At 49.8% G+C, this 71,197-nt stretch overlaps 1 protein-coding gene across 1 annotated transcript; it reads right to left on the bottom strand.

Moving 5' to 3' along the window:
* Positions 1 to 12,013: 12,013 nt before the first annotated feature.
* On the bottom strand, positions 12,014 to 69,572 carry BLK (BLK proto-oncogene, Src family tyrosine kinase). The gene is made up of 13 exons (XM_082618851.1): positions 69,473 to 69,572; positions 31,082 to 31,190; positions 28,742 to 28,796; positions 27,139 to 27,232; positions 26,128 to 26,226; positions 24,998 to 25,101; positions 20,481 to 20,627; positions 19,891 to 20,043; positions 18,480 to 18,659; positions 17,267 to 17,343; positions 14,602 to 14,752; positions 13,342 to 13,473; positions 12,014 to 12,654 (listed from the first exon to the last, which is right to left on the bottom strand). The coding sequence occupies exons 2-13, from the start codon at positions 31,187 to 31,189 to the stop codon at positions 12,449 to 12,451; spliced, it is 1,506 nt and encodes a 501-aa protein (XP_082474977.1). The 5' UTR covers position 31,190; positions 69,473 to 69,572; the 3' UTR covers positions 12,014 to 12,448.
* Positions 69,573 to 71,197: the final 1,625 nt, after the last annotated feature.

The following is a 71,197-nucleotide window of genomic DNA, read 5'->3' as shown; positions in this document are numbered from 1 at the left end:
CAGAATTACATAATAGGATCAAACTCTGGGGGTGTAGTAAGCACTTGGACGTGGGAAGTACTTAATAGATGGTAGCCGCCATTATTTTTGTGGTTTTGACTATAATTTAGTCATATTCCCCTCTCAGGCAGGGTCCGTGCCTGACTGTGTGTCCCTCGAGTTCAGCGCCGTCCCCAGCACATGCCACCCACGGGAAGACTGGAAAGGGAAGTCAGGGCATCTGTACCTTAGGGATGACGGGGGACAATGAACAAGCCAAGTGTGCGGCGGGCCTGACCCACAGCGAGCGGTCCCCATACAGCAGCTACTGGTATTGAATTAGGACCCGCGGTGCTGGAGCCTGGCTTCAGCCCCGGGCTGCTCGGCCAAGACCCCGGACTGTCTGCCTCTGTGGACCAGGGAAGGGAGGAGGCTTAGGGGTCAGGCCTGGTGAGACTGACTCCCAGCTAATTTGGGGAAACACTTAGCTACTTGAGCCTCTGAAAACAGTGCAAACAACTAGTGAGACGTTTTCTCATACCTCCCCTCATCAGCAGAGCGGACATAATTATCACCCCCACGTTAGGACATGGATGCCGGGGTTCAGGAGGTTGAGGGGCTGCTTGAAGCCCACGCACCTGGTGAGTGGAGGTCCCACCTGAGTCAGCTGACCACAAGACCTGTAGCCTTCGCAAAGGAGGGAAATGTGACTGGGTTTGCCCAGCTCTGCAGGGACCTTTCAGCTTCAAAGTTCTGTGATTCTATCTCCATGTTCCTTCACTGATGGATGTCACAGACCACACTGCCTCTTTGGCCCATCCCAGGGGCCTTAGCGTCTTAGGAAAGGACTTCTGGGGAGGGCAAAACTCATAGCGGGAAGGTGCTGGCTGGTACTGAGTGCTTCTCTGTGTCCGGACACTGCACTGGGTACCGCACAATCCGTTGCTCACAAATATTACAGGTCAAGCAAGAGGAGGCATTATCCTCCATTTGCAGAAGAAGAGACTGAGGTTCACAGTGGTCCCATGGAATCCAAAGGAGTATAAGGGGGAATGCCAGGAGTAAAAATGCCAGAGGGGCAGTGTTTCAGGAAAGGGGGCCTCAGAGAAGGCCCATCCCTTACCCCACCATCTGCACAAGGTACCTTGGGCCTACCTGTGGGTACTGGGTCTTTGGGACAGGTCCTCCTATGCTGGGATGCTGCTTTCTCGGCCAGGACCCCCTCCCCCCAGGCCTGTGGCTTCCGGCAGAGGGAGAGATGCTTCCTGGTTCATCCAGATTTGCTGCGGATGCTGTCGTGTTCATCTCGGTGTTTACACCAACGTCTTGAGAGCCTCGAGCCTCCAACACAGCCCCCCATCAGCAGGGAGCATGGAGAGATCCGGATGCCTGAGCAGCTGCTGGCCCCAGGCTGACCCCCGTGACCCCAGAGTTATCGCAGGGATTCAGTGCTGCGGTGGGCCCGAGACCACCAACGACGCAGCCAGGGCAAGGGCGGGGGTGGAGCAAAGAGGGAAACTAGGGGAGGCTCCCTCAGGCCCCTGGAGCGGCCCTGGCTCCACCCGGGTGCTCAATAAAGGCACGCGGCTTGCAGGGACAATGATGCAAACATTGAGGTCGGCACAAATGATGCTGATGGTGGTGATGCCACAGTTCCTGTCGCCCATTTACTTGACTCCCAGGGGTGTGATCTATGTTGGCACCCCTTTTACTTGCACAGGGACTTGTACTATACCTCTTTTACAGATGAGAAAAGCGAGGCTGGCCCGTGGCACAGCAGAGGTTCAGAGAAGTCTGCCAGGTCTCTGATCCTATCAAGTGCTCCTTCCACCCACCCGGTCCCTCAAAAAGCCAAAAGACACAATTCTCAATTAGCAGGGCTCAAGTGTAATGACATTTGTGTGAGTCAGCCCCAAAGGAGAGGGCCCCTCACCCACTCCCAAGGATAAGAGGCAGAATGGGTCACTGCTGGGGTTCCAGGCAGCTGGGAGAGACCCAGGGCTGGAGCTGACGTGGTCCACTGGGACCCCCTGCTTTCTGAGCGTCCACAGGTCCATTCAGTGACCTGTGTCCAAATCCTGGTTCTGCCACATATGTGCTGGAAACCTTGGTCACTTAATATCTCTGAGTGTTTCCTCATCACTCCGTGCTTCCCTGTTAGGTATAAAGATTAAGAAGCCAAAAAGCAGGCCCACCAAATAGCACAGTGGCAGGCCCGTGATAGGCGTGCAATCCATTCTAGGTGTCTTGACCATTATTGTAGGAAACGAGGCAGTCTGAGGTCTGAAGACCGTCCCAGGGATGTCCGAGTCGTGGAGGGAGGAGTCGCTGGTGGTGGGAAGTTAGGCTCCACCCCCTACCCCATGAGGATGAGGGGAGGGGCTTGGTCACCATCAAGCAGCCCTGCCTGGTCCCTGGACCTACCCCCCCCCCCCCCCCCGCCTCCCTCAGTGCAGGATGATAAGCCTGATGACTGCACATTAAAGGTGTGGTGCCGAGCTGGCCTCCCCGTGAGGAGGCCGCTGATAACCTGGTGGGGGGCGCTATCTGGAGAGGAAGTGGGCTGGAATCGGGGTGGGGGTGGGGGTAAATGAGGCCCAGCGTCAGGAGGCCGCTTGGAGCCCCAGGGCCGGACCCAACCCCGGGGTCACGTCACCCCGTCTCTGCCACCAGGCACAATTGCATCGCGCAATCCATCACTGACGCTGCCTGGCTTTTTTTCTCCAAGTGCATTACTGCATTCTCATCCTAAAAGAGTCGAGCCGGTGGAGGACAGGGTAAACTGTGGGCCCCTCCCTCATCCGCCTTTGTCCCATGAGCCCTCACCTCCACCCCAGGTCGTGCTGGGCTCTCTCTGCTCCCTTTGCTGCACTTGTACATATGTGTAAGGGTCTGCGTGATAAATACAAAACTCTGTGTGTGTGTGTAAAATCACGCCATGTGTATTTTTCTGCACCTTCCCCATCCCGACCACGCAACGTATCTTGGGCGTGTTTCCACAGCATATGGAAGTGCCCCATTCATTTTAATGACAGAGTACGAGTCCACAAAATACATCTGCCTAAATTTACTTCCCTCTTCCCCATGGTTGTACCTTCAAGCTGTTTTCAGTGTTTGCTTTTGCTAAGACAGCATGTGGCCGCGAAGGTTATCATACACATGTCTTTGAGAACTGGGGCATGTTCTAGCGTAGGGTAGTTTTCTAGAAGGGCAATTACTCCACCGCTGTATGTAGGCATCCCAAATGTTGAGTGGTACAGCCAACCATGCTCCCCAAAACGTTTTTATCAAATTACACTCCCATTGACACTCGGTGAGGGTAACCATTTCCCCACGTCATCACCACTATTATTGGATATCAGCAGTATTGCCATTTTGCCATTCTGATGGCAAAAACATTGCATTACTATTTAATTTGCACTTTTCCATTTACTGCTGTGACTGGACACCTCTCCCCATGTTATTAGCTGTTTGTAGTTGTTTTTCTGTGCAACGCCCATGTCAATCACTTGTCCATTTGTCTTTAGGTTGTTTAGAAACAGGAAGGACTCCTTACATTCTCTTTGCAGTAATCCTTTGTTACACAGCTACTGCAAATATTTTCTCCCCGTCTGACACTTACTTTTCACTTGTTCACGGCCTTCCTGAGGCTCGGATGTCCTTTGCAGGATTAGCAGTGATCCCATCCTTGGTTTCTGGATGTTTAGCCCTCATTTCTCTTGCAAAAATCTGGTACTGATAGTAACAGTTACCCTTTTATTGAATGCCTGTCATGTGCCAGGCTTTCTGCGGAGGGCTGGAGAGGCACCGCCTGCGTCATGCACGCAAGGTAAGGCCCCGCGTAGTGGGGGCCTTTTCTTGACGAGGGAGGACTCGGGCTTGAGGAGTCAGCTGACTTGCCAAAGGCCACCTGGTTGAACAGGACTCCAGCCCCCAGAGCCACGACCACTGGCTCTTGTCTTCCCAGCCTCAACCCCCTTATTGATGTGGCTCAAACCTTCCTTGCCTGAGCCCTGATTGGGCGTATTGTTTTGACTTTAATATGTTACTATCTATCGGATGTGGACAAAGAGCAAAATAGCAACTTGTCCCCATTCATTCACGTATTTGACAAATATCCACTGATCACTTTCTATGTTCCGGGCTCTGTACTAGGGGCTGGGGACACAGTGGGAAAAAGAAACAGCCCAGCTCAACAGAAGGGACGACCTGGCCAAGCCTTTCCTCATTTTACTTTATCATTTACTCACTCACTTAATAAATAGCCATGGATCATCCGGGATTCAGGAGGCCCTGCATATTTTTCTTAATCCCAGGTGGGGTACACGTGGGTGCAGTGGGCCTACTGTTCAAATCTAGGGGCTAGAAATGAGTAAGAAAGAAACAACACAGTCAAGAAATAATGCCAATGGCAAAAAGCTTGCACGATTCTAGGATTAAGTCTCTTTCCCAGGTGCCCTGGCCTGATGAGTTAGGCATGCAGGCAGGCCCGCTGGTGCACGCACTCGTACACCCTCACGTGCACATGCCCCACCCCTCTTGTCCAGCCTCTGGAACAGAGGCCACATATTCTACTTCCCTCTGGAGAGCGGAGGGCTCACAGGCCAGTCGGCCTGTGCAAGCCCAGTCCTGGTGGCTCATGGGAAAGGCCGTTCAGTCCAGAGAGATGAGCAGGAAGCTAATTTTAACCAAGAACTGCAGAGTGACCTTGGCCCAGAGGGAACGGCTCCAGCAGAGGTGCCTCCGGGTGGTACCCTCGTCCTTCCAGAAGGCCTCAGGCCGAGGTCAGGGCCCCCCGTCCTCCTGCCTTCCCTGCCTCGCAGGCGCGGCTGTCAGCTCACGGGCAGCTGTCCCCTTCACCTCATCAGTCCTCGGTAATCTGCCTTCAGACCCCTGGGACTGGCTCCCATCAGCCCCGACAGCCTCTGCTGCCCACGGGGGCCTGGAGGCCCAGGGGCCAAGCTGATTGGAAAGGGGAGGCAGACGGGCCCCGGGGTGGGCAGGCTGGGCTCCCACACTGACTCCCAGGTGACCCCAGGGAGATGCTGTCCAGCCTGGGCCCTGACGGGGGAGGGTCGTGCACGTACTGACCTTCTACTGCACGCGTGACCCACACCCGAAGCTTTATGCACATTATCGCAGCTCATCCTCAGCTTCCCTGTGAGCCAGTACATTTGTGTCCAATTTAAACAGGATGAAACTGAGGCCGAGAGGGGTTAAATAATGCGCCAGGGATTCCACAGCCAGCAAGAAGCAAAGCCAAGAGGCGAAGCGAACACGGCCTGGTTCCTCCCGAGCCCGTCCGTCCACAGCAGGCTCGGCAAGTGGCCAGGGCGCGCGGCCACAGGGGTCTGGGCCCAGCCCGCGGGTGGGTCTGGGGCAGCTCCAGCTCTGTCTCCAGCAAAGCCGTACCTCCCTCACTCCCCCAGGAACTCCCGCAGGAGGAAGCTCTGCACAGAGGCTTGCGTCCCGGATGCCCAGGCTTGGCAGGTGACCTCACCTCTCCCAGCCATGGTTTTCTCATCTATCGATACAAAGGGGATTCATAACAGAATCAGTTCTGAGGGTTGTCCTGTGGGCTAAACACGGTCTTGTACATGAAGCAGGAGCTGGGCGCTGGGCAGGTGACAAAGGTGGGCGACACTGCCTCAGCGCCCACACTTGTGAGCACAGCGATGGATGTGTGACAAACGCTCCCAGGAACAAGGCATATTTAAGAATTCTTTGGGAACAGGTTCTTGTCTTCCTTGTCTCTGGATCCCTTCAGGGCCAAGGAGGAACTGCGATGTCCGCAAAGTCCCTGCAGGTGCCAGTCAGACCTTTCCATGCACTTGCCATTCCGCTCACAAACTTTAACTTTCTCCCAGTATCTCCTGGACGTCCCCTGATGGCTATTTATAAGCACTCGGCTGCTGTCAGGCGGAGTTGTTACCCCGTGAATCAGCAACAGAGTCCCGACCTCACGCGCAGGGGTTCTGGCCACCTCACCTCTCTGGGGACCGCAGCTACTGTCTCCAGGATGAGGTTCCATCCAGCCTGGCGGCCCCATCAGCACCAGATGTTTCTCTTCCTCACTTCTTTCCCGCCAGGCACTCACGAAACCTTCCTGTCAGCCTCTGGGAATGGTTTGCTCAACCTTATTAAAAGGATGGCCCTGGGGCTTCCCTGGTGGCGCAGTGGTTGGGAGTCCGCCTGCTGATGCAGGGGACACAGGTTCGTGCCCCGGTCCGGGAAGATCCCACATGCCGCGGAGCGGCTGGGCCCGTGAGCCGTGGCTGCTGAGCCTGTGCGTCCGGAGCCTGTGCTCTGCAACAGGAGAGGCCACAGCAGTGAGAGGCCCGCGTACCGCAAAAAAAAAAAAAAAAAAAAGGATGGCCCCGCATGGCCGCTCAGCGGGCCCCACGTGGGTTGTGTCCACCCTGCTCCTTACTTTTCATCCTGGTGCCGTTTGCTGGGTCCCTTCAGTGCTGGACGCGGAGCCAGGGGCGCAGGGTGGGCGTTCCGACCCCCCGACCCCAGCAACGCGACGGTGGGTGCCACGCTCATCCTCACTGTCTCCCCCCATCCAGGACAAGGAGGGAACAAGGCAGCCACACATCTGAGAGGCTCTGTGAGGAGTGCCGGAGGCCACGCGCAGCCAGGGGACGCCCTTTGCAAACTGTCAAGTGCAGCACCCTTGGGGCCCCATTCACATGAGTACCGTCTTAAAGGCACTAGACTCTGTTCCATCAAATGAATAGCTCTTCTGTCACGGTTCAGAAATGAGGTTTTGGGACGTCCCTGGTGGTCCAGTGGTTAAGACTCCGCACTTCGATGCAGGGGGCACGGGTTCGAGCCCTGGTCGGGGAAATGAGATCCCATATGCCGCACCCACATGTGGCCAAAAACGAACAAACAAAAAAGAAACTGAGGTTTTCCAGGGAACCAACTAATCCCATTTGGAGAGTTCTCAAGTATTACAGGGATGTCTATTTAAAAAAAAAAAAAAGACCTGCAGTAAACTAACATCTGCCCACCAGGAAAGCAGGTGAGTTGGGGCGGGCAGAGGAAGGGCCGGCCCTGGAGGGCGGGGCCCTGGTGTGTGGACCCCGTGTGGCCACGCATCCTTATCTAGGCCTCAGTTTCCCACTTGGGAGAGGGTGAGGGTGGAGGGAGGGTTGGACTAGATGACTGATTTTCAAAACAATTTAAAAGCCACACTCTGTTCAAATGACCCTTGTGAGGCAGCTGAGCATGTGAATCAGAAACAAGAAGGGCTGCTGTGCTTGAAACGGGGGGGCCTTCTCCCGTCCGCCCTCCCCCCCCAACTGTGAGCGTCCTACTCCTGAGAGCCCAGCATGGATGCCCAGGGCTCTGAGGGGCACGGTTTGAAACATCTAGACCAGATTCTTCCTGGAAGAATGGTTAAGCGTGGTGAGACCTCACTCCACCATTTACCAGCTGTGTGGCCTCGGGCCACACAGATTACCCTCTCTGTGCCCCAGTCTCCTCATCTCTAAAATGAGGATCATAGGATCTACCTCTCTCTTTATACCCAATAAATGTTGACGGGTCATGAAGGTCTGTTCAGCTCAGATTGTACACATGGTGTCAAGGTGAGCTCTTTCTTTAATCCAGAAGACTTTATGAGCTCAGCTTGGCTGGCTGTGGGATGCACCGAACAAGCCTATGTCAGCTGTCTCTTTTCCTGATCTGCCTGTGAGTCATGGTGGCCGCTGCCCTCAGTTCTCTCCTTGTTGCCTCTGCGGCTGGGTGCCCAGAACAGGATGTGTTTCTTCCCTGTGAGCATGTTGGGGTGGAGGTCTGAGCACGTGCCCACGGATGCAGACCCACCTGGGGACGGCTGGTGAGAGCCTTGGGCAAGTAAACCCCGAGGCAGTGCTGGGCAGACTCACCCAGGGGGAAAACAGAAATAGAGACCTTTCCCCAGAATAGAGTCCTGCTCGCCCCCTCACCCCAGACCTCCACCCAGCAGGGACCTCTCAACCAGGCCCACGAAGCCCCCAACCCCCAGCCGCAAACAGCAGAACTTCAGAGGCACCAGCCTGAAGAGGCTTGTCACCAGCAAATACAGGGAAAAAAACTCGGGAAACTCAGACATCAAAGAGGACTGAGGTCCTGTGGTGTCCAAAGTCACAGAAACTTGGGTTAATACTATTAAAATGACACTAGCCGCCCAAACCCATTAGGATGGCTACTATCAAGATATCAAGTGTTGGTGAGAATGTGGAGAAATCAGAACCCTTGTGCGCTGTTGGTGGGAATGTAAAATAGTGCAGTTGCTGTGGAAAACGGTATGGTGGTTCCTGAAAACATTAAAAATAGAACTACTAGATGATCTAGGCTTGGGTCTCAAGAGATATTTGTACACCAGTGTTTATTGCAGTATTATCACAAAAGCCAAACAGTGGAAACAACTCGTGTCCATCGACAGATGGATAAACAAAATGCAATATATACAATATACAATGGAATATTATTCTGTCTTAAAAAGGAAGGAAATTCTGACACATGCCACAACTTGGATGAACCTTGAGGCCATTATGCTAAGTGAAATAAGCCAGTCACAAAAAGACAAATACTGTATGATTCCACTTACATGAGGTTCAGAGAATAGTCAAATTCAGAGACAGAAAGTAGCATGGGGGTAGCCAGAGGCTGGAATGGGGAGTTAGTGTTTAATGGCAACAGACTTCAGTTTGGGAAGATGAAAAAGTTCTGAAGATGGATGGTGGTGATGGTGGTTCAACAATGTGAATATACTTGACACTGACTGAACTTAAAAAGTGCTGAAGTTGGTCAGTTTTATTCTATGTGTATTTTACCACACTTAAAAAAAAAACCCCAGACAACATGAAGCCTGGGGAAACTCAAGCCTTACTTTTAAAGTACCTAAAGGAGTATGTAGTGGACCCCTTTGTAAGATAAATCATTGGAGACAGTTGTATCCTTTGCGTAAATCTGGATTATTTTGAGTGAGTTTGCTGAGAGCTGGTCCACTGGTTTTCCAGCTTAGCTTTGGTTCTTCCTTATTCATAGATGGGAAGTTTATTCACACTAAATATTCTTGTTTTTAAAACTGGTCAGTTACGAGGATACATTGACACCTACTGTATGTCTTGCGCTGGGAAGGTAGAGTGGAAGATACAAAAGAAGAAATAATTATTATATTATGTCTATGTGTCACTATTTGCTATGGGCTGAATTTTGTTTCCCCTAAATTCCTATGTTGAAGTTCTAACTCCCAGGACCTCAGGATGTGGCTGCATTTGGAGACGGACCTTTTAAAGAGGTGATTAAATTAAATGAGGTTATTGGACTGGACCTTAATCCAACACGACTGCTGTGTCTGGAAGAAGAGGAGAGAAGGACCAGACACACAGAGGGAAGACCGCGTGAGGACGAGGACACTGGGAGAAGACGGCGGTCTGTAAGCCAAGGAGAGAGACCTCGAAAGAAACAACTCTTCTGACACCTTGATCTTGGACTTCCAGCCTCCAGAGCTGTGAGAAAGTAAATGTCTGTTGTTGAAGCCCCGCAGGCTGTGGGGTTTGTTACTGCAGCCAAATGCACCAACTCAGAGTCTCTTTAAAGCCTGAAGACAGCCCTGCAAGGGAGTCACTGCTCTTCCCTGCTTGTAGAAGGGGAAATTGAGGCTCAGAGGACTTGAGTGACTAACTCAAGGTCACACAGCTGGAAAGTGCTGGGTAAACCCAGGTCCCTGACTTCAACACCCGGGGCTGCTCTTCTCGCAGTTCTGCCCCGAGGGTGGGAGCAGTGTGACAGAAGACAAAGAAAAATCCTAGCAACCAGTAGAGAGCAAAACGCTGAGGGGCACAGTTCGAAGCCCACCCTGGGAGACAAAGAGGACAGGGGACACCCAGTTAAGGCCGTTGGAGGTTGTGGAGCAGGGTCTTTGAAGGTCTTTCTTTGGGGCCTGTCAAAATAATAAGAGCTCGGGCTTCCCTGGTGGCGCAGTGGTTAAGAACCCGCCTGCCAAGGCAGGGGACACGGGTTCGAGCCCTGGTCCGGGAAGATCCCACATGCCACGGAGCAGCTAAGCCCATGTGCCACAACTACTGAGCCTGTGCTCCAGAGCCCGCGAGCCACAACTCCTGAGCCCACCTGCCATAACTCCTGAAGCCTGGGTGCCTAGAGCCCCTGCTCTGCAACAAGAGTAGCCACTGCAATGAGAAGCCCTTGCAGAGCAACGAAGAGTAGCCCCCGCTCACGGCAACTAGAGAAGGCCCGCGCGCAGCAACAAAGACCCAATGCAGCCAGAAAAAAAGAAGAAAAAAAAAAGAGCTAAAGTTTCTGAGCATTTACCATAAGACAGGCACTGGGATAAACACCCGATGTGTTCTATTTTGTCTAAACCTCAAAACAAGCCTATAACGTAGGAGTTATTAGTGTGCCCATTTTCCAGATGAAGAAACCGAGACTCAGGGAAGTCAAGCCAAGTGTCTGAGTTCACACAGCCGGGGAGAGGAAGCGCTTGAATTTGAACCCAGGTGTATCAGATCCCAAAGGTCTTGCTGTTACTCATTTTACAATAGTACTGCAAATGCCCTGGCTCTGGGGGCGGGGAGGGAGAAGGGGAAGCACAAAATCCATGAGGGGTCCGAGGCTGGGGCATACTCCTTACCAGAGCTCTGGTTGGGGGGCGGCAGTCATAGGCTCCACTCTCTCAGGCCTGGGCCCCTTTCCAATACCCTCACACGGACAGCTTGGGGCTGGGAGAATACTACCTCCACAGCCATGAATAGGGGCTGGGGGCCAAGAGCGGGTTCAGATCCAGGGTCCAGCACTGGCCAGCTAAGAGCCTCTGGACAGACCTGATGTGTGGAGTCTCTGCTGGTTTCCTCATTTGGGAAAAGAATTTAGGCATCATATTGGTGACACCCTGCCCGCCTCTCCATCCCTCCCGGGGCTGCTTGGGAACCACTCTGGAAACAGCAATACTATGCAGGTGTCTGTCTTCCTTTGCCTGCGCGGCAGCCCCTCCTTGAAGGTCTCCCAGCCCAGCATCCCCCATTCTCTGCTGCCACCGTCCAGCTGCTCTGCTTGGGGCCACATCCCTATCCTGCTACTAATGAGCTGTGTGACCATGGAAACGCCCCATTCGCTCTCTGTTGCTGGTTTCTTTCTCTGTATTCCCACCTCCTTGATTGTCACATGATCAGAGGAGTCAAAACAGGGCAAGTTGTTGGCCAGAGGTTCGGGGGGTTGGGGGGGGAGAGAGGAAAGAATAGGTGGAGCGCAGAGGATGGCCATGAAAGTATCCCGTATGGTAGTGGGACGACGTGGGATTATACATGCGTCCAAACCCACAGAACGCAAAGCAAAGAGTGGATCCCAGCATAAACTACGGACCGCAGTTAGTATGATGCGTCAGCGTCAGCTCATCAGTTGTAACAAAGGTACCGCTACTATGGCAAGACGTTAATAATAGGGGAAATTGGGGGTGGGGCGGGGTGAGGGGTAAATGGGGATTCTCTACACTTCTCATTTATTTTTCTGTAAACCTAACGGCTCAAAAAAAGGAAAATCTGTTACAAACAAAACAAAAACATGACAAATGGGGAGCCTCCATGAACAGTGAGGAACCTGGAACCTTCCTTGGTGTTACCATCCCCGCCTCATCAGTTTAGGCGGCTGGTCCCGGCACCACCGGAGCCCAGGGCTGCTTCGCCTCCCCGGTGCGCGCTCTGTCAGCTCCAGGCGCTTTGCAGAGCAACGGCCCTCCCACCCGCGACCCCGACTCAGACCTGGGGGCCGAGGATTTCTGAGGTGAGAGCGCCACCTGCTGGTCCTACTCAAGCTGCCCTAAAAGGCAGTGGCTGTCGGGTCTGCGCCCTCGTCCTGGGGGGCTGGGGGCTTGACTTTTCACCCAGGGCCGTCCGCGAGTCCCTAGCGGCACCACTCATGCAGCCACGAAGGTCATGTATGCGATGTCCAGGCTCGTCACCAGGAACGACACGGGAAAGGTCAGATCTCTCGTGACTTTATTACGGAAAAGTCCCAAAGTGCTGGAGCGCAGTATGGGTCAGGTGGGAGCCCGCGGGGCTCAGGTCACCTGCGGTCGATTCCTGGCTTTTGGTGCCAGCACAGGAAGCCTCATAGGACATGATGACAAACACTTACGAGTGTGCCGGACACTATTCTGCACACCTTAGCGGGTCACCCTCGTGAAGAACATACGAGGTAGACACGACTGTGGTTCTGCCCCGTTGTGCCAATGAGAAGGCGGAGGCACAGAGAGGCTAAGTAACTCGCCCAGGGGCACACAGCCTGAGAAGGTTCGTGCTGAGATCGGATCCGGAGTCCAAGCCGTGACCCACCTGCCAGGCCGCTCTACCTCTAGTTTGCTCATCTGAGAAATGGGCTTGCCGACCCCTCCCTGCCTCTCCAGCCCATCTGGGGCTGAGCAAGCCGCCTGGTGAAGAGTCCTCGTCAGTTGCACACGGGCCTAGGGCTGCAGCTCGTACTGGCCCTCGGTGGCCGTGTGGAAGTCCTCGAGCACCGACTGCAGGAACTCAAAGGTGGGACGCTCCTCAGGCCGGCTGCGCCAGCACTCGGCGATGACGCCGCTGTACAGCTCGGGTGGGCACGAGTCTGGGCGCGGCATGCGGTAGCCGCGCTCCAGGTTGCTGATGACCTCGGGGTTGCTCATCCCTGGAGGCGGAGGGGACGCGGCTGAAGGCGGCAGGGGCCCGCCAGGCACGGACCGCCACCTCCGCCCTCGCAGCCCGGCTGGTGCCATCTTTACGCATCCCACTATTTACTTTCCGTTGCTTGGAGAACAGCAGGAAACGAGGCTGTAGACGATCTCAGTGCGGGACAGTTCCTCCTGGGTGGGAGCCTACCTCGCTTACCTGTGACTGCGCGGCACGCAGGCGAGCATCACTCACTGCGCAGGTACTTGGTGAACAGGCCCCACCCCTCCCAGAGGCTGCTAAGAGGTCCCAGCCCTTCGGGCCTGAGGCTGGGAGGCTGGGGGGCTGGGGGTGGACCCTCAAGATGGGGCTTTGTACCCAAGGTGCAAGACCAAGGGAGGGGCCACGGGCAAACTAGTTGGAGGAAACCTGAGTTCAGACCCCGACCTTAACTGAATTCCAGGTTTGGGGGCTCACTGACCTCTGCTGGATGAAGGGGACACAGCTCTGTTGCCAAGAGCAACGTCCAGGAAGGGGGTGGAAGCCCCGCCCCCAGAGTGGCACACTTGGGTTTCTGTTTCAACCATTGGGCTCCATTCTGACATTCAGGTGGGCAACCCCAGGCACTGGGCATGGGACATCTGCCATCACAGTCATCTCAGGACAGCCCTGAGCAGCAGAGTCGCTGCAAGACGCAGCCGCCTACCTGGGTAGGGCACACGCCCGTAAGTGATGATTTCCATCAGGAGGATTCCAAATGACCACACGTCTGCTTTGATGGTGAACACCCCGAAGTGGATGGCCTCTGGGGCAGTCCACTTGATGGGGAACTTGGCCCCTGTGAGAAAGCCAAGGGCAGCTTTATGGGGCCGTGACTGACTGCCCCTGCACGCCCCCCAACGCCCTGCTGTTCCTCCCCTCCACCCTGCCCTGCCTGGCGGGGTTAGGGCAGCTGTGCCAGACACAGATGCATCCAGGGAGTCACTCCGACCCCTAGGACACATGACCAGGGGTCCGCAGCATGAAAGGACAAATACCACCCCTGTCACCTGCTTTGGGTCTTTGCCCAGTGGGCTTCACTGGGCAACCAGCACGTGTTTCCATCTGGGATGGGAGAGTCCTGTGGCACCTCCCATGAGTCCTGTTTACTAACAGGAACCCACGGCTTGGGAAAGTCATTTAACTTGTCCCTGCCTTAATCCTCTCCTGCAAAATGGAAATGGTGACACAGGACTCATATACCTCCTCGGGTCACAGTGAGGAAAGAATTCAAATCCTCCTGCCCATGAAGCCCACCGGATGGCTGCAGCCCTGGCTGGCATCCAGGACAGACCGCACGGCCCTGCCCTTGATCACCTGCACCTTGCCTGGCTTTATCCCCTGAAGTTCCCTCAGGGAACGAGTCATGTCAATCCTTCTCCCGTATCAACTGATTAATATGCTGAGCTAATATTGCTCACTAACTTGCTTGATGAAATGTATTTTGATCCTTTCAAATCCTCTTGTGAAGAGGATTTTTGCCAAAGTTTTACAAAGTAAAGTTGAGTGCGTGTGGAGACCCCAATTCAGGTATTAGGTTTTGCTGCTCATACTTTAGAGCAGTGTTTTCCAAAGTGTGTTCTGTGAACCCCTGAGGGGAGGGGAGGGGAGGTTCACAGAAGTTACATGGAAAAAGCCTTTGGGATTCCAATTAGTTTGGGAGACCCGAGGTGAGGCACGAGTACACTGTTCCTTAGCTGCAGGACTTCTCAGTGCCTTTAATATGCTGCTGTGGGCTGGGAGTCTCCAAGGGAGGGCTGGATGGACTGGGCGGTGTCTCCAAACTTACTCCCTCACAGAACTATTCCTCCTGAGGCACCTGTGCTCTACAGGACACTTTAGGGAAATGCTGGACTAGCTGGGGGCAAGGCCCGAATTGCATGACAAGAAGTCCAAAGGGACTTGGGGAGTTGGGAGGCTCGCTCACCCTCTTGGGCAGTGTACTCATTGTCGATGATCCGGGCCAAGCCAAAGTCACCGATTTTGCAGCACAAGGTCTCAGACACCAGGATGTTGGCCGCCCTCAGGTCCCGGTGGATTGAATTCATCTGCTCGATATACGCCATTCCTTCTGCAATCTGAGGGAATGGACCCCACGGTGAAGGCCAGCGCCCCTTGGGGAGAAGGAGGACTCCGGCCGCCCTCTGCATCAGAGCCAGGGGCCCCCGCCCCTGCTCACCCACCTCTCCTCTCCTTCCAAGGGTCTGCAGGGGAGGACGGTGGCAGAAGGCAGGCAGGAGAAAAGGAAGGAAGGGGCGTGAGAGGAGGGGAAGGCAGGAGGCTGGGGAGAGGGTTTCATTTCCTCAGCAAGTTCAAGCACTGGTCCTGGAGCAGGGAGCCCTGGATTGCAATCATCGCTTAAGCTCCTTGGGGGAGGGGGAATCACTGCCCTGACATGGAACGTGAGGGGAGGGTTCTCCAGGGCCGCAGGGTTGCGGTGAGCATTAGGTGAGCCCTGGCGGAGGACCTAACCCAGCAGGATCCTGACGGAACAGAGGCAGTGAAAGAAGAGCGTTGTTTCTGTCCCAGATCACCAGCATTGGGCCAGGAGGAGCTGTTTGGGCTGCTTGTGTGCCGTTTAGCCAAAGAAACTAACTCAGGGTTTATTCACTGCACTCCCAGTGGGTGGATGAAGAAACTGAGGCAGAGAATAGAAAGCCACTTTACCTCCTCAAAGCCAGCACTGGAATTGATCCCACTCCTCCTTAGGCTTTCATTACACTGGTTTATTCATTTATTTGTTTATTTATATATTTTATTTTCATATTTATTCCTTTGCTAAATCATTCCATCACACACATGTGTTGGTATGGTGCTGTGAGGACTATAAAGCTGAATACCAAATATCTTACATCTGGACAGCATTTAGCAGTATTCATCCCATTAAAAATATGTACTATATTGTATTCATGTATGTATGTACTATATGAGCGGTATTAGAAATTAAAAAAAAAAAAAAGGTCTAGCAGGACCCAGATCTGCTTTCAAGGAGCATCCACCAGGCACGATGCTAGGGGAGCACGTGACCAAGGTGCTCTCTGCACTTTCTTGTCCAGAAAAATTGAATGTAAGTGACCTTGACCTGGGTCGTGAACGCTGATTAGGATTCTGCCAGCTGAGAAGAGAGTCAAAGGCATCCTGGGCAGAGGGCACAGTCTGGGCAAAGGCTCCCAGATGTGACAGGACAGGGGGGAGCTGCCGTGTGGCTGCCAAGTGGGGCACATGGACTTGTGGTTGGAGGGGAGCTTGGCATTTCATGCCTTAGAGCAGGAAAAGGAGCGCCCAGAAGGCGGTGAGTGTGCGCGCATGTGTGTGTGTGTGTGTGTGCACACGCAATGAGGTGTTAGCATGATCAGAATGTGGCTTAGAAGCTGCTCGCCTGGAAGGTTCTGATTTTCTGGTTTCCTAACCTTCAGATTCTTGACCACACCTACTTATAAACTCAGGTGGCTTTTCACATCTTTTGCCTCTGGGTGACCCAAGATTTCCCAAAGGATTGACTAAGAGACAGCGGAGAGAGAGAGAGAAGGAAAAGAATGGGGGGAAAAAGGAGTGGGCAGGCTGATCACTGCGCTGTGGTTTGAAACTGGTCACCAGCGTTAATTTTCCGAGACCACCTCCCCAGCCTGTTGGACCCGGCCTGTGCTCACCTCGGTGGAGAGAAGAGGGGTGGTGACCTCAGTGCCTGCCCTGATATTAACAGCAGATAACGGTAGAGGAGGAGGGAGACGTGGGAGGGTGCCTCTCTGCAGCAGGATGTGTATGTGTGTGTGTGTGTGTGTGTGTGTCTCACGGGCTGACCACAGACCAGAGCTTTTCTGCTGAGAGCTCCAGTTTTAACAGATGCACACTTGGAGCCACCAGATGTGCTTTGCTGCCGGTTAGAACCCTCAGCTAAACTCCCCGGGGAGGAGAGGTCCCTTCTCTTCCTTTTGCTCTTTACCTCACGCCGTCTGAGTCTACAGAAGGCGTTTGTGGGCACCGTCTGAGGACAGGCGAGGTCACCACAACACACGGGCCTACCGTGTGACACGGAATTCGTGGGAACTCTCTGGGTCTCCCACACCATCCTTTCCTCCCTCTCGCCCTTAGCAATAGAACCCACCTCACTCCTTCACGGCTGCCCAGGATAAAGACTACATTTCCCAAGCTCCCTTGCAGCAGGTGTTGGCTGGTGACCGTTGGCCAGGGGGCTGGGAGAGCAAGGGTAGTGGGTGACTTTGGGGACGCGTCTCTAAAGGGAGGGAGGTGGGCTTCCCCCCTCCCCCTGCCACCCCCCCACTTCTTCTTGCTGGCTGAGGAGAACAAGATGCTAAAGTGTGAGCAGCCTCCCTGGGTGGGAAGATGACCTGCTAAGACCTGGAGGGTGGAAGAAACCTGGGTCCCTGCTCTGAGGCGTGGCCCCACTGCCCACCCCAGACTGCCCACCTCTGGTGTTGACACATTTAAGCCGTGATGACTTTGGGCTCTCTGTCCTTCAGAGCCCAGCCTAAATCTAATGGACACAACCTCTAACTAGTTGATCTTGTCAAGCCATGGGGACGGAGGGGAGGGTCTGGGGGCCTGGCCCGCTGCACTCGGTTCTCACAAACCTGGGCCGACATGTCGATCAGCCTCGGGAGGGACAGTCGGCTACCTTCATTTGTCTTCAGGAAATCCAGCAAGCAGCCTGAGGAAAGAGAAGTTGCAGCTGCACTTGTGCAGAGTGACCCAAGCCTGGCTGGGCCGGCCTCTCAGGGTATGGGCTGCTCCCCACCTGCGGCGGGAAGTGGGTGGCACTCTGTCGGATCTCTTGTGCCCAGAGAACAAACCCACCCACAGCTGCAGGTGCCTCTGCTCTACAGAAACTCCCATCTCAGCCCTCACAGCACCCAGGAGGTGCTGATCTGCTACCAGCTGCTCGGAGGATGTTAGGTCTCAGCCAAGTTCAGGGTCATGCAGCCAGGGAACTGGAGCAGAAGCTGCTCATTCCCTGCACAACATTCTGAAGCATCTTCTTGCCCCCTTCACCGTTTGTTGGCAGAGATTCTTCCTCCGAGGACTAAGGGCACAAGAAAGCACCAGAATGGAGAGGCCCGTCTCCTGGGTTGGTGCAGGGAACAAACTCAGCTCCCCTTTGGCATCTAAGGGTCGGGGGATGCTCACCACAGGGGTGGCTACGAGGTGAGTTGGGGAGTCAGGTGCTCAGCGTGGGCCCCCTTCAAGACGACCTTTAAGGAACTGCATTAGCACAGAATGTTAGGATCTGACCAGAATCAGTGTATGGTCAGGGCCACAGGAGGGGTGAGAAGGAGCCCCCTGCCCCGGGAGAGCGTGGCCACACCATGGACCTCAGAGGCCATCTCGCCCAACCTTTCTTCTCATCCATGTTGTAAAGTACTCAAAGGGTTGTAAAACGTTCCCTGGACTAGAACCGTCTCTGGACACCCAGCCTACTGTTCTTTGGACTTTGCCTCGCCCTGTCCTCCCCAGGGGGCATCAAGCAGTGCCAGGCACAGCAGGCGCGCTCCAAAAATGCTGGTTCAAGGGCTCCTGCACCGAGGACTCTGCTCTGTAAGGACTGCTGATCTTTCTTGTTCTCTTCACCCTTCCCTCCGCCCCCCATGCACATGGAACACCCTAGATCTGAAAGATGTTGGCTAACTGACCCAGCCCGTGGCTCAGTGATCTCCTGCGGAGGTCTCCTGGCCAGGCAAGCCCATGGCAGCAGATCAGCCTCAGCCTTCTCGGGCCCCCAAGCCTGGACTCCCACCCTCAAGCCTCCCTGCCTCTGTCTGAAGGATGCAGTCCCGGGCAGGGCACCACCTCTGGCCATGTACTCGGTCACGATGTAGATGGGCTCCTTGGTGACCACGGCGTAGAGACGGACCAGCCTCTCGTGCTGGAGAGTTTTCATCAGGTTGGCCTCACCCAGGAAGGCCTCCGGAGACATGCTTCCCTCCTTCAAGGTCTTGATGGCCACCTTGATGTTGTTTTTGTAATAACCTGAGCCCCAGGGACGGAGAATGAAGAGGACATTCAGAAGACCCAGAGGCTATGGGAGGTGATCCCCTAACCAAAATCGACATAAGCTTCCAGGAGCCATCCCTGTTCTATAGACAGGGCACTGAGGCTACAGCCGCCCCCGCCCCACCCCCCGGAAGTGGTCCTGGGCTGGAATGACAGCTCCTGAGAGGGATGGATGTGCCTGCTTACCTTGCGGGATGCCAGTTTGTCCCAGCCTCCCCTGCCAGATGGGAGCCCCAGGCAGTGGAGGAACTTACCCGGCCTGGGAGGGGGGCCATTTCACCTCCTTGCCCCTACACCCGGGTCTGGGGTGCATCTCTTGTCCTTCTAGTAGCCTGCCTCCTACCCCTACGTAATGAGTCTCTTCTACCACTTGATAGCTTCAGCGTGGCAAGGAGCATCACAGCCCACGACAAAAGCATAGAGAACGCAGAGGGGGCCTGGGGCCTCCTTCCCCCTTTCTGCGCCCTGTGATGTTTCCTTTATAGCGCCAGCACCTGCACACCCCCACCCCCACCATGAGGTCCCCATCCACACTGAAGGCAGAAGGCAAGTCATGACTCAGACTTGCAACAATCCAGGTAGGTGGAGCTCCTGCCAGGGGCGCCTCAGGCATCAGTCCTGGGTGCCAGAGGATTTGGGGGCGGGGCAGCAGGATCCCACCGTGAAATCATGCCCAGAGACACGGACCTTTCCAGGGATAAGATAAAGCACCTTGTGTTCTGAGAGTGCCCATGCTGGGCAGAGGAGCGACCGTCAACCGTAATTGAAGGTGAGGCCACAGGGGTCCCGAAGTTAAGGGACTGGCTAGTCTCACAGCTGCAAGTGGTGGCTGTGGTCTGTTACCAGAGTCTTGGGGCCCCTGGTTCACCGCTCACCACAGTTAACATGCTGTTGCCACTCTATGAGTTAGCAAGGCGTTCCAGGTCACACCCACATCAATGGCAAAGGCAGCTCTGGGCAGCAAAGATCGAAGGAGGGACTGGGCTGAGGGGGTGGGAGAGTTGGATTCTACTGCTTCACCATCATGTGCGGAACAGCTGAGGGCAAGTCACTTTAGTGTTCTGTGCCTCCATTACCTAATCTGTAAAATGGGTATATAGCCGCAGTCCCTTCCCCCTCATAAGCCTTTATGGGAAGCATGATGCCCTGTGCAAATCCTGAGACTTCTGTGCTTCAGGACGCAGGACAGGGAGAGACACATACTCACCCATCCAGACTTCGCCAAACTGCCCAGATCCAAGTTTCCTGACCAGCTTGAGAGACTGCCGGGGGATTTCCCATTCATCCTGGGCCCAGGGGTTCTGGAGAGCCAGGCTCACACAGGGTTGGGTCAGCCTCTGGCACAAACCATCCCCTTTCTCTACATTAGGAAAGAAGAGGTGGGGCTGGAGCCAGACTGGTCTCATTCTCATGGGAGCCACATCACTCCCAGCTGTGTCCCTGCCCCCTATAGCCCGCCCTACCCCACCCCTACCCGCCGTGCACACACCACACACACACACACAGCTCTCTGCATTCATTTTGCATTAAGCAAGGGATGCTATCATTGTCTTGCTGTCTCTAAGACTGAAAATACTTGTTACTCTCCAAGCGGTCACAGCCAGTAGAGGGGATTAGGGATACAGAATGTGAATCATTATGTAGACAGTTGTCAACTCCTTAGGTCCAGCCTTGGGATAATCCTCCACCAAGATGGCACCAATAATTCACACCATCCTGAGATCTTAGTGATAGAGAGATACAAGGGCTCCTGTGGTACAAGCCCCCCAGGCCCCCTCATCAGATGCCCCCTCTTACTGGAATAATGCTGCACCAAAGCCTGCAGGGTGGGGAAGGTGTTTCGGGGGGAGATGTAATAGCCGCCTTCATCCAGGGAGCGGATCTTATAGTGCTTGATCACCTCCCCCTGGGCGGTCACATTCTTCACAGACAGAGAAAAGGCACCTGGAGGGTTAATAAAGACACATACATGAGAAGTAAGGCGTCAAGAGGGAAAACCAAGGCTGGGATTTGGGCTTCCTTTCAACACCCCGGAAAAGAGTTCCCCAAACTCTGCTCTCCAGTTTGACCACTTCCATCAAAAGTTATCTTTTCCTTCTCACCCACCACCCTCCCGGAAGCCTGTCCTCTCAGCTCCATCTGACACTGTCGTTGACGTTCCCCCTCAAATCTCCCAAAACTCAGCCAGGGAATCCCAGAGCTCTGGAGCAGGCAGGATGTTATCTTAGCCATCAGGCTGTCCCCCAGCTTGGGCCCTGGGGCTTGGGGACCCTTTGCCGTGGGATGTTGAGAAATATAGAGCTGTTGGAGGGACTCAGAGACTGCCTCATTCATTCATTCATTCATTTGTTCATTCATTCCAGCTGAAAGGCTGACCCTTCCCCACATGCAATAGTAAATTACAACCCCAAGCACTCCTGTCTATGGGGGAGAACATAAGACACTCCCCAGGGGTTCTGTTCAAATCCATACACACCTCTAGGTATTCTGTCTTCTAGGTTAATGTAGCAGATGCCAAGGGTTAAGAGCAATTTAGGTGGCAAGGGTTTTCAGCTGAACAACATTCCACGAACTGGATGGTTTTTATAAAGCGCCTCTGTCCAGCTCTCTGGGCACCACACTCCTCCACTCTTATTTGGAAGCTGAGGCCCAGAAGTGGAATGTCGCTTTGCCCCAGGGCCCTCCGCGGGCCAGCGGCAGGCTTGGGGGCTTCCGTGCCCTTCCTAAGGGCGCGCCTACCGCGAGCAGTACCACGCTTCCCCGCCAGGGGTCAGGCTCGGACACCTCTTGTCCTGGGTGTGGGCGCTTGATTTTGCTCTGCGGTGTTTGTCTTCAGGCGTCTTTCCTCCCCCATCAGCCCATCAGTCCATCTCAAATCCCTTCTCCCCTAACCCTTGGCCACTGCGCCTCTCTTATTGCCCCCCTGCAAAAGGATGCGGAGAAGCCTTGCGCCCCGCGGCGCGCCCTGCCTCCGCCACAGCCCGCCCCACGCGGCCGACCCCAGCCCAGCCCGCACGCGGCAAACTGTGGCCCCGACTTCGCCCCGGGTGGGTGCAACGCGCCCCGGTATCTCAGGAACCAGAGAGTGGCTCTAGTGAGTCCATTCATCCGCGCATCACCCTAGTGAGGAAAGGAGCTGTTCTCCCCATTCCCTCCGCTGCGCCCTGCTTGCGAATCCTCTAGATCAGCCAAGGAGACTGGGCTCTCCTCCAGCAGAGCCTCGGAAGCTCTGATTTAGGGCCTCTCTCTTGTGTGGGCTCCTCCTAGGGACTGTCCCCAATATCTGTTTACAATCTGGCATTCCTTCTTCTTAAAGGGGCCTTCAATCCTCGCGGTTCACAAAATCCGGATCCCCTGGTCCTGTCTCTGCGCTGCGTGTGGGCTGCGCTGGGCATAGACAAGGCTGGGTTCCCAGAGATTGAGATTTCTTAACACTGTAAGGACCACCTGCCCTTGAACTGGGAAACTAGTCAGTCCTCACACAGATACCAATTAAATGAAGCTTGAGAAGCTAAGGGATGTCCTGGAGGGCTCTCGGGGCTAGAACTCGCTCCCTGGCTTCTGGGGGCAGTGTTCCTTCCCCATCTCCCATCCTCTGTCTGTGGCCTCCAGATGCTTTGGAGTTCGGTGGAGTGTGCGCACGTGTATGCAGGGATGTGCGCATGTGTATGCAGGGATGTGTATATGTGCGTGGGGTCCTGAAGCCTCAGCTCCATCTGGCCAATCCCAGCCTGGACTAGCTGGGGAGGGGGGCAAGGACAGGAGGAGACACCCGCCACCCTTAGAGACCCCTTCCTCCTTCACACTGAGGTTGGGGACGCCCTTTCCCTCCAGGGGGTCCCTTAGCAATAGGCAACAATTAAAACATCATTTCCGGGTGAAATGACGTGATGTCTGGGATTTGCTTCAAAGTAAGAGTGGTGGGTGGCGATATACACAAAACGAGATTAGCTGGGTTGATTATTGTTGAAGCTGGGTGTTGGGTACAGGGGCTCCATTATACTATTCGCTTTACTTCCGTATGCATTTGAAATATTCTACAGCAAACAAAACACATATGTCATCTCTAATGATTCCCATATTGTTTCTTGGACATAGGTGCACTGCTATTCAAATGGAGTAGTGGCAATATCCTAATATGTACGTGTATATAATCTAATGCATCCATGGGTGCATTTCCGGAAATTCTGCACAGAGTGCCCCAACGCACCATTGCATCCCTCCACCTCCCCCACCTGATTCTGACCCTTTGAGGGGCAGTGAGCTGTGGGAGCTCCCCTGAGCCTCCAGTGGGTTGTAAGCAGCTCTCTTTGTCCAGCTTTTGCTGCTTTAGTGTTTCCACTCCCTGCAGTTCTCAAGCCATGGATGGAGTTGAAGGGTAAGCCAGCGGGCAGGGGAGGGGGTGGTGCTCCCACCAGGAAAGCCCTGTCCTTTCTCTTTGCCCCAACACAGGGGGCCAGGCTCACAGCCCAGCCACCCTCCCTCCCCTTCACCTCTGATGTCACTGCTGCCACCTCCTCTCCTGTAACGGGTCCCTCTGTGCAGTGTCCTGATAACAAAGGCTTTCTTCGCCCTGCTTGGGAAACTCCCCTCCATCCACCCAGGTTAGGCCAGTTTGACACGCTTTAGAGCTTGTGAAGATTTTTGGTGCCCCTCAGAGGATCTGGGCCCTGACGCTTGTTCACTGTTGGTCTTGAAGGAGTCACTTCTTCCCTCAGGGAGTCAGTTTTCTCATCTTTCAAATGGGGGTTTTGGCGCAGTACCTCAAAGATGGAAGACTAGTGGCAAACGTGTACCAGGAAGCATATATAACAAGGTTCATAGCAGCACGTTCATAACAGCCCCAAACCGGAAACAACCCCAAGTCCACCAACGTTAGTGTGGAGAAATAGCAATAACTTATGGAATATTCATACACTAGATTCCGTATAGCAGTCACAGTGAACTGCTGCTACCCTCAACAACACGGGTGAGTGTGTTATGGGCTGAATTGTGCCCCCCCCCCACAAATCCCTGTGCTGAAGTCCTAACCCCCAGTACATCAGAATGGGACTATCTTTGGAAATAGGGTCTTTAAAGAGGTGATTACATTAGAATGAGGTCATTGGGGTGGGCCCTGATCCAATATGACTGGTGTCCTTACAAGAAGAGGGCATGAGGACGCAAACTCACACAGAGGGACGACCACGTGAGGACCCAGGGAGAAGACGGCCGCCTACAAGCCAGGGAGAGAGGCCTCAGGAACAACCAACCCTGCTGACACCTTGATCTCAGATTTCTAGCCTCCAGAACTGTGGGAAAACACATTTCTGTTGTTTAAGTCCCCCAGTTCCTGGTACTTTGCTTCAGAAGGCCTGGCAAACGAATACAGAATCTTACAGTGTTGAGTGAAAGGAATAGGATGCACACAAAAACTAAAAAGTATGATTCCATTTGTATAAAGGTGAAAAACAGACAAAACATGGGTGGTAAAACTATAAAGAAAGATAAGGAAGGATTTCCATCCAAGTCAGGACGGTGGTGGCTTCTCTGGCGGGTGGGGAGGTGAATCAGAAAGGGGCACCAGTGGGGCAGGGAGAGGGACTCTGGGTGTCTGGAATGTTCTCGCTCTTGTGGTCACACAGGTGTTTACTTAGCATGACTCTATGCTTATAATTATGCACTCATGTATAATTTATGCAATTTTTAGATGTGTTTTATACTTTATAGCAGAAAGAACTTTGAGGAGGAAAGACAGAGAGAAAACTAAAGACAGAGAAAGAGAAAACCCAGTGGCCTGAGGGTGGTGGCAGAAACATTCTGCTCGGTCAGTGGGTTTGAATCTATGAGTCCCCCAGATCTCAGTGATCACTGCCCCCTCCTTGTATATCACAAACTTATACCTCACAGGCTCTTGGAAGTGTCTGAGTCACAGCCTCTAGCTGAGATGATCTCTAAGGATTCTTTCAGTTCCCAAATCCTTTGATTCCAGATGTGGCCCTGGGTCACACCCCCTCTTCTGCCCCCCGCCAGCCTCAGCACCCCTGCTGACCGAGGCAGTGCGAGACCAGCCCGAGATGGGAGCAGCTCTCATGCTGGGCACACTTCCAGCGGGGCCCTGGGAGAACTGTCCATGTGTACAGCCTCACGCTCAGTTACCGGATACCCATGGGCTGTCCTGGCTGGCCTGATGTGGGAGGGACCCCCCGGGGTGGAACGCCGCCAGGTTCTCCTGCCTAGCACCCCACACGCTGGCCCCCTCCCAACTCCCAGAAGCAAGGCTGCAGGTGGGGCTCCTGGGCTGCACAGGGAGGGCAGTGGAGGCCCAGGCTTACCTTTGCTGGTTTCACTCTCTCTAATAAGAAAGGAGCCAGCCTTATTGATTGGAGCCAGAAGCTGCCTCTCGGCATCTCTCCGGCAAATTGATCTAAAGAACCACCTGGAAAAGAAAAGCACAAAGGCAGACAGACCTCAGAGGGTGGCCACACTCCCGGGGATATTGTCACCCAAGTCCCTTCCCTCCAGAGATAAAATGTGTTCCTGTTGCCAACTTAACCCTGAGCTGAGCCCCTCACATTTTGATACATGAAATACCCCTCGGTCCCTTTCCCTGCTGTCAGTGATGGACTTGGTGTTTTCTTGAAATGAAAGGCGAGTAGTATTTGGTGCCCTTTGTTAATTTCGCTCTGGGAGAATGCACCTGACACCTTCCCTCACAGCCCACCCTCCTTGGGGTTGGGTCTCTAGTGCCCCTTGAGCACAGGCTGGTCAGGGTGGATGTGCCTGCCCCACACTGGTCCAGGGACAGGCACAGGGCCGGGCGTGCTGGGCAAGGAGCCCTCCTGGGGGCGAGCATTGCTGGATGGGAACACTAGACGAGGCGGCAAACCCGTGCCAGCTCGTGAGTTTGACAGACTCTGAGCTCCTTCAGGGCCGGGGTCATGTCATAATGGGTTTTGCAACCTCCCCGGTTCTAGGCAAAGCTGGGGCTCTGGCTCTGTTTGCTCAGGGCACTAATGCTCGAGGCCCTGGCTGGTGCCGTGTGCAGGTGGGTTATGAGGATGCTGGGGCGGAGCTGTCTCCTAAGGCCCCCATCCTGTGAGTCCCCCGAGGTGCGAGCCCTGAGTCCTGTCCTGGAGGCAGTAGAGGAGGGTGGCGGATCAAGGCGGTGGGACATGGGGTCGTCTCTATCAGGTTAGCCAGGAAATGGGCAGCTCCCATTTTACAGATGGGAAGGGTGAGATGGGCTCCCTGAGTGACACCCTCAGTGTCAGACAGAGATTTAAACGTTGCTGGGACATTAGACAAGCCTTTCCCAGCGGCACCAAGTCCCCACCCCTCTCCTGCCCCCTCTGTGCCGGGTTCACACCTTGCCCTGCTCTTTAGCTACTTTCTGGCTCTGCCCTGCACAGACTAGAAGCAGCCAGCACACGCCTTCACTCTGAGGGGCCACCTGTCCACTTACTTTTCCACTTCCAGGGTCTCTATTCGGGTCACAAAGTTGCTGGGCACGTAGCCTTCTCTTCCTGTGATGAGAGACTTGGCCAACCACCAGTCTCCAGCTCTAGGTGGGAAAGAAAAACAAAACAGGTAGCGGCTCCCACAGGCCTCTCTGGGCAGCTCACAGCCCACAGCATCTCACCCCTGGGAGGCAGAGGATTCGAGAGGCAGGTGGTCGGGCAGAGGGAGGGAAATGGGGCCAGTGGCTCAGTGATGCGGGGTGTCCAGGTCATTCCAACTCGCCAGCATCCGATGGGCCCAAGATGCTCCTGGTCCAGGGAAGGAAAGGGAACAACGCAGCCTCCAGGGGAGGTTTGTCTCCATAGCCTGATCCGCCCAAGAGGGCCCCAGTCCTCTGGCGAGCCGCCTTCCTCTCGATTAATGGGACACGTTTAGGGTTTGGGGATTGAGTTTGGACTGGATGGGAAAGACAGAAACAAGGAGGGCTGCGGAGGAGAGGACCAACCGGAGGCCACAGATGGTCAAAAGGTCAGGGTCTTCACACTTTATCGCAGAACATCAAGAAATAAAGGAGCCCTCAGCCTCCACAGGACAAGCCTGACGTGCGATAGAGTAGCTGTAGAGCAGTTTCTGAGAAGAAACCCTGGATAAACTAAAGCTGAATTCACGGGTAGGGTCTCCTGCGAGATCTTGTCTGGCAAGGGAGACAAATCTGGACACAACAGACTCCAGCCCAGAGCTGTGACGGAGCAGCCAGGCGAGCCCTGTGGGCATCAGGAGGACTTCATGGAGGAGGTGACGTTAAAGGTGGGTTTTGAAGGAAAAGCAGGATTTTGACAGCAGAGCAGGAGGTAGTGAATACGAACCCCTACTACTGAGTGACTGGGCTGGGCTGTGGGGCAGGGCACTGGAGAAGGTATTCTGGAGGCAGCTGTGCAGGGCGGTGGGTTGGAGAAAAGGTAGGTGGGCGGGGGGTGGGGTCCTGCAGTCACAGGGACAGTGTCGGGACACTTACTCCTTCAGGATCTGCAGCTTCTCCCCCTTTAGCATCTGCAGGTCCCGGTCGTTCACGGCTTTGTAGTCATACAGGGCCACCACGAAGTGTTCCTCTAGGGTGAACAGGGAAGAGGTGGTCACTGCTTGGGCTGCTAGGGCGATGGTAGGGGCTGGAAACATCCCGAAGATCTAGGGAGATCGGCTGTGTGGAGCTGAGGGCCGCAGACCCATGTCTGGGAACCATCCCTTATCACTTCGGAGGCCGTGACCCTCCCCTCTCTTCCCCTCCTCCCCCTGCCCTCCCTGCCTCTGTTCCAAGGGGAGTCGTGGTCTCGGAACAAAGCAGCTGTAACTTTGGCTTGTAATGGTACCCAGGGTCCTGTCACAGCGCTCTGGCTGGCAGTACCCAGACGAGCTGCTGGTCCCTGGAACGGAGCGGGCTCCGGAGCTTGGCTTATCATCTTTCCAATGACCACTGCTTTTCTGCACAGCTCTGGGGAGCGAAGACCCTCCGCCCCGAAAAAGGCCACGGGGAGACCACTTAGCGTCCCCAGAAGTAGATGACTCAGCTTTGTCACCAGAGTGTGGCTGTTCACCTCCCCTCGGCGGGAAGAGGGGCTGGAATAGATGACAGAGGCCTCCTCCGGTTCTGAGACTCAAGGTCTTGTGCCAAAGGCAGCTGGTTTTACTTCCTTCTCCTGAGCTTCCTTCCTGGAGATGCGAAGCCCCGGCGGGAAGTAAGGATCGCCCCTAATGGTCATTAACCGTGATCCTCAGCAGACAAGAAACACCAGGCACCAGGCGAGGCCACTAACTGGGTCGCAGCTCTTGACTGACAGACTCTGAGCTCCTGGGCGGAGGGGCCATATCGTAATTAGTTTTGCATCCTCCGCAGTCCTGGGGCGGAGCCGGGCTCCGGGTTGTTTGTTCAGTGCAGTCGTGCGAGGGCTCTAATGCCGGAGGCCTCCCCGTGCTGGATGCAGGTGGGTTATGAGGATGCTCGGGCAGAGCTCTCCCGGAAGCCCCATCCTGTGAGCCCCCTGCCCCGGCCTGAACCCCCGAGGTCATTCATTATGTCAGAGGACCGAGGTCATTCATTATGTCACCTCCACAGTCCGGCCCATCAGAGTGGCAGTGGAGACCAGGGGTGGTTAGAAGGCCGGCAGGGGGCCTTTGAAAGTGGGCTGGGAAACTAGACATGGGAAACTCCATCTGGAACAGAGCAAGGGCTGGGACGCAGAGCCATCGGCCTTCGCCCTTGGAGGTTGGCAGCTAGAATTTTTGAAAGCCTGAGTTTGACGATGCTGTTTGTATTTGCTGTAACTCTTTTGGTGCTCGTTCGTAGTTTGTAAAGTCTTTAAAAAACAACAAAAAAAAAGCCCACCCAGGCTCAGGTACACTAAATGAGCTGGTGCTTGGCTCCTGGAGGGACACCCCCCAAGGGCAGGTGAAGCCTAGGGCACCTCACTCAGCCTCCCCCCAGGCCTCCTCCTCTCCGACCCTCGAGGGCCCGTCTTCCCCAGGAAGCTGCTCCCACCTCGGCCCCTGTTCCAACTGCACGAAGCCGCGGCCCGGAGGATGTGGCCAGGGGAGCCTCAGCTGCCGAAGCAGCCCCTTCTTACCTTGGTCCGGGTGCGTGGTGTCAGGAGGGGGCGGAGCCAGGTGGTTAAACACGACCTAGAGCGGAAATGCACGTGCTCTGTGTTAGGTCACGGCCCCAAGGCCTGGGCAGGGCAGGAGGGGTGAGACTGCTGGGTGCCAGCTGGAGGGCCTGGGGGAGCCTCTCTGCTGGCCCAGGAGGCTGCACAGGTAAATTCTACACGTGCTGCCTCAAGCCCCAGGTGCCAGTGCCACGTCCCACAAGCCGGGACCACCTGCCCAACCACACATGCGGCTGGACGAGGGGTACGTGGCGATGCCCCAACTTCGTGAGGCAGCTGTGGAACTGTGGGAGGAAGCCGTGTCACCCGGGTTAAAATCCTGGTTCTTCTTTAAAAGAGAAATTGCAAAAGAGTATTTGCTCTCAAGGGAAATTATTTTAAAAGCATATTTCCCTCAGACTCAACAGATGTATTCCCAGGTATGTGCCCTGTAGAGAAACCTTTGCACTGGAAGGCTCCCAGAAAAAAAATTAAAAAAATAAAAATCGCCGAAATGTGGAAATCACCCTTTGACCAAAGATAGACGAATAGACAAACTGGAGCGAGTCATGCAACGAAACCTGGGGCGAGTTTGTGGCTACAGCACCAGGCATCCCCGTGGATAAAACCCACAAACGTAATGGAGATCCAAAACCCACGTCTCGGACGAATACGTGCTGTCTGATTCAAATGATTTAAAGCTCACAACGGGTAAAACCAAACTGAAGAGTGTTTAGAAACACATACATATGTGATCACACTGAAAAAGCAAAGCTAAGGAATGATTCAACACTCTCAGGATAGTGGGGCCTGGGGTGGTGAGGATACACTGGGGGCAGCGGACAGTCTCACCCGGTCACCTTCTACTTCTGAAGATGACGCAGCTGTGCTGGCTCTTCATTCTGTTCTTTGTTCAGCTTGACATTTGCGTTACAAATTTTTTTTTTTTTGGCCATGCAGCATGTGGGATTCCCCCACCAGGGATCGAACCCGTGCCCCCTGCTTTGGGAGCATGGAGTCTTAACCACTGGGGCTGCCAGGGAAGTCCCCAAATATTCTTTTTGTATTCCATATTTATTGAACACAATTTTGAAGTAGCATTTTGCAAAATGGCATGTATAGCCTGGTTCCATTGACAATATAAACGTAATATAAATAACCCACAGAAAAGGGGTCTGGAGGCAGGAGCTCTGAAGTGCTAACTCCAGGTATCACTGGGCAGTGGAATAATGAGTATTTACAATTTTTCCATAATGAATAGATATGATGTGACTTTTAAAAGAGTTTAAAACCTTCCAGGCTCTACTACTTATTCGCATATAACGAACACAGTCGAAGTCGGCGTTTTCCCAGCCGATCATTCATTCATTCAACAAACATTTCATTGCTACCTGCCAAGCCCTGCACTAAATTGGGACACGGATAGATAAGATTTCTCTAAGAAACAGGATTGGCAATCCCCACTCCCCTCCCCCATCACGTCACTGTCAGAATAAAGCAATGGCCAGTCGAATGTGCTGGTGAGGGTTGGGGGACCCAGGCATGACTCCCAACTGCCCCAAACCAAAAGGGGGTAGGTGGCCGGGCCGGGGAGACACGAACATCATCATCTAAAAGTGCCTCTTTGGGAATGCTACCGTCAAAGGGTGCCAACCGCTTTGTGAACAGACCAGAACTGCATGACCCACTCCATGAGAACTTGAGGGCCTGCTGCGGAGGAGAGAGCCCCTCCAGTCCTAGGCTGCCTTATCCCAGGACGGCAAGCTGCTTGGAATGCCAGCAGCAGTGCCACGAAAGGGACAACGACCATCAGGAGCTTCTGGTCAGGGGGTGGGGGCAGCAGATGTTGCTAAATGCCCCAGACCCCCCCTCACCACACCCTTTCTTCAAGTTGACATTTTTGATTTCCTTTCCTCTTCAAGGCTGCCCGTGTACATTGAAAACTGGCTAAGAATTACCAGGAGCCCCCAGGCCCAGTCCTGTGCCTTGCACACCTGCATATGGTCACATCCCCATCAGAAAGGCATTCTTACTGTACCCATTTTACAGATGCGGACACTGAGGCACAGAGGAGTTAAGTAACCTACCTGGAAGCACACCACTTATAGATTTAAGCTTGGCAATCTGGCTGCTAAGCTTGGTGCTATGCCACCACTGCGACGTGGGTCGTGGTGGCAGTGGGAGGGGCCTACTTGTTGGTGCCCCGCGTTGTCTAGAGATGGCGCTGGTGCTGGCTGGAGACGAGCAGCAGCCCCCGAGCCGCGCGGGGGAGCTCTGTGCGCCCCTCTCCCACCCCTCCCGCCGCGCACAGCAGTCACTCACCAGGGGCGGCAGTGGTGGGGCCTCTTTGCCCTGGGTGCCGGCCTTCACGGGGCTCCATCTGCCCTTCCCTTTCTCCTTGGCCTGCCTTTTGCTGCTCACCACGCCCATCCTGTCGGAGAACACACAGCAGATTGGCGATGTTAGTAGGTTTTCAGAGCCTCTGTGCACAAGAGTGTCCCCAAACCCCTTCCGGTTGCCGATTAGAAAGGTGGGGAAGCAGGGGGGCAGTGAAGGTCAAAGTCAGAACATGGGGTTAGAAGGGGCTTGGGTGGGCTAAGCTTGCCTCCATCTTTTTTCCCAGAGCAGGAGGAAGTGGCCCAGAGAGGAGAGACTCCTGGGTTTAGGACACAGAGATGGTCTGGCCTGAGGAAACTGCCAGAAATCGCCAGGGTGGATCCCAGGCCCCTAGGGGTAGGAGCCTTGCCGTCTAGAAAGAGGCTGACCAACGTGTCTGGTGGTCTGGGTTTCAGTCTTCACTTGGGAAAGTCACATTGCCTCTCTTGGCCCATGTTAGAACATTCTGAGGTTCTTTCCAGCTCAGATTTTCAGGTGAGATGCTGTAATTTAGGTCACAAAGATAGTACAGGCATCTAATGCCAACTTTTCAACAATATCGGGGAATCTTCTTGAGAGGTGAGTGAAATACGATCAAGATTTTTCTTGGGTAAAGAATCTCCAAATGACAGATGTGGGAAAGACCCCGGGGACCACGGCCAAGAGCACCGCCACTTCACCACCACCCCCATTCCAGGGCCAGCTGTTCAAGGAGAGCTTACGCTTGACCAAGAACTTCACGTATCTTGTATCATCCTTTCACGTCTCTAAAATAAGCGCAAGTAGGAGGTCTGAGATGTTAAGCAGCTGGTTCCCGGTCAAAGAATTAAGCAATGCAGAGGCAACTGTGGAGCCCTGGCTGACACTAGACCACTACACTTACCCACATTTTGGATAACGGATTATGGGGTTGTACTAGGAAGGGCTGCTGAATTTTATCAGGTGACTATTTAATATCTATTTATATGATAATTTTCTTCTTTAATTTGTTGATGTAATGAATTATGTTGATCAATTTTCTGCTACTGAAACATCTTTGCATTCTGGAATAAAAGCTATTTGGTTACAGTGCCTCAGTCTTTTTGATACACGGATGGATTCTATTTGCTAATATTTTATTTTGAATGAAAATCTATATTCCCGAACATGATTAGTCTATAAGGAATTAACATTAAGATGACTCTGGCTTCATAACATACCGGGGATCTCTTTGTCTTTCTTCCTATGATCTTGAATCGTTTAATAACGTTGGGGTTTATCTGTTCTTTAAAGACTACATGCAACTCAGCTGGTAAGTTATCTGTTCCTGCGGCCCTTTTAAATAGTAGATCTCTAAATAAATTTCCAGTTTCTTCCACAGGAATTTGTTGCCGTTTTTCCTCCTTCTTGCACCACTTTGATAATTTATATGATTTATAGGACATCTTTGATTTCCTCTCCATTTCCAATTTACCATGAAGTTTTACATCGTATTGTTTTGTAATTATTTTCATCTCTTCTCTTTCTTGATTATGACTTATTTGTTGTTCCCAATATAAATTAAATGTACTTCCAATAATTACAATTTTTAATTGGATAACATTATCTGAAGCTTTCTATGACCAAATAAAGTCTTAGCCTAGCTTTAAAATTATGAAAAAGGAGAGTAAAATCAAACCAGCATGAAAGTGGAATAGGAATAGACATATCATCAGTGACGCATAATAATAAGAATGCAAACAGATTCCAGTACATATGGGAACTGCACATATGAAAACAGTGGCATTTTAATTCAGTGGAGAACTGAGGGTTTATTTTAATAAAAGGTATTGGGGAAATAGCTATCTACCTAGAACAAAATACAATTGGATGCCAATCTCACACCATATTAAAAAAATAAATTCCAGGTGTATTGAAAAAATATATTAAAAATTAAAAAATTTTAATTGGAAGAAAATTTAGGAGACCATACATATGACCCAGAGCTTGGAGATAACAATTGACAAAGATGGAATAGCTAGAAGCTGAGAGAGGACAAAAAGACATATTCATAACAAAAGGACAGATTCATAAATGTTAAAGGTACTACACAGTAAAAGAAACCATCATGAAGATAAGCAATAGATTGGGGAAAAGATTTGCAAAGCATATGGCAAACAAATGTCCGCTTATACACAGAGGTCATGAAATTTGGCAAGAAGTATGGGTTTAGCATATAATCTACTCAATAGAAAAATGAGTAAAAATTGTAAATAGACAATCCATCCAACACAAATCAAAATCACTAAAAAGGCATGTGAAAAATGTTGAAATTACTTACCAACTGGAAAATGCAAATCAAAGTAACAAGAATGTTGCATCAATAAGATTGGGAAATACATAAGAGGAATGGTAATACCAATTGTTGACGGTAAAGAAAAGGAAAAGTGTTTTCTTACATTTCTGGTAAAAAAGTATTTATTATTGTTATTTCCTCTGTTGTTTCCCACTCCATTTCTAAGATGAAGCCTCTGTGAGTTCTGGGATCTTTGCATTATACATTGTTCATCCACATTGCTAAAACAGTGCCTGGCACAGAGTAAGTGCTCAATAAATATTGAACAAATAAAATATGAAATATTGCCAAACTTGTAGAAAGCAATCTCTCAAGTTCTATTAAAATGAAAAACTACACATACCTTTGGATTTACAATCCCACTTCCAAGAATCTCACTGCTACTAAGACATCGTTATACAGGAATATATGAGATACAAACACGTTTACTGCCGCAATAGTTGTAGCAACAAAAAACAAAAGAAACTTTGTAACTGCTCACCAACTGGGGAATTGTTGAGTAAATCTGCACTTTAAAAGTCTCTAAAATATTATGCATCTATCAAAAAGAACATGTTAGATCTTTACCAGCGAGGCTAAGAGGAATGGCTACAACATATAGTTAGGTGAGAAAAGCAGGATGTGAAGAAGTGAGGCTGTCCCATATTCGGAAAAACCAAAGAATGAGACAAGAAATCCCTATGTAGGCACATGCACATGTTTTTATATTACATGGAAATAGGTTTGGGAGGGTAAACACGAAGGTGTTTACTTTGGTGATTGGTGGGGGAGGTAGGGACAGCAGGGGAGGCAGAGACAGAAAGGGAGGAAGCCCGCCACACCCAACAGAAAAAAAGGCAAATTTAAAAAAGTGCGTGTGTGGGCGTTAATGCAAAGCAGGACTCCAAAAAGATGTTTCCTAAAGTGTTAATATTGTTTATCTCAAGTAATGAGACCTCGTGTGACTTTTACCTTCTTTCTTATGACTTTATATATTCCTTGAATCCTTTAACAGGAAGCATAATCTTATTGGTACAAGCAGAAAGTGAAAAGAGATGTGAATGACTTGCCGGGGACCAGAGGGGGCGTAAGGCCTGGACCCGGGTCAGCCCCAGCTCTGGAGAACGGCTGCCTGGGCCTCGGGCCTTTCCTCCCTCTCCCAGCCTCCTGGCGCAATGAAGCGTCAGACGGCAGCAGCTTCTAGACTTTTCCCGACTTGGACACCTGCTTCTGCACCTGCCCGAATGACCAACCCTATCTGGTCAACCATACTGCCACCAGTTTTAAACTTCCTGGGCAGACCTTTATGTCCACTTAAATAGCAGAACTGAACATCTACATGACTTGACAGGAAGTAAAATTCCTCAGATTAAATCACCACTACTTACACTTCCTTGTCCTTTGACTCCTTAGCAGTGTGTATGCAGATGCTTTTCCATGGGTTTTATAAACACATCGGTTCTCTAGGGTTCCTCCACCCCAGAGGCTCTGACTGGAGCCTGAGTTACCCAGAAAGCCATGTGACAAGCAGAGCTGTGTCCCCGTGCTCGGGCTGCCACCCCGCTGTGATATGTTGGCAGTTTCAGGCTGGGTGGAGCCAGGAAACAAACGCAGCGTCCACGCAGAAGCCCAAGGCAACACGTGCGGCTGCCTGGGTGTGCAGGGGGCTTTGTTGCACTTAAAGGGCACTGGCCTCCTCCCAGCGGTGAAGGATGGATGGGAGGATGTGAGTTGTGTGTGTGTGTGTATGTGTGAGAGAGAGAGTGCACACACGTGCACCTGCGTGTGTCTGTGAGTGCATGACAGAGCAAGCATGTGAATGCACGTGTGTGTGTGTGTGTGTGTAGTGCAGGGGGTAGGGGTTAGAAAGAGGAGGGGATGTTGGGGGAGGCGACCTCTGCTTGTTTATTTGAAATGAATTAGACGCTCCTGCCCACCTTGACCAGAGCAGGGAGATCAATGTAGGCCCCAGGGGAGACGCTTAAACCCTGAAACACAGCCTCAGCCTGGCAGGGGATGTGGCAGAGGCAGTAACTAAAAATAGAGAAACTGGAAGCCCTTTATTCACAGCGGCCAGCATTCCTCAGGTTGAAAGCACTTGACATATATGATTCATTCAAAATTCATGTAGCATCCATAGGGTGGTTACAATTACAGTAAGTCTCCTACACACGATCGAGTTCCTTTCCGACAGCGCTGTCGTAAGTCCGAAACAGCCTAGGTACCCAACTAACACAGTCGGCTATACAGTACTGTACTGTAATAGGTATACAATGCTTATCACACAAATAATACATAAAAAACAAACACAAAAAATAAACATTTTAAATCTTACAGTACAGTACCTTGAAAAGTACAGTAGTACAGTACGACAGCTGGCATACAGGGACACGTTCGCATCTTTGAAAGTTCTCAGCTTGACGGTTTGTATGTAGGGGACTTACTGTATTCTCATTTCACAGCTGAGGATGGAGTGGCAAGGTGGCTTGTTAAGGTCACACTGAAGGTGACAGAGCCGGGTGCTGGAGGGGGTTCTCAGCCCCCACGCTGCCCCCAACCTCCCTGCCCAAAGCAGGTACATGGGTGCCCTGCCTGAGGCTCCATCCCCTGGGCCCACAGCTCAGGCTCAGACACACAGTCCTCTCCTCTGTGGAGGCTGCACCTGCCTCCAAAGCCCTCCTGCTGGGAGGAAAAACCTCCAGGGAGCTGCTGGACGGGGGAGGTCTGGAATTCCAGGCAGAGCCTCATACAGCCGTCTCCCTCCTCCCTGGTTCTGGGGGGAGTGGGGGGTCCAAGCAAGCTGGGCTCAAAAGCAAGCCACGAATTGACTGCGTGAACCTGGGCAAATCACCTCATCACCTAGGCTCAGTCTGTGACCTATAAAATTGGGAAATATGAAACTACTCCTCGTTTTCATACATAACGATTTCCTGAGAAAACATACTCAGAGGTGAATGCCGAAAAAAGCCAAACAATGGACTTTCCTGTTGGGGGTGAAGGGGCAGTTCTGTTTCTGTGGAAATTACACCAGGTTTCAGCGCACTTGTCTGCTTGCAATGCCCTGTGGGTGCGCTTCCTTCATCCCGATCCTGGCTTTATGGAATGCCATATTTTTAGCATGTTTTTAAACAAAAACTAATAACGTGTCAATTATGTCTTGCCTACTTGGCAAATCTTTGTCTATTTTTAGCCTTTCACAGATGTCTTTTAATTATGCACTTACCTATGATTACAGGCCTAATTCCAATGACTACTTGTGTAAAATCAGGGGGCAAATGCACCAAAACATTAAAACAGTTGTGCAAACACTATTACCCAGATGAAAACGGTTGTCCTGCCAAGACTGAGCTGTCGGCAGGCGGGCGGCAGTTCATTCACCAGCTGACGTGCTCAAGTCCGAATTCAACACATGGAAAATGTTTGGGGATGTTGACCCATAATGCACAACTACACAGGTTTTATAGAGTTCAAGGACCAACAGCCTGTACCTAAATCACACGGTTGTCATGCGGACCAAACAAGATGAGGGTCAGAAAAGAATGAGAACAGAGAGGGTGCTAAATACATTCTAACTAGAGGATGAACTGGGTGACAGAGGAGAGCTTCATGGTGCCCTAAGCTGCCACTGGGGTCCTTTGGGATTTCCTAACCTTTCCTTTGGGGGTGAGAGCCTGGGTGGTGGTGGAGATGGTAGGTGGGGGACAGAGGCCACCGAAGATGGCAGGCTGTCGTGTGGCCCCGGGAAGTGTTGACGGCTCTGAGTCCGTCCACCTGAACTGGCTGCTCCAGAAGCAGGTTATTTGAGAGGCAGGAGGACGATGTGGTGGAAAAAAATCTTCTGCATGAAATCAACCCTGGAATGCACGTGGTTGCATGACAGAAAAATCAGTTTGACTCTGGTTTACTTTTTTTAATTTAATTTTTTAAAATTGAGGTATAGTTAATTTACAATGTTGCGACTCTGGTTTATTCTTTTAAATAGCAGGTACTGTCATGTGTTAAGCGGTCCCCCTGTGCCAGATACTGAGCCAGATGCCCCATGAACACTGTCCTGTTAGAGAGAGACCATGGAGCACCGTTGACAAGAATGCTGATGTCTGAATCCTGGTTTCGCTCCTTTTGTCCTGTGTGTCCTTGGGTAACTTGCTTAACATTTCTGTCTCTTAGTCTCCAGATGGTAACAGTTCCTGCTCCCAGAGTGTGGTAAGGATTAGATTAGTTATGACATGCTACTGGCATATCTTAGAACAGTGCCTGGCTCATAGTGTTTAATAAGTATTTTACTATTATTCCACATATACAAATAATCAACAATAATATTTCCTTTAGTAACTGTGAGACAGCCAGTGCTATCTTCTTTCTACAGATGAGATGGACTTGAGACTTGAAGCCACGTCAAGCTAGTGAGCTGCGGAGCCAGCCTTACACCCACCTCTGACTGGTTCCTAAGTCTGGGATCTGGAAACACTGCCATGTTATTAGCCGAAAGCTCTACCCTCTGACTTAACCTGCCAGACATGGGTGGGCAGCTTCAGGTTGGAACAGGTAAGTCTACGTGCAGACCCAGGGCCCATCCTGGGCGCTGGGTGTCGTGATGAGACGCCAGCCTCCCACTGGCGATTTCTTTCTGCCCTCGTGGAACATTTGCCTACTTCCAAGCATTCCAAGGCCTGCCCCACCACCACCACGAATCCACTAGTGCAATGCCCATTTCCTAGATGAGAAGAGTACAGTGATGGGCCTATGACTCTGAACTAAAGAAGAGGCCAAAGAGCTTGAATTGAAACTTATTTTTTGAGTCTCAAGTTCAGGATAACTCAATTTGAACGAGGCTACATCGCCTTTGCCCGTATCGCTCCCCTGACATATGATCATGAAACAGCTGCAGTGTTGGCTCTTAGAAACTATATTCTTGTGTTCATTCAGTCACTGTCAGCCGTGTACTGTGTCAGACACAGCAAAGACACAGAGATGAAACAAGGAAGGCATCCGTTCTCAGGGGACGATAAGAGGTGAGACATACACTCAAGTCACAGCAATCAGGGTAGGCAGGTGACATACAGAAGAGAGGTCTTGTGAGCTCAGCAAGAAGAAATCACTTCCACCTGGAAGAAAACACTAGGTAGTCCTTAACGGATGGCTCAGATATCACTTCTTTTAGATTAAAACTATTTTTAATGAAAACTTTCTAAATATAAAAATAGAGTATAATGAACACCTCCATACTCATCCCCCTAGATTCACCAATTATCTTTAGAAATTGTTTTCTTTCTTTCTTTCTTTTTTTTTTTTTTGCGGTACACGGGCCTCTCACTGTCGTGGCCTCTCCCGTTGCGGAGCACAGGCTCCGGACGCGCAGGCTCAGTGGCCATGGCTCATGGGCCCAGCCACTCTGCAGCATGTGGGATCTTCCCGGACCGGGGCACGAACCCATGTCCCCTGCATCGGCAGGCGGACTCTCAACCACTGTGCCACCAGGGAAGCCCAGAAATTGTTTTCTTGATTGAAGTACTTTAGGTGTTTTAAGACAAATCGTTTTATAAATAAAGGATTGAAACTTTGAAATGAAATGAAACTCATGGCTTGAAACATGCCATGTCACCTCCATGTACTCTGCACGTGTCTTTAAAACATGGAGACCTTTTCTCACAATGTCATTATCACACCTAACAAAATGAGCAATAATTCTGCGGTTTTAAGTAACATCCAATTCGTAATCAATTTCCCCAGTTGTCTCAAAAATGCCTTCTTGCTGTTGGTTTGTCCTATGCAGGATTCAAACAAGCTTCACACATTATATGGGATGGTTGAGTCTCTCTCAAGTCATCTTTACTGGAACTGCCCCCCAGCCCCTGCTTAGGTTTGTTTCGTGCCACTGAGTTATCAGATCCAGAGTGGTGGTCCTGTGGAATGTTCTGCGTGCTGGAGTTTGCATCCTCGTGGCGGCTCACAACCTGCTGCTCTATCTACCTCTTCCTCATACACAGAACTAACTCTGCAGGGCCCACTACATTCAGGTTCCTCTTTTCCTGGTACAGATGCCTTATGGGGGGGACATGTGCTCTGTGTCACAACCTATCTGGAGGCCCAACTGTCCAGCGGCACCACTTCAGTGATGCTAAGATAGATCTGGGTTCAGGTGATGCTGGTTTGATCCTTCCATCGATCAGCTCCTCATCAACTTTTCAGCTAATGGCTCCATTGAGGGGTCACTAAATATTGATGTTGTAATTCCAGCATTCCTTCCACACTTGTTACTTGGGAGTTGAGAGGGTAAAGGGTGAGAGCGAGAGAACACCAGAAAAAAAATGCCGTGCATAATTCCACCAGGGCTGGGTAGTATCTGCATATACAGAAATGGTGCTTTCCCAAAGACATCGACGCCAGAACCTTGTTCAGAAAATAGAGTTTTTCCACTGGCTGGATTCTAATGCTAGAATTAGTCAAGAAACCACAGTTAATACCTTGTGCGATATTTTCAATACTAGTAGAATATGTGCCCAGTGCTAGCATAGGACCCACTGTAGAGTTGTAACTCCTGCCTGAGTAGGTCAGGGCCACTGGGCGAGCTAGCAGTGGACTTGGACTTGTGTGTGCCCTTGGCCAAAGCGGTCGCCAACTTAGGCCCAGTGAAGAGGAGACACACATATGGCTATTTCGATTTTGTAAACTGAAAATATTTCTGCAGTGGAAATTCACTCCCCGCAATGGTAAAGTTGATAAAAATGATTTTCAGGTGGTAAAACGTTTGAGGCTGCTGAGCAAAACTTCAGGAAGGAAGACAGCCTTCTTGTGACAATGTGTTAAGTAAAATATAGACACATGCTTCCTGTGCCACCTACATTTGATTCTGTTGACATAGGCAAGCTAGAAATTTGTTAGGCAGTTAGGCAGAAAATGGCACCATGATGCTATTTAAATTCTTGTGATAATTACTAGCTTGTGAATAAAATTCTTTTATTGGGAGACACCATGTACATTTATACTAAAAAAAACAAAAAACAAAAAAAACAACCACGGGCTTCCCTGATGGCGCAGTGGTTAAGAGTCTGCCTGCCAATGCAGAGGACACAGGTTCGAGTCCTGGTCAGGGAAGATCCCACATGCCGCAGAGCAACTAAGCCTGTGCGCCACAACTACTGAGCCCGCGCACCACAATTACTGAAGCCCACGCGCCTAGAGTCCGTGTGCTGCAACAAGAGAAGCCACCGCAATGAGAAGCCAGTGCACTGTAACAAAGACTGGTCTCTGCTCACCACAGCTAGAGAAAGTCCGTGCTCAGCAACAAAGACCCAAGCAGCCAAAAATAAATAAAAAGAAAATAAATTAAAAAAACAAAAAAAAGGGCCTCCCTGGTGGCGCAGTGGTTGAGAGTCCGCCTGCCGATGCAGGGGATACGGGTTCGTGCCCCGGTCTGGGAGGATCCCATATGCCGCGGAGCGGCTGGGCCCGTGAGCCATGGCCGCTGAGCCTGCGCATCCGGAGCCTGTGCTCCGCAACGGGAGAGGCCACAACAGTGAGAGGCCCGCGTACGAGAAAAAAAAAAAAAAAAAACAAAAAAAACAAAAAAAAGCAAACAAAAAACACACAGTAGTGATAAGTAAAACATGCTACCGGTATGTCGAGACAAACAAACCAAAAAACTACTGGTGTATTTGGTAATGATGGGACCGTGGATCTTAATGTACTTTTAAGTTTCTATTTCTTTTGCACTGATCTTATTAAAAAATTAAATCATGAGTAAACTTCCTAATGGAGTCAGTTACGATTCTTTAGCACAGTAGTTCCTAAGCTTGCATTATCAAAGCTGGGAGTTTGCAGCCAGTTTGAGGCCCAGTCCCAGCAGTTCTGACATGTAGGTCCAGCCTGGAGCCCCAGGATCTGCATTTTTAATTACTGCCCTGACCATGCTGATGCAGACAGTTTCATCAACCCCACTTCATGAAGACCCTTTCTTTCATTTGGCTGCATTTCTGGAGTATTACTTGCAAAAAAGATTAAAAGATAGTCCTGAAGACCTTGGGTATTTCTTCATCTGAGTCCCTCGTAAATAATGCTTGTAGTTTTCCTGCCTGTGATCCTCTTGTCTTTAAAAGGAATGATTTTTTTTTGTCCTCCATACACGTGTCCCTCCAAACGACCCTGTGAGCTGAACAGAAACCTCATCCTCGTCCTCAGGAGGCTGAAGACGGAGGTGAAGAAACAGAAGCAACTGAACAGGGATTTGTGTCACATCTCTGACCTGAAGCCTCGTTCTCTCAAGCTGAGGCCCACAGGTGTCTTCCCAGATGCGCGTTTGTTCACGACCTGAATTGCTTTCAGAGGCACTATCCATCATCAGTCCTTTTGAGCCGCCTCTCCAATGTTTATTATGCACAGCTCAGAGGTGGAATTTGTAAACAGAAGGGAGGCTTGCGCAGAGAAGCACCTCTACCAGGCTTGAGGGGACGGGGAGACATTCGGACTGAAAAAGCTGGCTCTAGTTTATGCTTGCAAACAGGAAATTGGAAAAGGTTAAAGACAGAAAGAAAAGAAAAGGAAAAAAAAAGGCCTTAGGTCCCTGACATTTTTTTAGTTAACTAATTATTGTGAGGATCTACAGACATGGATGTCCGGTTAGAGGCAAAAAGATCTAAAATTAACTTATAAAACTCTTTGTTGTAGGGTTTGCCTATCACACGGGAGCATGAATACTAATGATTACTAGCACTGGACCTAGTATTCCTTCCTACTCAAGGCTGGACACTCTGCCATGTGCTTTACATATAGTATATCTAGACCTGACAGTAGACATACTCCTTCCCATTTTACAGATGAGGAAACTGAGGCTCAGTGAGGTCTAAAGACTTGATCAAGATCATACACTGAGTCAGAGACTAATATTTAAAAACCAATTCTCTGGCTTCGAAATCTGGCTGAATCTACTGTGTTCCAAAGTATGTGAAGTAATGTAAATGAAACACTTGTGATGACATCTGTGAAAAACATAAAAATGATTAGAAAATTATGTATAAGTAATAAGTGATAAACAAGTAAAAGTAGATTATGGTAGGATTTTAGAACAGGATGCAGGTCTTAGAGATTGTAGACATAGCAGCAATAGAAAAAGAAATTAAAGCGAAGTGCTTTCAATAAATAAAGAGAAATAAAACTAGAAAAAGAACAGGGCACAGTGACCTGTGAGACAAATGACCACATTAAGTGGTCAGAAAACACGAAATTGGATTATCAGAAAAGGGATGGAAGAGAAAAAAATATGAAGAAATGAAAGATGGAAATTCCAAATTTGATGAAAACTATAAACCCAAGGATTCAAGAAAGTCACTCAACCTCATGTATGAAGAAAACCACATCAAGTTACATCATGATCAAATTACTGAAAATTAGTGGTAAAGAAAAAATCCTAAAAGCTGCTAAAAAAGATACATTATAGTTCTAGAAAAAAATCATAGGGGAAAATCTTTGTGATCTTGGCTTAGGCAAAAAAAATCTCTTAGAACTTAAAAGCATGTAAGCATGAAAGAAAAAATTGATAAATTAGACTTTTCCAAAGTTAAAAATTTCTGCACTTTAAAAGACACTATTAAAGAAATGAATACGTAAACCACAGACAGCGGAAAATGTTTGAAAAACATATATCTGATATGAGAATATATAAATAACCTTTTCAATGCAATAAAAGAAGGCAAAAATTCAACTTAACAAATACTTGAATAAAGAAGACACTATATGACTGGCAAACAAGCACAAGAAAAGGCGCTCAACATTATCAATCATTATAGAGAAATGGCAATTAAAATCACCGTGAGGGGCTTCCCTGGTGGCGCAGTGGTTGAGAATCTGCCTGCCAATGCAGGGGACATGGGTTCGGGCCCTGGTCTGGGAAGATCCCACATGCCGCGGAGCGACTGGGCCCGTGAGCCACAACTGCTGAGCCTGCGCGTCTGGATCCTGTGCTCCGCAACAAGAGAGGCTGCGAGAGTGAGAGGCCCGCGCACCGTGATGAAGAGTGGCCCCCACTTGCTGCGGCTAGAGAAAGCCCTCGCACAGAAACGAAGACCCAACACAGCCATAAAAAAAAAAAAATAAATAAATAAAAAATCACCGTGAGGGGCCTCCCTGGTGGCGCAGTGGTTGAGAGTACGCCTGCCGATGCAGGGGATACGGGTTCGTGCCCCGGTCTGGGAGGATCCCATATGCCGCAGAGCAGCTGGGCCCGTGAGCCACGGCCGCTGGGCCTGCGCATCCGGAGCCTGTGCTCCGCAACGGGAGAGGCCACGACAGTGAGAGCCCCGCATACCGCAAAAAGAAAAAAAAAAAAGAAAAAAAAAATCACCGTGAGATACCCCTACACACCCGCCAGAATGGCTACGACTAAAAGACAGATCATAGCAGATGTTGGCAAGGATTGGGGGACACTGCAACACTCATACAATGTTGACGGCAAAGTGAAATGGAACAGAAACTTGGGAAAACAGTTTGGGGATACTCTGGTTATTCTATGATCCAGAGATTTCATGTCTAGTTATTTATCAAAGAGCAATGAAGACATCTGACACAAAGACTTGTGCACATACATTCATAGCAGCTTTACTCATTAGCTCCCAGGTGGAAACAACCAAAAGGTCCATTAACTGATGAATGGATTTCAAAAATGCAGTTGTAATTGACCACAATCTCTGTAACAACATGTGAACCTCAAGAGCACCCTGCTAAGAGAAAGAAACAAAACACAAGAGTATATACTGTCTGATTCCATACACAGCCCTCTTTCATATCCACGGGGGGATTGATTCCAAGAGCCCCCATGTTTACCAAAATCCCCCCATTCTCAAGTCCCACAGTCCGCCCTTTGTATTTACAGGTTTTGTATCTGTGGATTCAACCAACCGCAGATGAAAATTTCGATAGAGAAGAGAGGGTACGGGTGGAAGGCAGGTAAGGAAGGGCTTCTGCATCTTTCATAGTGGAAATCAATATAATTAGCCCAGAGATATATTTACAATCAAGCACTGGTATTCTTTAAAGTTGTAAAGATAACAAAAAGGAGATTTAAAAACAAAAACTGTTATCATCGCTTATTTCTGGGTTGGGGGCAGTAAGGGCAAACTTTTAATTTTCAGTTTAGACCCTTTGGAGCTTTCCACATTTAAAAAATAATATTCATGAATAACTTATACAATGATAAAATCCAGTTCAGTAAATGAATGGGTAGACATATTAGTAAAAGAATAAAAGATCTAACTGACTCAAAATGCCTGGAATACATTATTGTTAAGTGAAAGAGTTTATTGCAGAATACTTTGTATAAAATAATTGTGGAAAAGAAAAAAAGGGAGTATATAAATATATTTGCAAATGAAAAGAAAATGTCTGAAAGCCCTTGGTATAAATGAAACTGCTAACAGGGCAGCTTCTGGAGAGTGAAATTAGCAAGCAAAAAGATGTTACATTTTTGCTTTACAGACCTCTGTGTGGTTTGGATTAAACACAGAACGAAATGCTTAAATACATAATACCCTTAAATATTGTTTTTTAAATGTGAAGTTAAAAAAGAAGAAAATAAGCAATTACCTAAAAAAATATGGGACGTGTGCCCCTGAGCAACATTCTAAAGGATGAAAGAAGTGACAGAATTCTATCCCTTATGTGTTCAGGGCATGCTCGGAGGACCCAGCCTCCTCTGATGAATCATATTAAATATAGTTTCTTCTTTACACATGTAATTTGCTGGTAGTTACAGGAAATTCAGAAAGTAGAGAGGGAGATAAGAATTACTTACAACACCATCATCCAGAGATAATCACTGTTAGTTAACTTTCTGGTATGTAATTTTCCATTGGCATGTTTAAAAACGCAAAATCTGTATCATTATCTACATCTTGTTCTGTGACCTGTTTTTAAGAGTGTATCATGGCCACCTTTTCCTGTCGTTACCCATTTTGCCTGTAGCATCACATGCACGGCTGTGGGGCATTTATCGGAAGGTTGTACAATACTTATTTTACCCATTCCTCTGGTTACACACCAAGCTGTTTCCAGTTTTTTAGTATAGAAATAATGCTGCAAAGATGTCCTTTGTTCATGCACTTTATCCTTGTTCATGTTCCCCATTAATCTCTGTTGAGGTTAAAAGTCCTAGAAGTGGGATTGCTGGGCTGAAGAGTGTAACACGTTTAAGTCTTCTCATATATTTTGCCAATTGTCATTCAGGCATTTCACACAAGTGTATGTGAGTATGTATTTCCCTGCCCTTTCTCTAAGAAAGGTTATTATTCTTTTTATACTTACTAAGTTACTTTATTTTAAAAAGCTATCTTTTACTTTTTAATCTAATTTTTTATTAAGCAAGTAATATACACACGTTGAAAAATCAGAAAATTCAGGTCTATATAAAGAAAAAAATTAAAATGGCTTGAAATCCTACCACGTATGGAGAACCACTATGAACACTTTGGAGATGAATTTCCAGAGTTTTTACATATGCGTATACACTTAAGAAAATGGAGCCAGACTGTTAATGCAGTATTATAACGTTATTTCAGTAAACACTATGGTGTAAACTATATATACATAAGTACAGTTTGGGAACCAATATTATTAATTGCATGTCATGTATAGACTTAACATTATTTAATCACTACTGCTCAAATAAGTTATTTTCAACCTTTGCCTATTATAAATAAACCTGTAGTAAACATCCTTATAGAATATATGTTTAGTTGTTGGGTCAATATTTTAAAAGCTATATTCCTAAAAGTGGAATTATTTAGTCAAAGACGATACACATTTTTAAGGATCTTGAGCTCTGATGCTAAATTAATTTCTGCAAAGGTAATACTGTTTTATATTCTCACAGCAATGAAGAAAGCTCATTTCCCTCGTTCTTCGTCAGTAGCTTTTATCAAGTTTCAAAGAAACCTTTGCCAATCTACTAACTGAAAAGTGATAAACAACATGGCTTTAATTTTCTGTTAATATTTATCATGTATTTATCAACTACTCTTGTTTCTCATGTGATGAACTGGTTGTTCATGTCCTCTACTCATTTTTACATTGAGGTGTTTATCATTTTTCTTAATTATATATAGGACCTCTTTATACCATAAATATATTTGATTTATACATTAATTTGTCCTATATATGATAAATATTTTTCTCATTTTATCTTTTGCTTTTTAATTTTGTTTGCAGTATTTATTGCGGACAAAAGGTTATCATCTTTATCTAGTCAGTTTACTAATCTTTCTTACCAATCTTTGCCTTTGGTGTTCCTGCTTAGAAATACCTCTCCCAACCCAAGATTATAGATCTATACACCTAGGTTAAGGTGTATATATCTATTAATTTTCACTATTAGTTTTTTCACAGTATTTTATATGCATAAAAAGCTCAGTAACAAATGTAACGACACTACCACCAGATATTAATATTTTGTCACACTTCAGTTCTTTTTCTTCCTCCCTCTCTCCCTTTTTATGTCACTGATACACCTAAAGCTTGATCATTATTTTCTCCTTTCTTTGTCTCCAAAGTCATCATTATCTTGAAGTGAATGGGTGTTGTTACCACGTATGCTGTTGTACGTTTATAACATACAAATAAACAGCCACAAGCAATATATACTTTTGTATGTTTTGCAAAAAAAAAAATGGCTTCCTAATGCACGTAACCTTTTGGAAACCGGCTTTTTTTTTTTTACCCAAACTTGTTCTTGAGATTCGTTTATTTTGCTATACAGGTCCCTAGTTCTTCGATTTTTAAAAATCTTATTCCATTAAGTGAATAAACCTCATTTTATTTGTCCATTTATTTATTTTTTACTAAGGAGCAGTTGAGTTGTCTCCGCTTTTTCACGACGACAAAGTGCATCGTGAAGAGCCCATGTCCCTGTGCACACGTGTGAGCATCTCTCTGAACAACGTGCCTCTAGTGTACTGTGAGGACCCACGGGGCCGTCGGGCGAGACCCTTCAGCTTTGTTGCGGATTCCCAAAAAGGGTCTCCAGAGTACCAACTTGTCCTCCCCCCAGCAATACCTAAGAGTTCTCATTTCCATATTCTTGCCAAAACTGGCATTATGAGACATTACTTTTTATTAATCTGATGGATGATAAATGGAATATTTTTGTTTTAGTTTGTTTTTTTCTCAATTATTTTTGAGATGCTTATTGATTTATATGGGCTTTTCCCTCTGTGTATGGCCTATTTATATCCTCTGACCATTTTGGAAAATGCAGTTTTCTTTTTTAAAAAGAACTCATTTCGGGCTTCCCTGGTGGCGCAGTGGTTGAGAGTCCGCCTGCCAATGCAGGGGACACAGGTTCGTGTCCCTGTGTCCGGGAGGATCCCGCATGCCGTGGAGCGGCTGGGCCCGTGAGCCATGGCCGCTGAGCCTGCGTGTCCGGAGCCTGTGCTCCGCAACGGGAGAGGCCACAACAGTGAGAGCCCCGTGTACCGCAAACAAACAAACAAAAAGGACTCATTTCTTTTTAGTTGTTATTAATTTTTTTCTACTATGGAAGCTATTTACAAGTAGATGAAACTTTGCTATGGTCTGTAACCAAGATATGTACAAAAGGATTCCCTATCACATTTGAAGCCATGCACATGAAGGCAAAGGCCGAATTCCTTGAACTGGATAAAAGAAATTTAAGAGGCAAGAGAAGTTTGTGTAACATTCAAGTACTGATCAACACCATCATTCAAGCATGTCATGGTTTAATTCTCAGTGTTGATTTTTCCCTCAGTGCTATGTAAATAAAAGAAAGACATGTCCTAACCAAAAAAAAAAAAAAAAAGAACTCATTTCTAAGAGGTATAAACTTCCAGTTATAAAATAAATAAGTCATAGTGATGCAATGTACAGCTCATTCTAAATAATATTGGATTGCCTACTTTTGAGATTTCTCCCTTTTGTTCAGGCTCTCAGAAGGAAATTCACTTTGCACCAACACCAGATCAGGACTCCTGGTCCAAACCTTCCTGGGACAACGTAGGCTGCCAGCATGCGTGGGAGAGGGCCCACCTGGGGCAGTGTGGCCCTGTGGCACCGGGCAGTGCCACAGGGAGCAGGGACCCCCTCATTCCCTGTGAGGATCCCGTTCTCCCTGATGGAGGCCTGTGAGCACAGGTCCTGGGCCCGCGGTGGGGAGAGGACACCAGAGATGGGCTCTGGAGCTCGTGTGCTGGCTGGCACAGCGACCAGCCAACGGGAGGCCGGACAGCTAGAGGAATGGCCAAGCACTTTTTTTTTTTTTTTGCGGTACGCGTACCTCTCACTGCTGTGGCCTTTCCCGTTGCGGAGCACAGGCTCCGGACGCGCAGGCTCAGCGGCCATGGCTCACGGGCCCAGCCGCTCCGCGGCATGTGGGATCTTCCCGGACCGGAGCTCGAACCCGTGTCCCCTGCATCAGCAAGCGGACTCTCAACCACTGCGCCACCAGGGAAGTCCCGAGGCCAAGCATTTTTGAGAGAGGCGAGTCTGTGCAGAGAGCAGCGATGGTGTGACGGACCTCCACAGAGGCCCAGGGCCATTCCGCGAAGGAAAGGCCTCCCCACGTGCGAGGACTGCAGGCAGCTCCCGAGGTTGGAAGCGCAGGGGGATGGCAGGAGGGGAGGCCCTCCGGGGGCTCGGCCTGCAGCAGAGCTGGCAGGGCGGCCGGAGGCGGTGAGGGCTGAGAGGAGGGCAGGCGAGGGAGCCGGGCTTCCTTTCAAGAAGCCACATGAACCCCTGGAGGGCTTCAAGCGGACCCACTTACCTGTTCGAAGGATCACGGCAGCTGCTGGGTGGAGATCGTGGAGCGACACCCGGAGGCAGGGTCGCCAGGTGGGAGACACTGCAGGGGGTGCACTGAGGGGTAATGGACGCGGGTGTGGAGATGGGGGACGACCTTCAGATGTGGGAGGGGCTGGCCGTGGAGGGGAAAGAGACGCCCCTCTCTCCCCGCACGCCCCGCCTCCCAGATGTCTGCGCTCAGAATTACAACCCAGTACCCAGCAGGGATTTGACAGGTTAGTTTTTAAAAGTTGAATGTGCCGAATAAGCGCACATGAAACTGGGTGTTTGAGGTCAGAAGCCAAGGTCTGCCAGGAGCACCCGCCGTCTAGAGCCTTCGCTGGAGCCTGAATTTGAAAATGCTCTGTGCCTCGTTTAGGATAAAGCGACCCCCAATGCCTGTGTGAAGCCAAGGGGCTGCTCAGGGGCGGGCGGGGACTGCCACATCCTGGGCAACTGGGAGAACTGGGAGAACTGGGATCTAGACATGATTCAACCATCAACCCGCTGTGGACACTGCATCTTCCCCCACCCTCTCCCAGCCTTGGTTTCCCTGTCTGTAAAGTGACCTCTGAGCGGCCGGTATCCATCACCCTCGCAGTCAGTCAGCATCTGAGTACGTCCAGCTTCCTCCTCTTGGGCTCAGGGCTGGGCTGCTCTCTTCGCTGGCTTTCCAGAAGTCACCCTCAGCTGAGAGGCGCCCCTTGACTCAGGATCCAGTTGTTGGGGCCTTGGGGAATAGGACCCCACCATGTAATGGGGCCAAAGCTCTGACTGCAGAGCCGGGGCTGTACTAGCAGCTGGCAGGGCCTCACAGAAGTGGGCTTGGCGCAGAAGGGAGTGTAGTCTTCAAGAGCTGCACGGCTGCCTCCTGACCCCAGAAGGCGCTGCTCATGCCCAGGGAAAGCTCTCTCTCAAATATGACTCAGGAAGCAGGCGGGGCACCGAGGGGCAAGGCCTAGGCTGCAACAGCGGGAGGCTCTCGGAAGCCTTGGAGGCATCTGGAGGGTCCATGATGCTTGGAGGTTGGGAGGGCCATGATGCTCACAGCGGAAAAGAGCCAGAGGAAGGGTTGGCAGAGCTCAGAGAACGAGCTGACTGCGTCACCACTTGGATTGCCACTTGGATTTCTTAGTAAACAGCTCAGACTTGAAATGGCCAGAACGAGCCCCTAGTTTTCCCCCAAACCTGCTGGTCTCAAAGCTTTCCCATCTCTCTAAACGGCGGCTTCATCTTCAGGTTGTTCACACGCTTTCTTCTACATCCCACAAACAAACCATCACTAAGTTCTGTGGGCTCAACACACAGCCAGGACTGGACCATTTCTGCTTCCACTGTTGCTACCCCAGTCTAAGCCGGGCCTTGCAGTGGTCTGCTAACCGCTCTCCTCCTCCTCTCCCTGCCCTCCCACCAGCCCGATGCTGGGAAATGTAGGTCAGACCATGTCACTTCTCCCTCTAGAACCCTCCAACTGCCACCCCTCATTCAGTGTAAACTCCAGTGTCCTGTATAGTAGTTCCTCAAAAAATTAAACATAGAATTAGCATATGATTCAGCAATTCCACTTATGGGTATATACCCCAAAGAACTGAAGGCACAGACCTGAACATTTACTGTACACCAACATTCATAGCATTATTCAATATACAAAAGATGGAAACAACCTGTGTCCATGGATGGATAGATGGATAAACAAGGTGTGTATATACACACAGTGGAATATTATTCAGCCTTACAAAGGAGGGAAATTCTGACACAGGCTACAACATGGATGACCCCCAAAGGCATTATGCTAAGTGAAAGAAGTCAGACACAAAAGGACAAACACTGTATGATTCCACTTATATGAGGTCCTAGAATAGTGAAATTCATAGAGACAGAAAGTAGAATGGTGGTTTCCAGGGGCTGGGAGGAGGGGGAATGGGGAATTAGTGTTTAATGGTGTGTTCGTTTGCTAGGGCTGCCTCTCACAAAATGAGTGGTTTACACAACAAAAATTAATTTTTCACAGTTCTGGAGGCTAGAAGTCCAAGATCAAGGTGTCGGAAGGCTTGGTTTCTTCTGAGGCCTCCCTTTTTGGCTTGTGGACGGCCATCTTCCTCTGCTGTCCTCACATGGTCTTCCTTCTGTGTGTGTCTGTGCCTTGATCTCTTCTTATAAGGATGCAGTCAGATTGGATTATAAAATAATAACCTTATTGAATTTAATTACCTCTTGAAAGACCCTATCTCCAAATACTGTCAATTCTGAGGTACTAGGGGTTAAGACTTCATCATATGAATTTTGGGGAGGAGGTGGAAGGTGGGGTCCAATTCGGGCTATATCAAATGGGTGCAGAGTTTCAGCTGGGGAAGTTAAAAATCTTCTGGAGGACGATGGTGGTGATGGTTGCACGACTATGTGAATGTACTTAATGCCACTGAACTGTGCAGTTAAAATGGTAAATTGTATGTTATGTGCGTCCTATCACAATAAAAAATAGTCCAGAGCCCTTACAATGGCCTCCAAGACCCCGGATCTCCACCCCTCTCTCCCTCCTGTTTCCTCCCCCTCCCTCCTGTTTCCTCCCCCTCCCTCCTGTTTCCTCCCCCTCTCTCTCTTGCCCCCCTCTGCTCCCAGCGCCCCAACTTCCTTCCTGGGCCATAAACTCACAAACCCACTCTCACCACATGGCCTTTGCACTTGACCTTCCTCTGCCTGGAACATCCTTCCCCAGATGTTGCTCGAGTGTCACCTGATTAGCAGAGGGACCCTCCCTGACCTTTGAAAATAAAGGTGAACCCCACCCACCCCTGTCAGGCACTTCACTCTACTTTACTCCCTAGTCCCGATCACCACCTGACACTACATGGATTTCCTAATTTGTTTAGTGGCTGTCTTCCCCTATGAGGAGAGGGCTTTGTTTTGCCCACGGATGTGACTCCGAGTCTCAGGAAACGCACACAGGTATTCCTGAGTGAGAGAACCGACAGCTCCTCTTCTGACATGGCATCCTTTCCACGATAAGAAGACACAGTTGAAGGGTCATCACATTCGGACCCTGCAGCAGCCCTTGAGGCTTCAGGGTTATTACGTGATGTGCCAGGATGAAAATCTCCCCCTCATGCTGGGCCACTGTCTGTTCACGTCCCCTCATGGTCCACAACCATTGTCACCACCTTTCCCGAGGTGGCAGGACGACGAGGGACTTCAAGTCACAACGGTTGCGTTTCCGTCACAGCTCTGCCTCTTGTTAGCTGAACCGCCCTGTCGCCCTCTGGGGGCCGCTGCGCGGAGCTGGCTCGCAGCATCTCACGTGAGCAGCACTTTACTGAAGCTACCAGCCAGGTGTTAATGGCAGCCGCTATGTTAAACACACGCTCCTCTCTTCCACTTTTTACAGGCTCCCTTCCGAAACTGTCAGAGAGAAAGAAGGTCTCCTTCTGGGCGAACCTGTGGAGCAGCTCAGAGCCACCCCTCCTCCCCCAGGGACCCCAGTGTCCTTCCTGAACGCCCAGCAGGATGGAGTGCTTTTCCCTGTCACGTTCCTGGAACTGGCCTGAGATTCCCAGAACCCCCATCCAAGTCCTGGAAAGGCTTCCAATGAGCCTCTGAACTTCCTGAGGTTACAGAGGGTTTAGCTACACTCTGCCAGTCTGAGAAATCAAGACCACATCCATCTTTATCCTTCCTGCCTTCCCTCCCCCCTCCCTTCTTCCCTCCCTCCACAGTTATGCAGTAAATTAAATACATGCCATTTCCTTTCTCTCCCACATCCATGGAGTTTTCTGAGTTTAGTTCCTGGGAAAATGGGAGAAGATGGAGAAGTACAAGACCTCCTAGAGTATCTGTCTCTCAGTAGACATTAATAAGTGTCTCCTGAGTGGACCAGGAAGACGCCTTGGGAGGTAAGGTTGATAGAGCAGCAGCTGCCTTCTGCTGCATCCCCTGGGCGAGGGAGGGCTCAGCCACACAGGTTACGAGAAGCCTCAGTGGGCTGTGTGGTCTGAAATCATCCACTGTGGCGTTTGCCAATTTTTTTTCTTTTTCACGGTGACCCTCGGTACGAACACACTGTACACCTGCCAGATGGAACATACCAAGGTGCACATGCCTTGAAACAAAGGCTTATGAAATATTATTTCCCCTTACTTCAAGTGATGCACTTGAGTATTTTCTATTCTATTGTATTTCCCTAAAAATTTTTTTTAATTGGATAAAAGACAGATAACATGAAATTTACCATCTTAATTTTTAAGTGTAATGTTCAGTAACAGGAAAAATATTCACATTGCTGGGCAACCAACCTCCAGAACTTTTTCATCTTGCAAAATTGAAATGTTATACCCATTAAAGAAAAACTCCCCATTTCCCCCTCTGCCAGTCCCTGGCAGCCACGGTTCTACTTTCGGTCTCTAAGAATTTGACTGCTCTAGGGACCTCATAGAAGTGGCACCATACAGGGTTTGTCCTTCTATGACCGGTTTATTTCATTTAGAATAACCTCCTCAAGGTTCATCCTTGTAGTGGCATGTGTTTGAATTTCCTTCTTTTTTTAAGGCTAAATAATATTCCACTACATATATATGCAACAATTTATTTATCCACTCAACCATGCGGCTATTGTAAACAATGCCCCTATGGAAATAGTTATGCAAATATCTCTGAGACCCTGCTTTCTCTTCCCCTCTCAACGCCTCTCTGACTTTATCACGGCCCACGAATCACCTGTCTTCACTTCTGCTCCCTCAGCCTCGTTCTGCTGTCTTTGCAATCCCCACCTCCCAATCTGTTGACACTTCCTTTAAGATTTGGGGATGCCAGTTCTGGAGCCAACCACACAGTGTCAGCAGCAGCCGTAGCAGGGCTCAGCATGTGGACATGCCCTGGGACCCAGGCACACTCTGCTGGGGTGCAACACTAGAGCAAATCCAGGTGGTGGGCAGGGATCCGGTAAATTGTGAGAGAGTATGAAAATATTCTATCTGGGACTTCCCTGGTGGGCCAGTGGTTAAGACTCCATACTTCCACTGCAGGGGGCAAGCCTTCCATCCCTGGTTGGGGCACTAAGATCCCTCATGCCGCGTGGCACGGCCAAAAAAAAAAAAAAAGAAAGAAAGTAAAAGAGAAAGAAAAAGAAAATATCCTACCAAGGGCAAAAAAAAAGAAAAAAATAAGGAGAACTTTGCTTCAGTCTTTCTTGAATAATTAATTACTTATTTGGAAAAGCAATCATGCTTTTTGCCCAGAAAACCTTGAAAGTGAATAATCTGGACTCATCTATAAGATGAGCAAAGGCAAAAAAGCCAAAAATACTTTTATGAAAGCAAGTTCCTGAATGATTTTATATTAAATAAGTTGAACTATATAACTTACTTACAATAGTGCCTTAACACATAGTAAGCACTCAATAAATGTCAGTTATTATTATACCATGGCTTGATAATATATTATTATACAGACCCCCAAACCATCAAGAAATACTTATATTTGTTTATTGAGAAGCTTGTGTGATTTGGGGCAAGATTTTTAAATCTCACTGAGCCTCAGTTGCTTTATCTATAAAATGGGGCTAGGATTATGTTTCCTGCTTGCCTTAAAGGATCAAATGAAAATCATTTAAATAATCTGTAAACTTTAAAGTACCATACATAATAAAAATCTCTGTTAAGACCAAATAGTAAAACCTAAAAATTTAGAACTGTCCATCTTCCAGACTATCCATATCCCTACTGGATAATTAATATGTCATCAGGTGGATTTCAGTGCAGTGTTTATTTTTATTTTTATTTTTTTCAGTGCAGTGTTTAGAGTGAAGTTTTTTTTTAACATCTTTATTAGAGTATAATTGCTTTACAATGTTGTGTTAGTTTCTGCTGTATAACAAAGTGAATCAGCTGTATGTATACATATATTCCCATATCCCCTCCCTCTTGCGTCTCCCTCCCACCCTCCCTATCCCACCCCTCTAGGTGGTCACAAAGCACCGAGCTGATCTCCCTGTGCTATGCGGCTGCTTCCCACTAGCTATCTATTTTACACTTGGTAGTGTATATATGTCCATACTACACTCTCACTTCGTCCCAGCTTAACCTTCCCCCTCCCCGTGTCCTGAAGTCCATTCTCTACGTCTGCATCTTTATTCCTGTCCTGTCCCTAGGTTCTTCAGAACCTTTTTTTTTAGATTCCATATATATCCGTTAGCATACGGTATTTGTTTTTCTCTTTCTGACTTACCGAGTGAAGATTTTTACATGCTAACGATGATATTGATTAGACCACATTAAGAAATGATACTAAGTTCTGGAAAAGAGCTAAGGAAACACCCAACCTGATTTTCTCGGATGTTGGTCCCTGGGTCTGATTGAAGAACTGGTCTTCATGCATGGCGTAGCCCATCCATCATCCTGGCACCCTGTTTCCATTACGTCACCCCCTCCTCTGGCCCACAGCACTTCTTAACAGCACCAATCTCAGTCCTTTGGGCCTTCTGTTTAACGCCTGCCTTCTAAATTAGACTTTGTGAATGCCTCAAGGGAAGGGGCTTTTGTTTTTTTTCATCTTTGTATCTTCAGGACCCATCTCGGCACTTGGAACGTATTCTAATATGCCGTAGAGCTTTCTCTTCTTTTGAAGAAATGAATCAATCAGAGAGAACCCAAATATAAGAAAATGCCTACTTATCCACTTCCCCCTAATATCCCGCTGCCATAAAGAGTAATCAGTTTAATTACCAGGACTATAGTAAAAAGATGCCATTTATACCAAAAGCCAGTGGTATTCTAGGAACTGATTATCGATCCCTAGCCAATACTATGTGGTCAACAAGGCACATTGATCTAATGTTTAATATTGTATTACATCTAAGATGCCCAAAATAAAATAATTTACTCTTTTGTTTATTGCATGATTATTTCCCATATTTCAGGAAGTCTTTCCCCTTTAAGGGCTGCCAATTTTCAGGAATAATAAGTGGTAAACTTAGCAGAGATTCCCAGAGGAAGCAAGGAGACCTGAGATTGAATTTTGCCCCATCTTCTTGCCTCCAGGTATGCACGCTTGTGTTTAAGGAGATTCAGGACAAGATTACTAAGAGAGAAAGGAAATCAAACACATTTAGGAAGCCAAAGTCACTTAAGGGTGCCAAATAGTTTGTTGTTACTAAAAACATCTGTTTGAAGAGAAGCGGCCCCTTGGTATTCAGGAAATCATGGGTTGAAGTCTCCCACCCGTGGGGTTGAACTGTTGGGTTTGGTCTCTTGGATTTCAAAGTTTCTTTGGCTCCTTAAGCCTTGAGTGACAACATTTCCGTGTGATAAACTCAGCTCATCTCCTATGGTTAATTAACCAACCACAAATATTTCTGTGTCAGTCCAACTCCCTGGAGAGAAATGCAAGGCCAAAACATTTCCTCTTGTTAAGAACCAAGGATGGCCATGATCATGGCAGAGCCTCTTATTTGAACACGTTCGCAATTGGCTTTGGTTAAAGAAGTAAAAAGAGAAGTAACTCTCTTAACCATAAGGCACTTTAGCACAATGAGCACACACACGCAGAGCTGGCAGTGAGACAGCCTTGGGTTCAAATCCTAAGACTCCCCAGATGGGGATTATATGGTCACTGCTCCACGCCTGGACTTCCTGTATGGAGACACAGATCTTTCGGATTCTTTTATTTCAACCCCAGACTCCCAAAAGGGGGTGGGAGGGAAGGAGAGAGAGAGAAAGAGAGGTCTGTTGTTTTTAAAAACATTTTGGGGGCTACAGCCTCCTTTGAGAATCTGACGAAACTACAGACACCTCCCCCCCACAAACACACTTATGTGCATACATGTCCAATTGGGTGTTCATTTTCAGGACGCTTCTTCCCCCAAACCCTCACAACAATTCATGGACCTCTGATTAAGAATCTTGGTTTAGACTATGGGACAAATGAGGCCAAAGCCTTGGGTTTTGTTTCCTTATGAGTCATTTCATTTCACAGAGAGGAAAGTCTGTTTTCCAGCCAAAGACCATATCCCTAACCCTGGTCAGCGAATATAGTTGCTGACAACGAGGGAGCTAGATGAGAGGATGAAAACTCAGGCCACTATCACCACGGCTTCAAGTGCAAGTCCAAGTCCACCCCACTCCACCCCCAAATAAGCATTCCATCTCCCTATATAACTGTCGTTCCTCGGAAGGACTAGGAAAGAATACTCTTTGGCTGAGTGACGTAGTTCAGAATGACTTTGCAAGCTACATGTGATTTTGTTTTTAATCATAGCCCTCTAGGATGTTAAAAAAAGGAAACTAAATGTCCAGTTTGAAATAGAGTTAACACAATGAAATATTATGCAGCTTCAAAAATGATCACTGTGGGGCTTCCCTGGTGGCGCAGTGGTTGAGAGTCCGCCTGCCGATGCAGGGGACACGGGTTCATGCCCCGGTCCGGGAGGATCCCACATGTCGCGGAGCAGCTGGGCCCGTGAGCCATGGCCGCTGAGCCTGCACGTCCGGAGCCTGTGCTCCGCAACGGGAGAAGCCACAATAGTGAGAGACCCGCGTACCGCAAACAAACAAACAAACAAGCAAAAATGATCACTGTGAAGACATGTAGCCATGGGAAAGATGCTTATGTTAAGATGAAAAAAAGAAAGCAAGGAAAAAACCTCCAGAATCCAAAGGTCTCTGTCCCTTATGATTCCAGCAATAAGAAGTTGCATCGTATGAACGAAGAGAAGCAAGTCTTGGGTAGAAATCACAGGTTAGTGGAATTATTGATGGCTCACATCTATTTCCATTTTTTGGTATTATATGATTCTTATAGTTTTAAAGAAAGGAGGTAAATGATAAATCTGTACAAAATCAGTCTATTCTTCCAAATGGCTGTGGCAGATCTCCTGCTTCTAAGTGGCCCGGCCCTTTCTATGGCTTCCCTGTGAGCAGGTGAAGAAGGAAGGTCCCCGGCGGACCTGGTCAGAGCTCCGCAGACCTCAGGGAGCACAAAACCCCAGGCTGCACCTGGAAGAGCAGAGAGGGCGCATCCTTATTCCTAGGCTTGGGTCCTCGTCATCCGAGTCTGGGCTGACAGGGAGACTGGTTCCTGCAAACAGCATGAGGAATTTCATGTCTAAATGTACGTGACCTTCTGCTTTTTAAGATTCCCCCCGTCCACAAGCAGAGTCAGAAGTAAAGGACACACCCAGCTAACAGACCACTCCCCTGCCAAGCTGGAAATAGACACAGGGTCCCCGCAGGGTCTGCATGGGTACTGGGAGTTTAGCTACTCTCACAACAGCCACCAAGAGAAAATTGCCAAGGATCTTCCTGCAGTGCAACCATCTGGGGGGCAGGGCGGGGTGGCAGCAGGTTCATCAATAAGGACTTGACCTTCTTAAGGTCACGGTCAGCACACGAGTCATTAGCATGGAGGCTCCACAGCCCAGCTCTGACCTCAGGCCTGGCTCACGTCCCTCAGGCGAGCTCCTAACCGCCTCCCTCTCATCTCTGCAGCCCTGCAGCTGGGGGGTCGTGAACAGCGACAGCCGCCATCACTGCATCCTGCAAGTGTGGCTTTTCCTTCCCAAAGCGCTCAGCACATGCAGGGCTGCCCTCCTTCTGCAGCTCCTCCACCGAGGCTCTGCTGGCCCCTAGAGAGATGAGTGGCTACCTCGTCTGATGGCCCCGAAGCCCGTGGCAGGACCTGGGTGACAGCCCCGTCACAGACAGATCAGACAGGGGTGGGCACAGTGGGTGCACATCTGACCTCACAGAGACTCTTGTTTCTGCGTCCTCGGGGCCTCGCGTGAGTCTGGCTTAGCGCACGTGGATGTAGATGCCAGAATGTGGCTGCCAGGATGTGGCACCCTGACAGCCTTGACCCGGGGCAGAGGCTGGAATAAAACATCCCAGCAGTGGCCTGCGTGGACCGAGGAGGAGGATCAGGCCTCAAAGGCCTGATTCCCTTGAGCTCCCCACCCCCAAACTTGGACCCAACCCTGGAGAAAGGGGGAGGGTGCTGAGCTCCCTGGGGGTTTTCCCACGACCCAGCAGAAGCAAAGATGCTCAGACTAGATGTTCTGTTTTTGCACACTGAGTGTGGCTGAGACTCATACCCTCCCACGTGGGTCCACTCTCTGTCCTGACCCCCCTGAGCCCACCAGACGTCCTTCCAGAAGCAGCAACGCCTTCATCATAAACGTGCTCGACCCGTGCTGCTACCGTCTGTGAAGCTGGTGTCCTTGTCAACAGTTTCAAAGTTTCCCCTTAGCGTCATTGTTCTCACAAGCAGGACATTCTTCTTCTTCTTTATTTGGGGCGGGGAGATGATAAATGAGCCAGATACTTATTCCTGAGTGTTCCCAGGCTGTGCGGCCTCGGGAAGGTAAAAGAGAATAAAGCAAGGAAACAAACAGTGCTGCGCTGTCCTCCCCTTAGGCTGGCAAGCGCAGCCTGGGAAAGCTTCAAGGCAGTCTTAAGGCCAGACAGACAGAAGTGAAGAGTGATGAGGTCCAGCCCGAGGGCCAGGCGTCACCGATGATCTGTGTGACCTCATGAATGTACTCTGCTCTCTGGGTGTGTGGCTGGGAGTTGGTGATACAACGAGGGTGTGTAAGCGGGACCTGGGATGGAGACCGTGCCACCCAGCTTGAAGCCCAAAGCCCTTTCTCTTAAGCTCCCTGCTGGGCTCCATGGAGGGAGCCTCCAGCCAGGCCCGGGCAGAGGGGAACGGCCATAAGAAGCTCACGAGATTTTAGAGCTGGACCTTCAAGGATCCACAGGATCTCTCCCTGGGGAGATGGGCATTTCAGGCAAAGTAGAGGATTTGGCAAAAGCTCTGAGTCGTGATGGGCACAGGGAGCCCCCAGGGACAGGACCCCTGGGCCCAGTGAGCCTGGAGGTGGATACCGGGAGAGGAGCTGGGGAAGGAGACCCAGCCTGTCTGGTCTCTGTTCTCAGGCATCGAGGAGTCAACAGAGGTTTTACCCTGATTGGTGACAGGGCCACATTTGACCTTTAGAAAGACCTCACCGGCCACATGCAGGATGGACTGGCGTGGAAGAGACTGGAAGCAGACAGATGAGCTCCCAGGATGTGCAATCATCCAGGCTGGAGTAGGGGGGACCTGAGCTAAAGCGATGGAGATGTGGGGGCGCATCTGAGAAAGGAGAAGTCAGTGTGATCACAGTGCTGCACTCACACAGGGAAGCCTGGGGGAGCTCCAGCCGTCCTCTGCCTTTGCTACGACTCCTGCTTCCCCTGCACTTTGGGGCTCCTTTGTAGGAACAGAGTCTCCTCCTGGAGAGGCCAGGGGAGCTGGCCACCTTAGCAGGAGATGGGAGGAAGGGCTGGCAGGGCACCCAGGGATTTCAGACCCGGCCTCTCCTGCGGAGTGTGGAGTCAGGCCAGGGAACACCAGCCCCCAAAGATGGGTGGGCCTGGCACCTCCATCCTCCCCTCTGACCTGCCCACAGCCCCAGTCCCAGCCCCGTGCTCCCACAAACACGCCGGGCCCGGCTCTGGGTGGGGGAGTGGTGGTGGGTGCTCTCGGTCCTCCCAAGACCCACTCCGAGCAGAAGAAGACATGTGCTGCCATTTGATGACAGAAAACATTGTGCGGTAGAAAGTGTGAAGCAGGAGAAGGACTTTGGGGAGGAGGTGCTCCAGCGACTAGATTTCTCCAGAATGGATGAGGCCTGGAGATCTCTTTACGGGGCAGAGTGGATTCATTCACTTTTGTTGCAAATGCAATTTGTTATGCTGGGTGGTTTCTTGGTGTTGTTGACAAGTGTGTGTGTGTGTGTGTGTGTGTGTGTGTGTGTCCATGTGTACGTCTGAGCCGGTGTGTCTCTGTGTGTGCTTGTGTGTCTGTGTGTGCGTGTGTGTATGTGAGCACATCTACATCAACAAGCCCCTTGCCTGCAACAGATTTTCTTTTTCGTCTTTCTAGTATAAAATTCTTAAAACAGGGTCCAAAAAGGACTACCCCACCGAACACTGCGTGCCGGCAGGTTCCAGCCTTCTGAGGGTAAAACCTCAAGGGGTCCTGTCTCAGGGGTGGGAGATGGGGCACATTCCTCAGTCACAGGGCCCCATGGAGCAGCAATCACCACATTGGAAACACCTTTTGAGCACCTGCTCAGGGGAGATTGGCTGTGTTCCCTCCCACCTGCAATGAACTGAAAGTATTTAACCAAGAGAATTCATCAAAGACCTTAAATATAAAACTTCTGACAACATTATACACCTGGACAAAACCAGCTCCTGAGGCCCGTGTTTTTGTTTTTTTTTTTTTTTGCGATACGTGGGCCTCTCACTGTTGTGGCCTCTCCTGTTGCGGAGCACAGGCTCCGCACGCGCAGGCTCAGCGGCCATGGCTCACGGGCCCAGCCGCTCCACGGCATGTGGGATCTTCGCGGACCGGGGCACGAACCTGTGTCTCCTGCATCGGCAGGCAGACTCTCAACCACTGCGCCACCAGGGAAGCCCCTGAGGCCCGTGTTTCTCTCCAGTTCTTCTGACACCTTTCCCTTCCCTTCATTGTCAAGGGCCTTTCCGATCAACAGGACGAGAAGGACCACACGTGGTGACGGTGACTCTTTCACAGGCAGGCAGCCTCCGCGGCAGTTCTGATGGCACACAAACAGACGGGAGGAGGGCAGGGTGCACATCACGAGAGAGTGGCTTTCTGTGCAGGCTGCAAGTAGAGGTTCCATGCGCCAGGATGAATGTGGCGGAGCCATTTGCATGGATGCAGCAAATGCCGAGTTGCACCCACCTCAGTCCACCTGCGCGTCCCTCAAGGGCCCTCGAGGAGAAAGGTGTTAAACCTGCCCGACGCCACCAAAGTGTGAGCTTCCTATGAGCAAACTCTTGTGCAAGCAAATGAGATCCTCTTAAAGACCAGATGGAGGGAGACAGTCACAGGGCCTGTCCACTCGGCTCTGGGCCAGGAGCCTCTCTGGGGGTGTTATTTTCGCTTCCCGTTTGCGAGTTCTCAGAGGGCACTTGTCTTGGTGACAATGTGGTGTGGAGGACCCTGGGAAGCTCCACCTGACCAGGAGGGGAGGGTGGGAGCGGGCGCCTCTCACTGGTTGCCCAGGTGGGAGCAGCCTCAGCGGGGGTCAGGCCGCGGCAGAAACATGGGCTCGCTGAGCCCCATCCCTCCTCCGCACCTGTGACAGGGCCACCGGGCCCGGTTGTCAGGGGCGACATCTGCAATCTCAACCTTGACGGCTGGGAGCCACAGCACTGTGTCCTGCACTGAGCCCCGGTCACCTCTAGGAAGCGTCTCCGCCCACACTTCTAGGTGACACGAGTGGCAAAGGCCTCCCCTGCGGGGGCCACCTTGCCTCATTCTTGAAGCAGGTCCCAGGAGTACACGGAAAAGCCGCCTTCTCCCCTTGGAAGTCAAACAGAAGCCAATCCTTCCCGTGCCAGCAGCCCCAAACCTTCCTGATTTGATGAAATCTGATGAAAGCTATAAACGATCTTTGCTCAAGACCTGTCCATTCCAAAAAAGCTTGCGTGCAAATTCAGGGAGGTCATAGGCTCCATGAAACTCAGCAGGGGTCCATGATCCCCAAGACTTAGGTCGCCAGCTGCAGCAACAGGTGCAGAGACACGCCTGCTGTGGGGAGAGGGTCTCCATCCAGGGCCCTGCACCCCTCCTTTTTCCCTGCCACCAAGCACACAGCAGGACCACCGGATCCGTGAGCGTCTTCTGCCAGGCTTGGGACTCAGGAGAGCCCAGGAGGCAGGTTAGTCTCTACTTGGCCCTGCTCAGCAAAGCCCAGATACAGACAAGGCGCAGATCTGTACTTTGGCACTGAGATATTATGCCTCTCAGGCAGCCATGTGCTGGAGCCAGCTCATGCTGGTTTGTAAGAGCCAATTGTTAAATTTGGCGGGTATTTGTGAGCTGTTTGTTAAGTACATTGTTATTCAAAATTAAAATATACAAGATTAAAATTACATAAAATATAATTAAATGACCTTAAAAACGGAGGTAATACACACTCAAACCTCATCACTCCCTAGATATTTTACTCTTGTCTCTGCTTCTGAAGTTACTTCTATCAGTTGCGTCTGTAGGATGGACACAGTATAATGGTGTGCTGCCTTGCCTCTTTCCAGCTTCCCAGCTGCATGTGCAGCCAAGTCATGTTGGCGGCTTGAAATCAGCTATGGCAAGAGTGTTTACACCACAGGAATAGGCAAGGGCTATACATCTGGGGTTGATCTGTTGCGCTGATTTTCCCAACTTAAGACAGGGATGGAGAAAATGTTGATAATGTTGATTTCATTTAAAAATATTTGTAGCTGTGAATAGCACCCCCCAAAATGGGGAAAATGTTTAAAGTAATAAAAAACGATTTTCCAATTTAGTAAAGAAGTGGGTCACCACACAGACTAACAAGTGCAGTTCCGACACGTCTTTGTGGTTTCAGTCTGATGTTACTTCTTGGCATAAATGAAAATATCAGTGAAGTTCATGTGCATCGATGGCAACCATAGCTTGACTTTGGATACAAGGGTTTGGCAAAAGTCCACAAAAGCATTCTATGGAGAATCAATGGGCTCTATGGTATTTATAAGAAAGGGTATTGTACATATTAATGTTTGTAAATTATGCATCATACATCCTTCATACAAGTAAAACTGATGATTAACTTATATGTGTGAATGTGTATGTTTGCTTCCCGGAAAGCTGGTGGTTAAGCATGTGCCAGCACATCCCTGCTGTCAGTCCTGAAGACGCCTATCTTAACCTGACACATCCCTGACGGCACTGACAGGTGCCAGGGAGTCTGCCAGACCGACCGACAGACAGACAGACGGACACCACAAAATAGAAATGGCTCTATCTCATTAGGAAAAGGAGACTTCAGCCTTTCCCATAAAGCCGCCCAAATAAAATCATAAAATGGCTTATTACTTTTGGTCCTATCTTCAAATGCAATACTTTTTTATGTTTATTTTTTAATATTTATTTATTTTATTTTGCTGTGCCGGGTCTTAGTTGCGGCACGTGGGATCTTTGTTGCTGTGTTCAGGATCTTCGTTGCAGCATGTGGGATCTTTGGTTGCGGCACGTAGACTCTTAATTGCGGCATGCATGTGGGACCTAGTTCCCCGACCAGGGATTAAACCCAGGCCCCCTGCATTGGGAGCATGGAGTCTTAACCACTGGACCGCCAGGGAAGTCCCCAAGTGCAATACTTTTTTTAAAAAAATGAATTTATTTTTTAAAAGTCCCATTTACTTTAGAAATGGTAGGAATAAAAAGAATCTTACCATGAAATAATTTTATATAATCTCTGTAACAATAGAGGCTAGAATAACTGTAAAAACAGACAGTTGAAACAGGCTATTTGTCTAACTATAATAGACTCACAGCTGGATGTCTCACAATAGGTTGGCCCTCTTGGTAAAAAAATAAAAACATGGTCTATGCTTTGTACACAGAAAGGGAGCTAATTCTTATTGAGTACCCTCACCATGCATCAAGCTCTTTCCAAAACACTGCCCTGTTTTTGTTTACTTATTTATTCATTTCCTGATTTTTCCAAAAAGATTTGGGGCCACTTATAAAAATAAATATGAAATAACAGGAGAGAAAAATAGACAAAGAAATCAGACCAAAGGGTAAGTTAGGGCAGGAAAGCAAATTTGACAGTAAGGCAGGTACAGAGAAATACAGACCCTGAGATGGGGCTCCCCAACTGCTAATATGGTTAGATGGAAATTTGGCTCTAAGTGTCCTGGAGTCTGAAGCAGCGGGTGGGAAATGACCCGTTGGAAGAGTTGGTGTCTGCTGCTCGGGCAAAGAGCGCGTCTCCCGGGTCTGGAGTCTGAGAGTAATTCTCCCGAGGCTCCTTTTAGGGTGGTGCTGAGTGCAGTGGTGGGCGGCGGTCTCAACAGCATTGCAGCAACGATGCCGCAGTGAAGGGCCTGCCTTGTTTCTTACAGGAGCCTTTAGTATGAGCCGAGCACAGTGTGTCCTTGCCAAGCTGGGTGTATGGCCTGATTCAGGAATGTGGTTCCCTGAACAGCCCAGGCACTGAGATCCAGACACACAGCTCTCAGCTCAATAAGCTCGACACAGGGGGAGCACCCAAGGTACCTAGATTCATGTTTCTCAATCTTATTAAACCCATTTCCTCTTTTGAGAAACCAAATCATACTCTCCCTTTTCAAGATTTCAAGATAAATGTTGTGCATACAAATAAACCTAAGAAGTTACAAATGTGAAATGTGCCTTTTCAAACTACAAGGACTCCTCTTACACGGAGAATTGATTCTTCCATGAAGCATTGAATAGAATCTAGATGGAAATACTGTGTACCCCTCAGCTTCAATTCACCAAAGAATTAGGGCTTTGGAGTTTAATTCTTATAACACTGTGATGTGCTATTATCAACAAATAAAGAAATGAGACTTAAGGGTATAAGTCCCCTACTGAGATAGGTGAGGCTGCTAGTATAGTGTGAGGTCAAACAATTGTTATTTCAGGAAGACATTTGGTGACATGCCAGGAAGTGGCAGGACTGAACCTTGAACTTGGGCCCTCCATTCCACAAGCCCAGGCATCTAACCTCTCAGCTATAGGACCTCTCAGCCACGGCTGCTTTGTCTCTCTCCTATGCCCAAGTCCCTTCCCCTGCCTTGTACGTACAGCACGCTGAGATAAAATTAAATTATCCTTCCTAACCATCGGACTTGGTGAGTCCAAATATTTTGGGGTGGACAGATCCTTTTGGGAATCTGATGAAAGCCATAAATGCTCTTTGCAGAAGAATGCACACTTCCACAAAGTTCAGGGAGCTCACAGGTCCCGTGAAACTTAAGAGGGGTCTGTGGTCTCGAGGTCAGAACTCCTGACTTAATCCATTAAACACAGAGCATCTCATATCCGTGCAGACATGTGAATATATTCGACCATCCCCTGCACCTGAGCGATCCTGAGAGGGTGAGCCTCTTTAAATTCTGTACCCTCGGAGCCCCACTTGCCTCACTCTGGTCCTGGCGCAGCAGCCCAGGTAACAAGGTGTGCAAAGAGGCCAGCAGAGAGTGGCCTTGACAAGGCACCCGAGATAACCTCTTTCTACCCCCATGGTTTTAGGAAGCATCAGGCCTTTGGCGAGGGGGCGCGCACAAGCCACCCAGTGGCCCGTGGGGAGCTGAGGGGCCATGGCCGAGCCTCCATGCTTCAGTCATCTTGTTCAATTTAGTTCTCACTTCTGTACCTGGAGCTGGGTGCAACTGTTCCCCCTTTACAGAGAGCTAGGTCATTTGCTCAGCCCTCCCAGATCCCCCATAAGTGGCAGAGCCAGGTCCCAGTGCAGGATTGGCTGGCCCCAAAGTCCAGCACCTTCCTCTGGTCCACTCTGCCTTGCAGGAGCAGAACATGCTGAAGACCTAGTGACACCCCCTCTCCTTCTGCAAGGGCCCCCGTTAAAGCCCCTGTGTGGCCATGGCCCCGGAGTCCACTGTGACTAAGGGTGATCGTGAAATCTCACATGCTTTTCCTCCTTCCAGCTTTCTTCCTCATGTCTTAAGCTTATTTGCGTTCAAGAATGTGTCCTTGTTTCTCTCCGTCAAGAACCACTCCACAGGGAATCCACCTTGTGCTAGGAGGCACTGTTCTGGGTGCTGGGACCCAGAGGGAAGGGAGGAAGGGCCTGGTCCCTGTCCTGGAGGAGCCCAGGTCCAGAGGGACAGCAGACCAGCAAGCAAATGGCCCTAAGCATGTGCTGGAGGCCATGGGGACACAGGGATGGGTTTGGGCACTGGTGACAGAAGAGAAGACATTGGTTCTGATCCTGAGAATCAGGACAAGCAGGACTTGCCTGGATGAGGAAGGGGGGGGCAGCAGGAGCGTGGACCTGTGGAGGGGGTCCAGAGCAGCGAGGGAGCAGGGGATATGGCAGGGAAGGGACTGTAGGCCCAGTGGTAACCTCCGCGCTTTCATTTTGATCTTCATCTAAGTGATGTGATTTTCATCTAAACTCTATCACCCCACAGCTTCATAATTCTTTCTTCTTTCTCAACTGCTTCCGCAGCGTTTTTCTAATCTGGCTGAGATATCACCTTCGAACAAGGGCACACCTGCTCTACCAGGCCTGTGGGGTGTGCGTGCGTGTGTGTGTGTGTGTATGTTTGTGTGTGTGTGTTGGGGAGGTCAGGCTTCTCTGTCTCCCTGGTACCTTTCCAAACACCTGCCCCTTACAAGCAAGGGTGCCGCCCCTGGTGGTCACATCTGGATGCTGCAGACTCTAGGGCAGTGCAGGGGCTGGCACTTCAAGAGTCCCAGTTAGGCTCTGCATCCCTCTGGAGATGCTCCGCTCACGGGAGAACGTCGGCCAGCACAGCTCACTGATGCTTGGCTGACCACAGATTCCGTGGGGATGGCTGAGCTCAGGATGGCAGAGTTCATCGGGTGTTCCATGCCAGGTCTGGGCCCTCCCTGGCCTCCACGCTCGGCCTCCTACTTCCTCACTGGTGAGGGGCCAGTTGTGGGTAGCTAGGCATGTGCTGGGGGCCCAGAAGCCTGAACCAGCACAGTGAGCTCTGCTAGGAGACAGAGGTGGGGTATCGGCCCTAAGTCCCCTGACACAGAGTGAGGGCTCAAAAGATGCGTGCTGCATGAAAAAATAAATGAATCATGAGAAATACCATGAAGAGAGGGAAATAAGGGGCTTTCTGGGAATAAGGTGAGGAGCTGGGAGAGAGGATGGTAAAAAATGCAAGAGGCTTGCTGGGTTCCAGAATGCTCAAAGAGAAGGTGGGACCCCTGGGCCATGGAAGCCAGTTTTCCTAAACATGCTCAGGTTTTGACCATTTCTGCTCCAAGGAGGGATAAGCATAGTTTTGTTTTGTTTTGTTTTTTTAGCTTTTTACTTTGGAATAATTTTAGGTTTACAGAAAAATTACAAAGAGAAGATAGAGACTTCCCATACATCCTTCACCCAGCTTCCCCTAATGTTGGCTTCTTTCCTAACCATGGTACATTTGCCAGAACTAAGAAAGGCACATCAGTACAATGATAGTCATTAAACTCCAGACTTTATTTAGACTTCACCTATTTTTCACTAATGACTTTGAGGTTGTTGTTGTCCCAGAATCCAATCCAGCCCGGATATGAATTCTGGATTTAGTTGTCATGTCTCCTTCTTCTCCCCTGATGTGTGACAGTTTCCCCATCTTTACTCATTTGTCATGACCTTGACAATCTAGAAGGTCAAATAGTCTGTAGACTATCCCTCAGTTGGGTTTGATGTTTTCTTATGACTAGACTGGGATCATGGGTTTGGGGGAAGAATAGCACACAGGTGAAGTACTTTTCTCCTTGCAGACAAAGTTACGCAATAAATACAATATGACTTATCCCTGGAGATGTTAACCTTGACTTTGTGGCCAGGATTCTCCACTATAGTGTTACCGTTTTTCGCTTTCCATACACTCTACTAAGTCCAGTTCTCACTTAAGGGGAGGGGAATCAAGCTCCCTTCTGGGAGGGAGGAGTATCAACATATTTATATGGAATTCTCTATAACTATGGAAACACGGTGATAACTCTTTAGTTCATTGGTAATGTGGGCAGTTGAGGCTAAACACAGTGGTAAACGCAGTTAGGAAATGACTAGAAAAGTTGTCAAAATCCTAGAATTTTTAAAATCCTTTCAAAATATGTTGTCAACTGTTTTTTCCTGTTCACAGTTGGCCAAATAGATCTCTTAGCCCAAAAGGCCATCGTTAAACCTATTCCATCACCTTCCCCAAATGTCTGAAAAATGGAAAACCTTGTTTAAAAAAAACAAACAAACCCAAAATGAAACAAAGGCAACAGCCAGTCGTCGACCTTGAGCCAGACACTCCCATGCATCACCGCTGGCCTCCATCAGCTCTGCACTATGGTACCTTTACTCTCGCTTATAGGGAGGCCCTTGCCTGGAGCCCACAGCTGCCGTGAGTGCCCACGCATCTCGCCACCACCCGGCCCAGCCTCCTCCTGTCTTTCCTCTGTGGCACATTCACCACCTTTTCCAGCTTAGAAAGCCTGAGAAGCAGAATCTACCCTGGATGGATGAACTTTTATAAATCAAAAAACTCTCTAAAACAGAAATGAACAAACAACAGGGCAATCTGTTCATAGCTGTGGCTCGGATCCTAAGAACGTCTTCTCTCTCCGCCCATAACCCCCATAGCGATGTTCCTGCCCGGTCTCCCACCCACAGGCCTCCGGGCACCGTTGGCACCCTTTGAGGAAATGAGATGGTCGGGAAGGCAGAAGATGCCTCTTACCTTGGCAGTGCTCAGCGGCCCGTCACCATAGCTCTTCAGATCCCCGCGCCTTGTGGGGCAGTGTCCTTCCAGCTACAGCCAGCAGCTCGGAAGCAATCCCAAAACAGGAGCCCATCCCAGGTGTCTCAATCAGTTCAGTAGCTCGTAGCTTCCTGCTGACGATGGCAATCACCCGGCCGAGGTGGCAGGCTCCCCGGTCTGTGGTCACAGCTGCCCCCAAGGAGCCCCGCCCCTCCCGCCAAGCCCTTCAAAAGCTTCCGTGGGCTCACTGGGTCCAGGAAAAGCCTGCGAGGAAGCACCACAAGCAGCTGGTCTTTCTCTGGGCCTGGGCCACATCGGTAACAATGCCCCTCGGCCACTGGGAAATTTTCTCATGGGGTTTTGATTTAACAACACAGATGTTGTTTTTCCTGCAGCAAGCCTGGCAGAGTTAGTAACCTCCAAGCTAACTCGGCAAGGTATTTCGCTCTGCTTTGCAGCGTTTGTCTTCAAGGCAAGAAGGAGCTTGGGCTCTGCTGCCTTGTGCCATCTGGGTGGGCAGGGTGGCCAGTCTCCCAGGCTTGCTGGTTTTTTCTTGTCTTCCAGATAGTCCTGACGATACCTAGCCCATGGGATACTAAGAGCACAAATGACAGAATGAGTGAGAGGCGGCACAGAATCAGCTAATTCCCTTGTTTCTGGCACCCTAGCCAGTCCTTGATTTTGATCTCAGAGCCTCTTCAATTGTGCTATTTCACTCAGCTATGAAAACTCAGAGGAGAATGATGCAGGTGATGGGGAAGGACCCTCACACCTAGAGTGGTGAGGTGCTGTCCTGTGCCACACCGGCGGAGGGACCGATGGGACCGAGAAGACTGCTGAGATGACCTCTGGAGACCTGCTGGTCCAGCCAGACATGGGGAGCCACTGGTCACCTGCTTTCTGATGCACAGACAAAAGGGAGCCAATGGGTGGCTTCCTCTCCTGCCTTTATGTCTGGGAACCTCAGTGAGGGTGCGGCAGGGATCGAATTTAGACAGGTCTGCTTCTACTTCTGCCCTGGGACCACAGTCCAGAATTTCAGCTTCCTTACGGAGTTTCTCTCCTTGGATTTTAGGACTAAGACAATAATTCTCTGTGAGTTCCTGGTAGGAAAGAGCTTTTTGACAGATGTTCATGGCATCAGCAGCAGTGACATGGAGTTTGTGGGCTCTAAGGCTCCTTGGAAACAGACTGCTTCATTTCTCCCAAAAGGTTTTTTGTGAGAATAAATGGATTAATGTATTAAAAGTCTCTATGACAGTACTTAGCACGTAGTGAACTCCAAATAACTGGTAGCTGATGTGAATATGCCTAATCTAAGTCCCAAATCTGATCTTTTAAAAAAACTGCTTTGTCTTCTTCCATCCTTGAGAGCAAAGGGTCCAGAACAGGTCCCAGAGCCAGTTGTGCTCAGTGAATCATAGGTGTTATTATTTTTGTATTCACTTCCTGACACCTGAGAGTTGGACCTAAACATTTAAACACAAGTTCAAGGACTCCCAAGCTTATGATTTAAAAGTTACTATTTGAGATGAGATGATTCAGTCTTGTTATTTCAATTCAGTTAACACAACAAACTTTGGTGACTGTTCGCTCTAAGCACACACCAGAGGCTGGGGATACAGATATAATAGACACAGCTCTCCTCTGAGGGACTCAGTCTAAGGAGCCTGGGAAGGGGTCTGGTAGACAGACAAGTATCAT

This window comes from Mesoplodon mirus (assembly GCF_964341445.2).
Source record: "Mesoplodon mirus genome assembly, chromosome: 1".
In the NCBI taxonomy this organism is placed as follows: Eukaryota; Metazoa; Chordata; class Mammalia; order Artiodactyla; family Ziphiidae; genus Mesoplodon; species Mesoplodon mirus.
This window is presented reverse-complemented; position numbering and strand designations above follow the sequence as displayed.

What these genes read in the sequence shown, in the direction of transcription:
- BLK (XM_082618851.1), bottom strand. Translation starts at nt 31,189, where the DNA reads ATGGGCGTGGTGAGCAGCAAAAGGCAGGCCAAGGAGAAAGGGAAGGGC. An exon ending in CCCCACCACTGCCGCCCCTG is followed by an intron (nt 28,797 to 31,081) that starts GTGAGTGACTGC and finishes TTTCCGCTCTAG; the next exon opens with GTCGTGTTTAACCACCTGGC. An exon ending in AAGCTGCAGATCCTGAAGGA is followed by an intron (nt 26,227 to 27,138) that starts GTAAGTGTCCCG and finishes TTTCCCACCTAG; the next exon opens with AGCTGGAGACTGGTGGTTGG.